General features: G+C 35.2%; 1 protein-coding gene and 1 pseudogene across 1 annotated transcript; one reads left to right on the top strand and one right to left on the bottom strand.

Annotated features, from left to right (window-relative positions):
- Positions 1-44,932: 44,932 nt before the first annotated feature.
- LOC111906537 (uncharacterized) lies at positions 44,933-49,781 on the bottom strand (annotated as a pseudogene).
- Positions 49,782-51,467: 1,686 nt separating this feature from the next.
- LOC111906554 (coatomer subunit delta) lies at positions 51,468-55,394 on the top strand. Its single transcript, XM_023902303.3, has 12 exons — positions 51,468-51,616; positions 51,712-51,771; positions 51,924-51,963; positions 52,725-52,948; positions 53,075-53,317; positions 53,388-53,574; positions 53,669-53,976; positions 54,055-54,247; positions 54,344-54,497; positions 54,687-54,749; positions 54,856-54,952; positions 55,056-55,394. Exons 2-12 carry the CDS (start codon positions 51,769-51,771, stop codon positions 55,155-55,157), a joined length of 1,614 nt encoding a protein of 537 aa, XP_023758071.2. The 5' UTR covers positions 51,468-51,616; positions 51,712-51,768; the 3' UTR covers positions 55,158-55,394.
- Positions 55,395-72,089: the final 16,695 nt, after the last annotated feature.

Below are 72,089 nucleotides of genomic sequence, written 5' to 3'. Positions count from 1 at the left end.
TAACCATTTCAACAGTTCAAGTTCCTCTTCTTAGTCATAACAATGCACTAAGACTTCCTTAGAGAACTAATTGTGCTATGGTTTCTTAATCATTAAGATGATCACAAAACTGATACTAAAGTACTCTCCCATCTTTTCAGATTTGAGAAACTTTTATCCTTCTGCCTAAATTGATTCTTCTTATTCGCTCTGCCTTACATTGGTACCTTTTCCAATGTCTCAGAGTTACACTTAAGCTTGTAAGTATAATCATATTTACTGAACTTAAGTAAATCATGACGAATAGTCTTATCAAACTTTTTGTGGTGGACTTGACCAGTGCACAAGACTGTGTACTCGATCCCTTAGTCCTTTACTTGATTCACACATCCATGTGAACAAGTAATTAGTCTTAATTTTTCCAAAACTTGAAAGTTCTCATTCATCATGCTATACAACTTGCATGATTCCAAGTTCCGGTCCACTTGAAACTTGGGTGATGAGAATCTTTCCTTATTTGGTAAATTTAGACATTACCACAAATGAAAGAATCAATTTCATATTTCCACTCTTGCTACTAATGGAATCATATAAGCAACAATTTTTCCTCAAATGCCATTGTAAGGATATTTTAAAATAAATAAAATAAAATTTTTCTTTTATTTTAAAACTTTGCGGAAAAACTTATCCTTGCAATCCATATGAAAACTTGTTGTTATCTATTCCTTAAGCAATATCTGATAACTCCTAAGAAGTAGCTCAAGAATCCGATCTTCAAACTACGCGATAGAAATCCATCTATGCGATCAGATTCAGCATATTCTTCCTTTAAGTTTCTTCACTTTCCTTTGATTCTTAAACCATCACCATGCGACCCGGTCACATCATGTATCAAGAATCTCAGAATAGAAACTTAACAGAGTTAGATAGTGGAATTTACCTGAAGTAGAGTCAAACTTATTGACTTTAACATCCTTAGGTAAATTTGGCAGCTTCGTAACCAATGCCCCTTTCTTTGGCAATATAAATGTATGGACCCTTTGACAATAGTACACGAGACTATCACAGACTTAGCTTTTCTCTTTACCATTTGGTCAACCGAGTTGACTATGGCCGATCCCTTTCCATTGGGAAGAGAATGCTTTACTGGATATCCAATGTCATCATTGTCAATGTCCATAAAGTTTTAGGAAGTTGATCTTAACAAATAGACAAGATCATTAAGGGTCTTGTCATAGTCTGTTTCATAGGTGTTCCAAAAGAACTCACTATGTGACTTAGAAAGTAGTTGAACCACCAACTTTCTCAAGACTTTGACACCCAACTCTCCCGGCTTGTCAATATGTGACTACATCTCCAAGATGTGTCCACACCTAGACCTTGCCTTGCCAATAGGGCTTGAGTGACCTTAAACTTTTCAAGAACTTGTGGGTTAGGGAGAATAATTGGAGGAGGAGAAAGAAGTATGATATCCATGGGACATCATCTTCATTAGGAAACCTTGTTTCAAGAGATTTGGGAAGATCATAAGTGTCTAAACCAGACATCTTTTGGGAGATATTCAAGATAGTTGATCTTAAGTCCTTAATATGACACCCAATATGAAATATTAAGGCTAGGACCCAACAAACTATTTTATAACTTAGAAGAGGTATGCCGTAATCCAAGCTATAAAATATTTGAAGGTAGGTGAATGACGATTCACCAATTTCCACCAAGATAAACGAAATGAATTATTAGGTTTTAATTGGTTTTGAAACTCCTAGATCTTTGAGATTCATTGAACTGTTCAATGGCATGTTTCAATCTCGAGTGTGCCCTTCAGGTTTTGTGACTGGGATGCCGAGGATCACAAAACAAGGTGTGAAGTAACCATGCAAATCACTTGGTACCCTTAATAAATTACCCCTCAATCGATGTGCCGGTTAACCACACACGCTCCATCGATACTATGATAAATATTAAGTCACCCTTTACCTACCTTGTTAAGTCCAAGTTAGTGTGCCGGTTAACCACACACGCTCCACTAACGACTTAGACAAAGTGCAAAGTGTAATTTCATGGATTAGCACCTTATTCACATTTTTCCTAAGTAACTAAGATTGGGTATTATTAAGAGTTTAGTTACTTAGTATTTTTCATTAATACTTTTAATGAAGGGAGAATTCTAGTCCTGTCAAACCCGTTCGGCTAACGACCCTCCACCAGTCAAGCAAGCGGTGGGTGAGAGTGGACACCCATTAAGTTGCCATTTTATAGGCAACAACCTTATACCCACCTTATAGACCGGCTTCGTGAATGAGGCGTACTAGCGGTAAGACTGACTTTACTCTTATAGATATATATATTATTAACTTATAATATTATAAAGTATAAGGGTTGAATTTTAACTTTTTAAAATTCTAAGGGCTAACTTGGAATTAAAGTATTCATACTTGAAAACTTTACAAATTCCAAAACTTGAGGGCAAGTTTTGAAACTATTCAAAACTAATTAATTCCATAACTTATGTGTTTAAAGTAGTTTTAATCCAAAAACTCTTCAAGTTCCATAACTTGAGGATAAGTTATGGAAGACTTTAAACTAATAAAAGAACTAACTTTTCCTTTATTTTATAACTTATGGATTTAATTATGGTTACATATTTTTCTTTAATGAAGTGACTCTTGAACTTTCATAACTTGAGGACAAGTTATGGAGTCATAAAAATTATTCAATGACACAAGACTCTTCATTTTGTAACCATTGCCAACTCTTATGAATTTTATGAGTCTTTAATGTGACTCTTCATGTAACTTGAGGACAAGTTACACAAACACATTTTATACTCAACTCTTAGATTAAAATGGATTGAAAACAACTATTTCACTCAACATTTCTATTAATCTAAGCAACTCATAAGAACAAGATAATTCAAATCAAACTTTTTCATGTAATTAGTCTAAACCTTAAACTAATACAAAACATGAATCTATTGACAATTATCTTTGAAAATGGATTAGCATGAACATTACCACATCAAAAACAAGTTTATAAGTTCAAAAACAACTTAGGGTAATGTTCCTAGTCCATTTCTAGCCAAAAAACTCGAAAATATGCTGTCTGGGGGTCCAACTCGTCGAGTGCATGAACAAACTCGGCGAGTTGGATCGAATTCATCACTTTTAAGGCATGGACTCGTCGAGTCTCCTGATGGACTCGCCGAGTCTGATGGCCAGACAGCACCAGATTCGTTTTTTCAGCTTCTATTGCAGGTATAACAAGAAAACAAGCCTAGGCTCTGATACCACTGTTGGGTTTTGAGCATTCTAACACTTCCTAAGTGTACATGCAACTCTAAATACCTTGGATCTATGTTTTCTCTATTATACATGCAAATAAGAACTTCCAAGGTATTATCCTAATCTAGCATACAAAACAATAACTATAGCAAGATAGAATACATACCTCTTTGATGTAGAAAGTCTTCATGAAGCTTGAGTGCCTAGTGCCCCAAGTGTGACACCTCAAATGGTTCACACAACACCAAATACACATGGAATAGCTTGAGAGAAAACCCACACTTCATGAAATCGGCTAGCCCTTCTAGTACACCCACTAGTGCCGATTTTTGGTGAATAATATGATGCTTATATAGTGTTACAATTAGGGCAAACCCTAATTGTCATGACTTTCCATTTCCTTGGATCCATGGGTACAAATACACCATGGAGCATCCATGGACCATCCTATGGGTTTTAGCCCAACTTGATTATCCATGGAGCATTAGCCCACTATACAAGTATGGATGATTTACACAATCAACCCATATATTTAATTAGTCTTCTTTTGATCACTTAATTAATCCTAGATTAATTCTTGATCAATACTAATTAAATAATCTCATTATTCTTATTATTAATATACTAGAACTTATAATATATTAATAACCATAAGTGTCTTATTTCTCTCATTTAGTCTATCCAAGTGCATGATGCCATGCAACCCAAATGGACCATGCCGGGTCGGGTCAAGTCTTACCAATTATAGTTATGGACTTAGACATTAATCCAACATTTACGTCCATGCATGGCACTTAGGGCTTGAAATGCCAAAACAAGCTCCATTTAGGGTCTTAAGCATAAAAGCTCATCTATAGTTGGATAAAGTTGGGACCTTTGGACTCTAGGGACCTCACAAGGTCCAGATCTGAAGTCTCAATCACTTGGGAATTTCAACACACTCAAAGTCTCAAGAAAAAAGGGGAAAAGCCCTAAAACTCCGTGAAAACAAGATCTAATCACAATAATGAGCAAGGTGAAGACTTTTACCTTCCAACAGAAACTCAAGGTGGATGAACACTAGATCCAACAGTCCTTCCTTGATCCTTTCTTGATACTCTCCTCTTCTCTTCCAATGGTTCACAAAAACACCCAAATATTAGCTCTCTTTCTCTCTTAGCTCGATATGGACGATTAGGGTTTCACACATGGGAGTAAGGTGGCTGGTAAGGAAAAAATGAGGGCTTAAGGTCCTTTAAATAGGAACCAACCCCGAAGATTTAGGGTTTCCTCCCACAGCGCCAACTCGTCAAGTTGGTCTCTCCGACTCATTAACTTGGTCATAAAACCCACGTGGTTAATCTGCCTCTACTCGACGAGTTGGAGCATCCAACTCGTCGAGTTGCTCAAACAACTCATAAATAAATATAAATATTATACCTGGGGGCTAGGATGTTATAGCTGATGGAACACTTTGGGTAAGATCACAAGCCCCGATGTGCAACTACAACTGACATGGTTCTTGTTACACTTTAAACACAAGTTTTGCTCAACCTAAAAGATGCTAGAGCTGGAGAACCAGTTTCTAACATTGAAAAAGGGAAACATGTTCATTGATGAGTATACCAATGCCTTCACAGACAAGATGGAGTTTGCTTTGCGCATCGTCCCTGACGAGCTAACAAAAATCGATAAGTATACAAAGGGAGTACAATATGTCGGTATGCCAGACACCTACTCTTGAGGCGGCCATTTGGGCTGCTAAGTCTGTTGAATAAATGATCAAAGGCATAACTGCCAATAAGGTTGAAGTTGGCGAGAAGAGGATGTTTGAGGGGACTTCAAGATCCGACAAGAAAAATAGGTTCCCGAAATCTGACCCCAACAACAAGAGGTATGGGTATAGCAATGGAGAAAGATGGTGTGAGAAGTGTAAGAAGAAGCACTATGGGAGATGCGATGGAGAAGTGACTTGTTATAAGTGTGGGAGGATTAATCGCTATTCCGACCCTATTAGTCATATCAAATCGATTATGGCTAAGAAGAGTATTGTATGTGGTTCAGAGAACCAAGTTCAATGTAGCATCCGACTTAAACCAAAAGATTGAAGTATCGTGGTCGTCGTTAAATTAATAAGCTTGTAGCTAGAAATGCTACATTCTAGAAAAGTTGTGGGCCTCGAAGGCATGCCATACTTATGTTGTGGGCTTAAGAGCATGCCAAATATGAGCTATAGTCCTGATAGGCAAGCAAGACTCATACTGAGGACTCAGGGGTAATCCAGTCTTTTAGCTATGGACCCAATACATGTTATTTGTTCATGTTATCTATTTTTGTGATGGTACTTTGGGGGAACTCACTAAGCTTCATTCTTACAGTTTTGTTTATGGTTTCAGGTTCTTCAGATGATTTGTGGCAAGGCGAAGGCGTGACCGTACACATCCTTGGTTTTACAATGGATTGAATATTAGGAAACTCTGATTTTAAATCATGTTTTGGAGACAATGTTTTTGTAAACACTTCTACTAATAAATTGGTTATCATGAAAAGTTTTAATTTGTTGAAATTTTTGGGACGTTACACATACCCACTATCACACACACCTCCCCATGGGAATAGGGATCAGATCAATCGGATAGGGCACCCCAAAGATCTCTAGCACACAATCCTAATATACCGCATATGCATAAACCTGGATAGAAACCCGCAACAGACACTCTAACTCCCCAATAGTCATATCAAACTCCCTACAGAAAGATTGAGATACAAAGGACCGACTCGCACCCGAGTCAAACAATACAAGAGCATGCAAAGAGTTCACTAGGAACGTACCTATCAGGGCATCTATATATAAGCATAACATAAACAAAATCAACAAAATAACAAATAGAAACATACCGGTCACAACATCTAGAGCTGTTTTGGCCTCCTCAGTAGTGAGATGGAAAACGAGACCTCGATCCCTTAGGGGCTCAACCTTGCCCTGACTCCTATCTTGATCCTCAAAGTAGCCGGTGCTAGAGCCTGCGCCGGCCTGGCAGCAAGCAAGGGACATTGGGCCTTAATATGGCCCACCTGATCACAATGATAACAAAGTTTGATGCCAGAAGTTGGAGCCTTCTATCGGCAGTCTCTCGCAGTGTGACCTTGCTTTCCACATTTGTGGCATCCCGAAGCAGATCGACAAGCTCCATCATGAACCTTGCCGAGCTTTCCACAAGTGCGGCCCCTCTGACTCCCTGACCTCGAATCAGCGACCCTAAGTCGCTTCGGCACAGGCTGCGACTGCGTCAGGGCCGGTCTCTTCTCTCTTGTTTGAAGCTCTATCTCAATCCCACGCCGCCTAGCGTCCTCCTACAACTCCAACAATAAACCATAACGCTGAGTGGATACAAACTGCAAGATATCCGTCTTGAGCATACTCAAGAAACAGGTCATCTGAGCCTGCTCCGAAGTAGCAAACACATGACAAAACATGACCCTCTCCACGAATATCTTTGTGATCTCCGTTACCGACTCAGTCCCCTGCCTCAGGTCCAAAAACTTATGGGCCAGCCTCTCACGCTCCACTAACAGCACATATCTAGAACGGAACATCTTCGAAAAATGCTCCCAAGAAACAATGACTCTCTTATCAATAGAATACAATCCCGTAACAAGTCTCCACCAATCCTTCACTCCGGACCTTAGAAGGTTCAGAGCGTACTTGACCTTTTGGTCAGCTGGGCAAGAACAACTGAAGAAACACCCCTCAATGTCAGACAGACACTTCATTGATATGATCGGATCCTAAAGTCCATCAAATCCTGGGGGCCTCATTATTATCGAAGTCCCGATACTGGAAAACTCTCCCAGTACCAACCCCAACAGCAGCAGCAACCTCAGTTAAAAGCAGCATAACACTCATCAAACTACTCCACCATGATGGTATTAATAGACCCAAGCATCTCTAGAAACTGAACTCAGAAGTGATCAAGAGCCTCCTCCTGAAGGATCTCCCTAATCCTGTCCTCGGACACAACTGGCCCACCCTGACTTCCAGCTCCCGATCCCGTTCCAGATCCAACCTCAAATCGTTTCGTCATCACCATACTGAAAATAAACCAGGGAGATATCAGACCACACGCATATCATATCAGGGAACCTACTCCCAATAAATCCATAGGGGTTGTGACTTCCCTATTACGCGTACAGGTCATATGCTTTTAGTAGTACGAGCCCATACTACCTTCCATACCTACCCGTATTTGTCTCGGAGGATCATCATAACAACCCTAACAATACATACTAGCATACACATACAATCAATCCTCACTCCCTAGAGGAAAGCTAAACATCACGAAACTGACCGGCTGACCCCGCACAACTCATATATGAAACTTCCACCAACCCTGCAACACTCGTATATGCTAATCATACATAACACTAGACACTATAGACAGTCGAATATCGGATCCTACCCTAATCCCTTCATCAAACAAGAATAGGAAATAAGGCCAAACCAAACATTCTCAGGCTATATGATATTAGTTATGTATAACCATGATACATACACTAAGCAACTACAGTAATGATGTCAATTTCATATAAAGAAGAACCATAGGCTATCAGGCATCATATAATTAGGCAATTCTATCATGCAATTCCTGGAGATCCCTAGCCTATCATTAGCATGTTGTTCTAACATATCACAATATCAAATAATAGTGTGGTAATTTGAGATCTACTTACTGGCTCCGGCTGATCGTACACATCGCATCCTCTTTGATTATTTGAAAACACTTTGAAAACCATTTATAAAATATTTTCCTTAGTTTGAGACTGGATTAACATGAGTGTTCCTCAAATTCACTCAAACCGAGGCTCTGATACCAACTTGTAACATCCATAAAAATCATGAAAATTTTAAACTTTTACTACCAACCCAAAATCATAAATTGTTTACAACATAGTTTTCAAAACATGTTTAATATCAGAGTTTCCCATAATCATAAGTCAAAAACATGAGGATGTGTACGGTCACGCCTTCGACTTCCCGCGATCATCTGAAGTACCTGAACCATAACCCAAAATTGTAAGCCTAAAGCTTAGTGAGATCCCCCAAAGTACCAACACATACATATATAACAAATACAATTAACAACATACTATGGGTCCAATCAACCATTGGGTTGGAATACCCCAACCCCCTCAACCATCGAGTTGGAATACCAACAAACTATGGGTCCAATCAACCATCGAGTTGGAATACCCCAGGCCCCTCAACCATCGGGTTGAAATGCTAATACACTATGGGTCCAATCATCCTCGGGATGGAATACCCTAGGGCCCACTCAACCATCGGTTTGGAATGCCCCTGATCTATTGGCTTACACACAAAGCAGTAAAGCCTTAACCATCCACCAAATATGTGCACATATATATAACAGATAAACATACGGTCATCCAATAGACGAACAAACAAAGCTACATATTGCTAAGCATAGAAACATCCTATATACCAGGATATCGATCTAACATATCACTACAGTACAATAGCATGCATAATAATATATCGAATCCAAAGGTTCCAGCATTGGTGCCTTCGACCCGCAAATACAGTGAGGAAAACTCACCTCGCAAACTGAACAGAAGCTAATAAGGTCCCGACTCCGAATCTCAGCTCTCTAACCGACACCTAATTCCATCAAAATACCCAAAATACCCTCAAGGTCAAACTTGGTCAAAGTCAACTGGTCAAACCCACTAAGTCAACTGAGTCAACCCAACCGAGTCAACTCATTAGGGCTGAGCCACTGCGAGTACACGGGGCGTACTCCAGAGGTACACATTGCGTACACGAGGCCTCGCAGCTTAACCACCATCAGGGTGGTTGACTGAGTACGAAGGGCGTACCCTCGCAAACTTCAAACTCCATTAAGTGCTTAATGGTTTATGACTTTACAAGTCCAATAAGTGCTTAACTCAAGGTTATAATCCATTAAGACCTTCCACAAGATGCATGGATCAACTTTAACCAATGGGACATCATTTTTGTGGCTAAGGACCCTTCCTAGAGTCTGAAAGGACAACTCAAAACATCCAGAACATGTAATGTTCAAGATGAGACTTTTGGGACCAAAAAGTAACACAAAAACACCCATAAGCAAGATCTAGTAAACTAGCCATCAAGGTATGAACTTTATACCTTGAAATGATGAAGAATGGAGCAAAACTTCCAGATCCAAGATGCTTATTCCCTCCAAGATGATCTTGATTCCTTCCTTCTTCTGCTAAGCACACAAACACACACTTTAATGCTTGATATGGCTTCACAAGGAGGTTTTAGGGTTTCAATCACGAAAGAGAGGGTAGAGGATGTTAAGGTGAAGGGAAATGAGGCCGTAAGGATGCTTAAATATCAACCAAACCCTAAAAATTAGGTTTTCCTGATTTAGCAAGTACGCCCCATGTACATAAATGTACACCTAGCGTACTAGTGCGCACCCCAGTACGCTTAGCGTACACACTAGTACGCATAACGTACTCCTCCTTGCCATAATTACGAAAATGCCAATATTTCTAATACAAAATTCCTTGGACTTAGGGACCAAAATGCAATATAATAAAATTAAATTGTTCAAATTAGAAGTACCTTAACATCGGATGTTACAATTATTTTAATTGTTTGACTTTTCTTTTATATTAAAGTAAGGCTGGTTAGTTCTCTGTGTGTGTGTCTATATATATATATATATATATATATATATATATATATATATATATATATATGTTTAGGTTCTATGGAAAACAAAAAACCCTAAAATTCAAAAAAAAAATGCATAAAAAATACTTAGAGATCACAATTTTTTTTATATTATAAAAATTCGCAACCTTTTATAGATTTTCGCTGAAATTTTTTTTCAAAAAAAAACCAACAAAAAGAAATCGATTTTTTTTTCAGCGAAAATTTATAAAACCTGCGAGTTTTTGATGTATAAAATCAAAAAAAAAAAAAAAGTTTTGTGGTCTCTAAGAATTTTTTATGCATTTTTATGATTTTAGAGTTTTTTTTGTTTTCCATATAACCCTTCTCTCTCTCTCTCTCTCTCTCTCTCTCTCTATATATATATATATATATATATATATATATATATATATATATATATATATATATATATATATATATATATATATGTGTGTGTGTGTGTGTGTGTGTGTGTGCGCGCGCATGCATGTATTTATAACCATATTAAATTTTATAAAAATACATTAACTCTTATTCTTAGAAAAAGTGTCATAAAAGTTAGTTACCATAATCATTTTTCACATAATTATCAATGGTTGGTGATACGGAAGTTACTATAGTTCATTTATACTTATTACAACCTTAAACACTAAGGGTTATTTGTATGTTATATTTCCGTACACCTTGTATGACGTTATTATCACAACTAGGTATTTTGAGGCCTTGTAACTACAACACTTATAACAATTATGAATCAATAACATGAAAGCATGCATGATGCTTATTCTATAACAACAAAACTTCATCAAATAATTCATTCTAGCACTACAAATGGTCAACAAAGAATTGGAAACCTTTGAAATCCCGATGTAAGTCTATTTTGGACTAGGGTTTCCTTATTGGGCCTGATGGACTAATAAACTTCCAATTTATCCATCTTGAATCTAGATCTCTCTAATAGGCCCTAATTGGACCCATATACATGAGACTTAATATTTTTGGGCCTTATGAGCCCAAATTATACTAGGTTAACTTTAATGGGCCTCAATGGATCACAACCAATTTAAATTAGCCCTAATGAATCATAAAAATTATACCTTGATTTATTTTGCACCAAGAATCATCTAATAAGTCATGATATGGGCTTAAGCATGCAAGGCCCAATCATTTTCCCTTTTCCCCTCTCCATTCTCGGCCCAAGCCCACAAAGAAGGAGGAGTTGACTTTTAGTGTGCAACCTCATTTTTACTTAATGGTTTTCCATGCAACTCCCATATTTCCATGCAACCATCTCATCAATCTTCTCTCTTCTATCCTCTCTTCTTCTCTCGGCCGAACACAACACACACACTCATAAAATTCATTCCATTCACTCAAACTCTCACTAGAACATCCTTACACTCATTCATCAAAATTTCAAGATTAAGGGAGCTTTCAAGGAGATTTTTCCCACAAACACATCATCTAAGGTAAGTTGATGTTAAATCCATGATCTAGCTACTTCATTTCATCAAAAACCTCTTCTAAATCTATTCCAACTTGTGATCTTGCACCTTAGAAGTCACTAAACTCTAGATCTACCAAGAGGACTTGCTAGGATCAAAATTTTTTTCTTTTCTCTCTTCAAAACCGAAACACAACTCAAGGTGAGCTTCATACCCCTCTCTTTTTTGTTTTCATATGCTTTATGGGGAAGAATACAAGAAAATGTGTAGATCTATGTGTATGTGTATGCTATGTGTGATTTTATGCATGTATGTGTGTGATTTTATGTGTTTTTGTGATAAATATGTAACCAAAAGGGGTGTTAACTCAAGATCTATGACTTAAGAAAGGAAACAAACATAATCTAAGTTATTTTACACTAAACCAGTCAATAAAAATAGCTTATAAGGTTATGAGGAACTTATTTTAACATAAAACCCATTTTAGGGCTTAAATTGTCAAAAATACAAAACTTGGGTTAAAAACTGTCAAGTCACGGTTTCTTGAGGGTCAAAAGAGTCAAAACAGTTTCTAAAATCATTTTTCTAAATATTAGAATTTTCAAAGGACTTGAAATGCAAAAATTTAGCTTAATGGGCTAAATTTGGGCTTTTCGGCCCAATAAGCCCATAATTGCGAAACTTGAAGTTTAAAGGGGCTGAAATGTAACATTCTGCAAAACAGGGGATAAGAAGTGAAATAAAACTATTTCAAAGGTCAAAAATGCTTTTTAATTCAAAAAACGATAAAAAATGTAAACTTTTTATATTTTGGGCCAAAATTGTAAAAGTTGCGAATATGGGGTTCTAACCAAGAAACTCCATTATGGAAGGGCTAAAGCTATTTACAAAATAAATTTTGGGTTAAAACTGTCTTTTCAACAAATTTATGATACAAAAGTGTCAAGAAAATGTTCTAAGGACTAAAAATGAAATTCTTTTATATAAAGGACTAAGAGTGTTATTTTTATAAAAGAAAGGTAGTGAAAAGGTCAAATCCTACTTTTAAACAAATTAATTTATTAACAAAAAAATACAAAGATCCACGACTACAGACAAAACGGAAAACGAATACACATTCAACACCAAATATCGTTAATAACGAATTGATTCGGTCTCAAATCAATACAAAACAACAATCGTTAAATCAAAACTCTTCAATAGATACGTGATGACTAAAATGAGTAAATATTCAAACTTTGGGCTTGTGAATTTCAAATCATGCTTGTTGGGCCTTGCAAGCCCACTAACATGATCTTTGGGCCCAAAGGGATAACGCTTATATGTTATTGGGCCTTCAATGACCCAATATTTTATAAAAGGACTTTCAATAGCTTTTATGTGCTAGTGGGCCAAAGTGTCCCGTTAGAAAAGCTAGTAAGGTCATAGTAATTAAATGCGAGTTGGACCATCGTGTCTTTCGCATCCGCGACAGCCTAAGGTATATACGATAGTAGTGGGACATAATGCTCCCCTTCTCTTCGTTCGCTAAGGCTTACGAGAAATCAAAGTAGACAAAATTAGGACGATATACAATGTGGATTAATCAATATTCATTCGTTAAGACAACACAAAAATCAGTAATCACGAATACATCTCAACATCAGAAAAAACATCGGGTTTTCCAGGGAATTCAATACTACTCGCTCGAAATTTTATATCTATAAAACAAAATACCCTTCATATATATGTTTTTGAAATCATTCATGCATCAACTTATGGATCTTCACACTTTGATAAACAAAAGTCTTTCAAAAAATAACGGATTTTCTGGATTTTACAAACTACACAAATCATTTTATCACAACATTGCTTATGAACTCACCAACATTTCATATGTTGACGTTTTTCCAAAATAACTTGTATTCTCAGGTAACATGTAAGCGGAAGAGTAATATGAAGTAATGTTACATGTTACATTGATAAAAGCACTCAAACTATTTATGTTATGAATGTGTAATGATAAAACAATGTACTTGATGTGAACAATTCCAGTTGTAATATATTGATGCATGGTGACGTTTGTATTATGATTCATGTATATTCATTGTGATGATATTCAATTAAAGTCACGCGAGCCCTCGGACGTTTCCGCCGTCTGGTTCGGGGGTGTGACAGGTTGGTATGAGAGCATTGTTTATAGTGAACTAGCATATTTCACCACACATTGATATGCAACTATAAACCAAAAAGGGACGAACCCAACTCTGAACAAAACAAAACAAATAAGAACATAACTATAAAACATCTTTGCATGTGTGAATTAGGAAACAGAATATAATACCAAACCAAACAAGATAATGCTATCATCTCGGGTAAGCTGAGACTGTTCATGGTTGTATCAAGGAGAGGATGTAGCCTGATCAACTACATTTCCTCCAAGGTGCAACTATCACGTGTCCCGAGGAAATCGTGATGGTAGGAAAACCTAAAAGCATACCCCTTTAACACCAAAAAGAGAACGACAACTTAATTTATACAATAATAGAAGCATCATAGGAGTAACGATAGTTATTCGCATGCCTCTTTTCAGTCGACATGGAAGGAGAACACCAGGGCCTTCAGTTTCATCCAGTCCTAGTATCCCACGGGATGATCGAAGATGAGCCGGAAGGAGATCAGAGGGGAGCACACACCGTGGGACCTGACGAGTATACAGACGCTGACTACGAGTTCGATGACGCTGAGGACGACATAGAGGAAGAACAAGACACCGGCGAGGACACTACCACGACACCTGTCAGCGAGGCACAGCCAGACCATCCCGCCCCACCAGTAAATCCCGCAAGGGAGAACCGCTCCCCAGAAGTTGATATTGCCGCCCTGCGGCAACAGTTATTCGCTATGGAGGCACGAGCAGTGCGAGCTAAGCATGAGAGGGACGAAGTCATTGGGGATATGACTGAGATGGCCCAGTTGTTGGCACAACACTTCGGCAAATGAACTCACCGTAGTCGTAGGACGCTCCATCGAGTGTTAGGAGTAGACTTACCCTACTAGTATTAGGATCTATGTTGTGTACCCCGACTCTATGTTTAAGTGATTACACTAATCATAGAGTCGTTATGCTGCTGAATTTGCACCACTTATGTATGCTCTTTCGAGCAAAATTTTCATGTATCAAAAATGCGGATAATATTAATGAAAGGTTTTATGTGTTCTACTATGATGTTGTAATCTGCTATGTGTTATATATCCATGATTGTATGCTAAATTGTGAAATTGCTTAAGTTCGTGCTACACACCTAGTTTATAGGATCACAATTTCCCAAAACCATAGGCACTCAACATCTTTCCGTTCCATGATAGAAAGATGCCTCGACGACCAACTCGCGGTAACTCTGGACCAACCCCTCCAGAAGTCGACTTAGCTGCATTCCAAGCAGCTGTGTCTGCTGTGGTCACCGCAGCAATGACACATATTCACTAAGGGAACAATGGAGGAGTCAACGGACAAGGGGCAGGAAGTTCGAACAACGGGATCAATCAAGGACCAACCAAAACATGCTCCTACAAAGATTTCACCAATGCCAAGCCGCGAACCTTTAATGACACAGGTGGTGTAATAGCCCTGAAAAGGTGGATTGAGAAGGTGGAATCAATGTTCGAAATATGTGAATGCCCCGAGGAATTGAAAGTGAAGTTTGTCGCGTGCACATTTGTCGACCAGGCTCTCACTTGGTGGAATGGACATATAGAGGCCATGACTCTCCCTGTAGCCAACTCTATGTCATGGACGGAGCTGAAGGAAATGCTGATGGCTGAGTACTACCCTCGTGGCGAAATTCAGAAGATGGAGCAAGAGCTGTGGGATCTCACCGTCCGAAACTCTGATATAGATGCATAAACATCAAAGTTTAGCGAGCTGTCATTATTGTGCCCTGGCATTATTACGTCTGAAGGAAAGAAAATCGAACGATTCATCTAGGGATTGACCTCCCCAAATTCAAGGAAATGTGATCGCTGCAAAACCTGAAACTTTCGACAGTGCCAAGAGATTGGCCAAGAAATTGTATGACCACAACAACAAAAAAGGCGAGAAGCCAGCGGAAATCGAAGGCAAGAAAGAGAATGACAACAAGAAAGGAAAGAACAACAAGAGAAAAGGGAAACAAGGCTCAGAATCGACAAAGAAGCAACAAACGGTGACGGTCAATGGTGCAACCACTCAAGTACCCTTCACACCACATGCTCCAGCCTCAGCTAATCCAAGTGCTCCTAGGCAGTATTTGGGAACTCTTCCAAAGTGCAACAAATGCGGTCTCCACCATAATGGAGAATGCAGAGAAATGCATTGCACCAGTTGCAATCGGAAGGGTCACACGGCAAAGTATTACAGGACCTATTCCCCAAAGTCAACCACAAGGAAACAACAACAACAACAACAACAACAACAACCGCAACAACAACAACAACAACAACAATAGCAATAACACGGGATCAAGCCCCACTTTCTATGGATATGGAAGGACAGGGCATATCCGTCGGAATTGCCCCAACACCAACAACCCTGGGAACGCAAGAACAGGAAGGGTGCTAGCTATGGGTCAGGGAGAAGCGGTTCAGGATCTCACTGTTGTTACTGGTATGTTTCTCCTAAACCACACTTATGCATGCATCCTATTTGATACCGGAGAAGAACAGAATTTTGTGAGCAATAAATTCAAACACTTGTTAAATCAACAACCCCAGAAGCTTAATGAAACCTTCGCGGTGGAAATGGCTAATGGGAAGTCAGAATCCACTGGGGAAATCTATATCGGATGTACCCTATCCTTAAATCATCACGTCTTTCAAATAAACTTAATGCCTATTTCCATTAGGAGTTTTGATGTGATTATCGGCATGAATTGGTTAAGCACCCATCATGCTGAAATTGTGTGTCACGAGATGGTCGTTCGCCTTCATCTCCCAAATCGCGAAACCCTAGTTGTTTATGGGGACAAACCCAGCATGAACCTTCGTCTTATCTCGTGCATTAAAGCGCAGAAGCACCTACGAAAGAAGGACTTGACGTTCCTGGCTCACATAGTAGACAAATCCAAGAAAGAGGTCAACATTCAAGACATTCCAGTAGCTTGTGAATTCCCAGATGTCTTTCCTGATGATCTTCCGGGGATACCCCCAGAAAGACAAGTCGAGTTTCGAATTGACCTTGTACCAGGAGCTACCCTCATCGCCAAATCGCCCTACAGATTGGCTCTTGCGGAGATGCAAGAGTTGTCCAGCTAACTCAGTGAGCTTCTGGATAAAGGATTCATCCGACCCAGTTTCTCACCTTGGTGAGCTCCAATTCTCTTTGTCAAGAAGAAAGATGGTACATTAAGGATGTGTATCGACTACAGAGAACTTAACAAGCTCACTGTCAAAAACTGATATCCACTTCCACGAATCGACGACCCATTTGACCATCTCCAAGGAGCTAGTCACTTCTCAAAGATAGATCTGCGATCTGGATACCATCAACTCAAGGTCCGGGAGGAGGATATTCCAAAAACCGCCTTCTGAACTCGTTACGGACATTATGAATTTGTTGTAATGCCCTTCTGTCTAACGAATGCTCCTGCCGCATTCATGGATCTAATGAATCGATCTGCCGACATTTCCTTGATAATTTCGTAATCGTTTTCATCGATGATATCCTAGTATATTCCCGAAGCGAAGAAGAACACGACCAACATCTTCGATAAATCCTGGAAACCCTGCGAACCGAAAAGTTGTACACAAAACTCTCCAAGTGCGAGTTTTGGCTCTAAAGCGTGAACTTTTTGGGACATGTTGTTAGTCAGGAAGGAATTCATGTGGATCCTTCTAAAATCCAAGCTATTGAAGGATGGGTAATCCCAACAACACCCACATAAATTCGCCAATTTATGGGTCTCGCAGGCTATTACAGGAGATTCATCTAGAACTTCTCTAAGACAGCCAAACCGCTTACCATGCTTACACAAAAGGGCGTACCCTTCGTATCGACAAACAAACAGGAAGCCGCATTTCGATCTTTGAAGCAAGCACTCTGCAGTGTGTCGGTGCTATCGCTACCCGAAGGAACAAATGACTTTATAGTCTACTGCGATGCGTCAAATTAGGGTTTAGGCTGTGTACTCATGCAGCGTGGAAAGGTGATAGCTTACGCGTCCCGACAACTAAAGATGCACAAAGTGAATTACACGACCCATGATCTGGAGCTGGGAACAATGGTCTTCGCCCTGAAGATTTGGAGACACTACCTTTATGGTACCAAGTGCACTATCTTCACCAACCACAAAAGTCTCCAGCACATCTTGAATCAAAAAGAGCTAAACATGAGGCAACGAAGATGGGTCGAACTACTAAACGACTACGAGTGCGAAATCAAGTACCATCCAGGCAAGGCTAACGTGGTAGCCGATGCCTTGAGTCGAAAAGAATACTCAAATCGTCGTGTGAAAACTCTCTCGATAACCATCCAATCCCACCTGACCTCGCAAATCAGAATAGCCCAGTCAGATGCCATGAAGGCGGAAAACAAAACAAGTGAAGCGCTACGTGGAATGGAGAAGAACTTGGAGGTGAAGGAAGATGGAGCATATTACTTCATGAACCGCATATGGATCCCTAAACTTGGGGGATTCAGAGAAGTAGTCATGAACGAAGCCCACAAGACGCGATACTCCATCCATCCGGGTTCAGACAAAATGTACTTGGATGTGAAGCAACATTATTGGTGGCCAAATATGAAGGCAGAGATTGCCACTTACGTGAGCAAGTGCCTCACTTGTGCTAAAGTAAAGGTGGAATATCATAAACCCTCTGGATTACTACAGCAGCCAGTAATTCCCAAGTGGAAATGGGAAAGGATTACCATGGATTTTGTGACCAAACTACCCAAGTCCGTGGACGGTTTGGACACGATCTGGGTAATAGTTGATAGACTAACGAAATCCGCCCATTTCCTACCAATAAAAGAATCATACAAGATGGAGCGCCTGACAAGAATCTACATCAAAGAAATCGTGAGACTCCACGGAGTACCAGTATCTATAATCTCAGATAGAGATAGTAGATTTACTTCACGCGTTTGGAAATCGCTTCAGAAAGCTATGGGAACACAACTCGATATGAGCACTGCCTACCACCCACAAACGGATGGTCAAAGAGAGCGAACCATTCAAACACTAGAAGATATGCTCCGAGCGTGTGTAATAGACTTTGGAAGATCATGGGATACCCACTTGCCTTTGATCGAGTTCTCATATAACAACAGTTATCACTCGAGTATCAAAGTTGATCCTTTCGAAGCATTATACGGGCATAAATGTAGATCACCATTGTGTTGGGCTGAGGTAGGAGACACCATCTAGCGAGAGGGAAAACGCCAAACAACGCCTTAACGGGACCAGAAATCATACGCGAGACGACCGAGAAGATAATTCAGATCAGATCACGACTGCAATCGTCACGAGACGGACAAAAGAGTTATGCCGATAAACGACGAAAGCCCTTGGAATTCGAAGTCGGAGATAGGGTGTTACTAAAAGTCTCTCCTTGGAAAGGAGTGAGTCGTTTTGGGAAGCGGGGCAAACTGAACCCTCGATACATTGGACCTTTCGAGATTCTTGCCCGAATCGGCCCAGTGGCTTATAGACTACAACTACCCGCCGAGCTCAGCAGTGTACACCCTGTGTTCCACGTCTCCAACTTGAAGAAGTGCTTGTCCGACGACACCCTCGTCATTCCATTAGAGGAGATCGAAATCAATGAGAACCTTCTGTTCATCGAGGAGCCGGTTGAAATCATGGACCGAGAGGTAAAGCGTACCAAGCAGATCCGCATTCCAAATGTTAAAGTTCGATGGAACGCGAGACGCGGACCAGAATTCAAATGGGAACACAAAGATCAAATGAAGCAGAAGTACCCTCATCTATTCTCGCATTCTCAAATCTAGCTTTCAAAAGAATTTCGGGACGAAATTCCCTCTAATGGGGGATGATGTCACAACTAGGAATTTTGAGGCCTTGTAACTACAACACTTATAACAATTATGAATCAATAACATGAAAGCATGCATGATGCTTATTCTATAACAACAAAACTTCATCAAATAATTCATTCTAGCACTACAAATGGTCAACAAAGAATTGGAAACCTTTGAAATCCCGGTGTCAGTCCATTTTGGACTAGGATTTCCTTATTGGGCCTAATGGACTAATAAACTTCCAATTTATCCATCTTGAATCTAGATCTCTCTAATAGGCCCTAATTGGACCCATATCCATGAAAATTAATATTTTTGGGCCTTATGGGCCCAAAATATACTAGGTTAACTTTAATGGGCCTCAATGGATCACAACCAATTTAATTTAGCCCTAATGAATCATAAAAATTATACCTTGATTTATTTTGGACCAAGAATCATCTAATAAGTCATGATATGGGCTTAAGCATGCAAGGCCCAATCATTTTCCCTTTTCCCCTCTCCATTCTCGGCCCAAGCCCACAAAGAAGGAGGAGTTGACTTTTAGTGTGCCACCTCATTTTTACTTAATGGTTTTCCATGCAACCATCTCATCAATCTTCTCTCTTCTATCCTCTTTTCTTCTCTCGGCCGAACACAACACACACACACTCATAAAATTCATTCCATTCTCTCAAACTCTCACTAGAACATCCTTACACTCATTCATCAAATTTTCGAGATTAAGGGAGCTTTCAAGGAGATTTTTCCCACAAACACATCATCTAAGGTAATTTGATGTTAAATCCATGATCTAGCTACTTCATTTCATCAAAAACCTCTTCTAAATCTATTCCAACTTGTGATCTTGCACCTTAGAAGTCACTAAACTCGAGATCTACCAAGAGGACTTGCTAGGATCAAAATTTTCTTCTTTTCTCTCTTCAAAACCGAAACACAACTCAAGGTGAGCTTCATGTTGGGTTTTGAGCATTCTAACACTCCTAAGTGTACATGCAACCCTAAATACCTTGGATCTATGTTTTTTATATTATACATGTAAATATGAACATCCAAGGTATTACCCTAATCTAGCATACAAAACAATGAATGTAACAAGATATAATACATACCTCTTTGATGTAGAAAGTCTTCATAAAGCTTGAGTGCCTAGTGCCCCAAGTGTGACACCTCAAATGGTTCACACAACACCAATTACATTTGGAATAACTTGAGAGAATTCTACACTTCATAAAAATCGATTAGCCCTTTCTTACTCTCTCTAGTGGCCGATTTTGGTCAAGAATAAGATGCTTATATAGTTAGGGTTACACCATGTAAACCCTAATTGACATGGTCTTTCATTTCCATGATCCATGGGTACAAATACACCATGGAGCATCCATGGAGCATCATATGGGTTTTAGCCCAACTAGATAATCCATGGAGCATTAGCCCACTATATAAGTATGGATGATTTGCACAATCAACCCATATATTTAATTAGTCTTCTTTTGATCACTTAATTAATCCTAGATTAATTCTTGATCAATACTAATTAAATAATCTTATTATTCTTATTATTAATATACTAGAACTTATAATATATTAATAACCATAAGTGTCTTATTTCTCTCATTATAGTCTATCCAAGTGCATGATGCCATGCAACCCAAATGAACCGTGCCGGGTCGGGTCAAGTCTTACCAATTATAGTTATGGACTTAGACATTAATCCAACAGTCTCCCACTTGGATAAGTCTAAAACTATTATTGCGTATGACTTCAGGAACCAACTGGCAATCGTAGCTCTCAAAAGCTTCTGTCGAACTCTGATCTTGTCGATGAACTCTGACCTTTGTCAATGACTTGTCCATTAGATAAGGGATCATATATTCCTCCATTCTAGATATCATATGGACTGAGACATGGATTATAATCATTCTCTCTGTCCATTTGTTGTTTCCTGATTTCCGATTTATGACGACTGACTAATTGAACAAATCAAATCAGTCCTGGCCCGGCCGAGCACTTCCATTTGTCATCATCAAATCATCGAGGGGCCCACAGATATCGCTTTTATCCAGAAGGTAAAAGGAATGGATAAACTTCGACTCATATGGCTTGTTCTACTACTTGTTGAATCATACACAAAGGCACGTTTTATAGCACCGAGTTACCAAATGCGTTTTCGTGCAATCAATGTACAACCAACTCATAGTAACAACTCATATCTCTAGGTTTGAATAATATAAGATATTATCGTCTCATGATCACTCGTGATAAAATCCATGAAGTGATTCCAATGAGCGCGGGTTGAATCCAATACTCAGTACTTATGAGCACTCATGAGTGTTGTAGCCCTTTGTCCAACACCTTAGACCTCTACAAGCCAACCCATGACAGTCTTCATTCATATCTACTTCCAACATATGACCGACTGTGGATGGTTTGAATAACTTAGTCATTCCGGAAGGATAACCTAGTTTATTCGGGAAGTCAAAACATGCAAAGTGAAACACAATAATAATTGAATCCAATATGGTATCAAAACCTATGAACATAAATAAAACACCTTTTATTTATCACCATATGATTACACATTATTCATTGTATACTGTTTCAGCTATCAACTTTATTCTTGAATTTAAAACAATAGTTGTCCCATGCTCCAAGCATGTACACTATGTTTTCTAAACACTAGTCATGCCATACACCAAGTATGCATACTATGTTTGTCTATGATCTTTACTTTGTGAACTAGATCAATTAAACATAAATTCAATGATTCTCTTTTCACAGTCCCAAATCCTTACTGCAAATGCAAGAATTCCAAACTCATGCCATTTACTGAACTTTGTTAGATTCTAAACTTATATGCATTGATCCTCTTGTAATGATTATGCACAAAGTCATAAAGACTTGACAACAAACATTACAGAACATTCCAAAGGAGATCAATTCCTTGGAAACATCCTTCTTGCATTAAGTTTCCTTAATCTTACACAGATTGAAAATTCTAACTTTGAAACATTTCCAGATTCCATTTTGACTATCACTTCTGAACAAGAGTTGCCTCCTTACAGATTATGTCAATATGGTCCTTCCAGAATTATCACTATACTTCCAACTGTCATTGAGCAACGAATCTTTGGTAAACCTTAGATTGTCCTCGACAATTGTTTAATCCTTTTAGTCACATCCAATTCTAGACCTTTTCCCTTCTTAATGCCCCAGGCATTTGGAAAATTTTAGAAAGGATGAATATAGCACATGTAATCGATCCTATATCCGAAGCATGTGGGACACGATTCATGATGTCTCACATAAAGACTAAACCAGTCTTTTGCTATAACATTTCCATTTCTATTTGCCAAGTTCTCATAATTCAGATTATGAAAAGGGATGCCGTAATCATAATCGAATTTTAGAACGCAAATAATGGACCCATATATAGAATTTCCTTATGTTGAGCCATTCCAACATGAAATTCATATATATATCCTTGACTAAATGATTAAAACCTCACGATCTAAGCTTATAGATTTGTATATCCTTTACTAAATGATTAAAACCTCACGATCTAAGCTTATAGATTTGAGATGAAGTATAATTTCCTCTCCCTTAATTATAGCAAAACAACCTTTTCCCAATTGAAACCTTTTGTTTTCTATAATTAACATTGCTAACTTGCAATAATTATCATGCTCCCACTAACATGATGATTATTAGCATAACACTTATGCTCCCACTAGCTTTAACATGTACTCAAAAATTAGCTGACTTTCTACCAAAGTTCAGATTTCTGATACTAGATTGTTTTGATAAGACTTTATCAAAAACATACACCTTCCCTTAGATATCACACTTGTGTGTCTAAACAATTATGAAAAGGTATGTCGTAATCATAATGGTTAGACCTTTTTGCCACTTCTCACAAGTCCAGGTTAGTGTGCCGGTAAACCACACACGCTCCACTAACGATTTTGAGAATGCAAATATCACAATTGCTATCTAAATAAAATCTACTTAGTGAAAGTGTTTCCTCACTATCATTTTCATGAATCGGAGAGAAACCTTATGACACTTAGATTTATATGGAGTATGAGTTCCTACCCATATGAATTTGTCAAAACCATAATCACAAGACACAAATAATGACAAATCCAAAACCATATGGATTGAACTCAATCTTAATTTCTTGCCACCTGGCACCTCAAGGGCTTGCCATTGCTTCCAAGTTGTTGTGCAACCAATTGAGAACTCTAAGAACTCATATGCAAAGCCAACTTTAACTGGAATGGGCATAGAATATGTCAACACGATAGGTTATAAACCTCAAGTCGTGTGCTAGTGAAGAACTTCAGGTTCTATTCTTGATTAGTTCTTGAGACTTTCAAGACCTTTAAGACTCCCACTATCCTCTTGACCTATAAGACTCCCTTGTCAAACATCCAAGAGATAGTGCGGATTCTAATCAAGACAAACACTTCACACAATTGGCCTTAGTTGGTCTTTGTTTTATCCAAAACATCACAACTTACCAATTTCAAATGTACAAGAGTAGAAAACTTTTACTCTTACATTTGACAAGTGTTTTAAACCTTCTTTAAGACATGTCACTCAAGTTACAATCTTGGAGTATGACTCTAAGACTTGTATTGGAACGAAGTATGACTCATCTTCTTGATTTAACCATTTCAACAATTCAAGTTCCTCTTCTTAGTCATAAGAATGCACTAAGATTTCCTTAGAGAACTAATTTTGATATGGTTTCTTAATCATTAAGATGATCACAAAAACTGATACTAAAGTACTCTCACATCTTTTTAGATTTGAGAAACTTTTATCCTTCTGCCTAATTTGATTCTTCTTATTCGCTCTGCCATACATTGGAACCTTTTCCAATGTCTCAGAATTACACTTAAGCTTGTAAGTATAACCATATTTACTGAGCTTTAGTAAATTATGACGAATAATCTTATCGATATTTTGTGGCGGACTTGACCAGTGCACAAGAATGTGTACTCGATCCCTTAGTCCTTCACTTGACTCACACATCCATGTGAACAAGTAATTAGTCTTAATTTTCTAATACTTGAAAGTTCTCATTCATCAGGCTATACAACTTGCATGAATCCAAGTCCCGGTCCAATTGAAACTTGGGTGATGAGAATTTTCCTTATTTGGTAAATTTAGAGATTACCACAAATGGAAGAATCAATTTCATATTTCCACTCTTGCTATTAATGGAATCATATAAGCAACAATTTTTCCTCAAATGCCATTGTAAGGATATTTTAAAATAAATAAAATCAAAAGCTTTCTTTTATTTTAAAACTTTGCGGAAAAACTAATCCTTACAATCCATATGAAAACTTGTTGTTATCTATTCCTAAGCAAAAAAATATCATAACTCCTAAGAAGTAGCTCAAGAATCCAATCTTCAAACTATGCGATAGAAATCCATCTACGCGATCAGATTCAGCATATTTTTTCTTTAAGTTTTTTTTCACTTTTCTTTGATTCTTAAAACATCACCATGTGACCCAGTCACATCATATATCAAGAATCTCAGAATAGAAACTTAGCAGAGTTAGATAGTGGACTTTACCTGAAGTAGAGTCAAACTTATTGACTTTAACATCCTTAGGTAAATTTGGCAGCTTCGCAACCAATGCCCCTTCCTTTGGTAATATAAACATATGGACCCTTTGATAATGGTACACGGGACTATCACAAACTTAGCTTTTCTCTTTACCATTTGGTCAACCAAGTTGACTATGGCCGATCCCTTTCCATTGGGAATAGAATGCTTTTCTGGATTTCCTGTGTCACTATTGTCAATGTCCATCAAGTTTTAAGGAAGTTGATCTTAACAAATAGATAAGATCATTAAGGGTCTTGTCATAGTCTGTTTCATAGGTGTCCCAAAGGAACTCATTATGTGACTTAGAAAGTGATTGAACCACCAACTTTCTCAAGACTTTGACACCCAAATCTCCCGGCTTGTCAATATGTGACTACATCTCCAAGATGTGATCACACATAGACCTTTACTTGCCAATAGGGCTTGAGTGACCTTAATCTTTTCAAGAACTTGTGGGTTATGGAGAATAATTGGAGGAGGTGAATGAAGTATGATTTCCATGGAACATCATCTTCATTTTAGGAAAGCTTGTTTCAAGAGATTTGGGAAGATCATAAATGTCTAAACCAGACATGTTTTGGGAGATATTCAAGATAGTTGATCTAAAGTCCTTAATATGACACCCAATATGAAATATTAAGGCTAGGACCCAACAAACTATTTTATAACTTAGAAGAGGGATGCCGTAATCCAAGCTATAAAATATTTGAAGGTAGGTGAATGACGATTCACCAATTTCTACCAAGATAAACGAAATGTATTATTAGGTTTTAATTGGTTTTGAAACTCCTAGATCTTTGAGATTCATTGAACTTTTCAAAGGCATGTTTCAATCTCGAGTGTGCCCTTCAGGTTTTGTGACTGGGATGCCGAGGATCACAAAACAAGGTGTGAAGTAACCATGCAAATTACTTGGTACCCTTAGGTGTTTACCCCTCAATCGATGTTCCGGTTAACCACACACGCTCCATCGATACTATGATAAACACTAAGTTACCCTTTGCCTACCTTGTTAAATACGAGTTAGTGTGCCGGTTAACCACACACGCTCCACTAACCGACTTAAACAAAGTGCAAAGTGTAATTTCATGGATTAGCACCTTATTCACATTTTCCTAAGTAACTAAGATTGGGTATTTATTAAGAGTTTAGTTACTTAGTATTTATCATTAATATTTTTAATGAAGGGAGAATTCTAGTCCTTGTCCTACCCGTTCGGATAACGACCCTCCACCGGTCAAGCAAGCGGTGGGTGAGAGTGGACACCCATTAAGTTTCCATTTTATAGGCAACAACCTTATACCCACCTTATAGAACGGCTTCGTGAATGAGGTGTACTAGCGGTAAGACTGACTTTACTCTTATACATATATATATTATTATCTTATAATATTATAAAGTATAAGGGTTGAATTTTAACTTTTAAAATTCTAAGGGCTAACTTGGAATTAAAGTATTCATAAGTGAAAACTTTTCAAATTCCAAAACTTTAGGGCAAGTTTTGAAACTATTCAAAACTAATTAATTCCATAACTTATGTGATTAAAGTAGTTTTAATCCAAAAACTCTTCAAGTTCCATAACTTGAGGACAAGTTATGGAAGACTTTAAACTAATAAAAGAATTAACTTTTCTTTATTTTATAACTTATGGAATTAATTCAGGTTACATATTTTATTACTTAATGAAGTGACTCTTGAACCTCCATAACTTAAGGACAAGACTCTTCATCTTTTGTAACCATTGCCAACTTTTATGAGTTTTATGAAACTTAAATGTGACTTTTCATATAACTTGAGGACAAGTTACAAAAACACATTTTAGAATCAACTCTTAGATTAATTTGGATTGAAAACACATAATCAATTAACTTTTCTATTAATCTAAGCAACTCATAAGAACAAGATAATTCAAATCAAACTTTTTCATGTAATTAGCCTAATCACTAAACTAATTCAAAACATGAATCTATTGACAATTATATTTGAAATTGGATTATCATGAACATTACCACATCAAAAACAAGTTTATAAGTTCAAAAACAACTTAGGGTAATGTTCCTAGTCCATTTCTAGCCAAAAACCTCGAAAATATGCTGTCTGGGGCTCCTACTCGGCGAGTGCATGAACCTACTCGGCAAGTAGGATGATTTTACTCATGGACTCGGCGAGTCCAGTGCCCAGAAAGCCAGAAAATCGAGTTTTTCAGCATTTTTCAGCAATTTGCATCAAGTATAATAGAAAACAAGCCTAGGCTCTGATACCACTGTTGGGTTTTGAGCATTCTAACACTCCTAAGTGTACATGCAACCCTAAATACCTTGGATCTATGTTTTCTCTATTATACATGCAAATATGAACATCCAAGGTATTACCCTAATCTAGCATACAAAACAATGAATGTAACAAGATAGAATACATACCTCTTTGATGTAGAAAGTCTTCATGAAGCTTGAGTGCCTAGTGCCCCAAGTGTGACACCTCAAATGGTTCACACAACACCAATTACATTTGGAATAACTTGAGAGAATTCTACACTTCATAAAAATCAGTTAGCCCTTTCTTACTCTCTCTAGTGGCCAATTTTGGTCAAGAATAAGATGTTTATATAGTTAGGGTTACACCATGTAAACCCTAATTGACATGGTCTTTCATTTCCATGATCCATGGGTACAAATACACCATGGAGCATCCATGGAGCATCATATGGGTTTTAGCCCAAATAGATAATCCATGGAGCATTAGCCCACTATATAAGTATGGATGATTTGCACAATCAACCCATATATTTAATTAGTCTTCTTTTGATCACTTAATTAATCCTAGATTAATTCTTGATCAATACTAATTAAATAATCTTAATATTCTTATTATTAATATACTAGAACTTATAATATATTAATAACCATAAGTGTCTTATTTCTCTCATTATAGTCTATCCAAGTGCATGATGCCATGCAACCCAAATGGACCATGCTGGGTCGGGTCAAGTCTTACCAATTATAGTTATGGACTTAGATATTAATCCAACACTTCATACCCCTCTCTTTTCGGTTTTCATATGTTTTATGGGGGAGAATATAAGAAAATGTGTAGATCTATGTGTATGTGTATGCAATGTGTGATTTTATGCATGTATGTGTGCGATTTTATGTGTTTTTGTGATAAATATGTAACCAAAAGGGGTGTTAACTCAAGATCTATGACTTGAGAAAGGAAACAAACATAATCTAAGTTATTTGACACTAAACAAGTCAAGAAAAATAGCTTATAAGGTTATGAGGAACTTATTTTAACATAAAACCCATTTTAGGGCTTAAATTGTCAAAAATACAAAACTTGGGTTAAAAACTGTCAAGTCACGGTTTCTTGAGGGTCAAAAGAGTCAAAACAGTTTCTATAATCATTTTTCTGAATATTAGAATTTTCAAAGGACTTGAAATGCAAAAATTTAGCTTAATGGGCTAAATTTGGGCTTTTCGGCCCAATAAGCCCATAATTGCGAAACTTGAAGTTTAAAGGGGCTGAAATGTAACATTCTGCAAAACAGGGGATAAGAAGTGAAATAAAACTATTTCAAATGTCAAAAATGCTTTTCAATTCCAAAAAGGATCAAAAATGTAAACTTTTTATATTTTGGGCCAAAACTGTAAAAGTTGCGAAATATGGGGTTCTAACCGAGAAACTCCATTATGGAAGGGCTAAAGCTATTTACAAAATAAATTTTGGGTTAAAACTGTCTTTTCAACAAGTTTATGATAAAAAGTGTCAAGAAAATGTTTTAAGGACTAAAAATGAAATTCTTTTATATAAAGGACTAAGAGTGTTATTTTTATAAAAGAAAGGTAGTGAAAAGGTCAAATCCTACTTTTAAACAAATTAATTTATTAACACAAAATACAAAGATCCACGACTACAGACAAAACGGAAAACAAATACACATTCAACACCAAATATCATTAATAACGAATTGATTCGGTCTCGAATCAATACAAAACAACAATCGTTAATTCAAAACTCTTCAATAGATACGTGATAACTAAAATGAGTAAATATTCAAACTTTGGGATTGTGAGTTTCAAATCATGCTTGTTGGGCCTTGCAAGCCCACTAACATGATCTTTGGGCCCAAAGGGATAACACTTATATGTTATTGGGCCTTCAATGACCCGATATTTTATAAAATGACTTTCAATAGCTTTTATGTGCTAGTGGGCCAAAGTGTCCCGTTAGAAAAGCTATTAAGGTCACAGTAATCAAATGCGAGTTGGACCATCGTGTCTTTCGCATCCGCGACAGCCTAAAGTATATACGATAGTAGTGGGACATAATGCTCCCCTTCTCTTCGTTTGCTAAGGCTTACGAGAAATCAAAGTAGACAAAATTAGGACAATATACAATGTGGATTAACCAATATTCATTCGTTAAGACAACACAAAAATCAGTAATCACAAATATATCTCAACATCGGAAAACATCGGGTTTTCCAGGGAATTCAATACTACTCGCTCGAAATTTTATATCTATAAAACAAAATACCCTTCATATATATGTTTTTGAAATCATTCATGCATCAACTTATGGATCTTCACACTTTGATAAACAAAAGTCTTTTCAGAAAATATCGGATTTTCTGGGTTTACAAACTACACAAATCATTTTATCACAACATTGCTTATGAACTCACCAACATTTCATATGTTGACGTTTTTCCAAAATAACTTGTATTCTCAGGTAATAGGTAAGCGAAAGAGTAATATGAAGTAATGTTAGATGTTATATTGATAAAAGCACTTAAACTATTTATGTTATGAATGTGTAATGATAAAACAATGTACTTGATGTGAACAATTCCAGTTGTAATATATTGATGCATGGTGACGTTTATGTTATGATTCATGTATATTCATTGTGATGATATTCAATTAAAGTCACGCGAGCCCTCGGACGTTTCCGCCGTCTGGTTCGGAGTTGTGACAGTTATATTGTTATAACCCGATAATCATTCACCGATCATCTATTTTATCACATATGTATTGTTGTGTCAAATGTACCGACCTACATAAGATTTCAAATTTGAAAAGGGGAATGTACTTTTATTAAAAGATTTTCTAATATATCATAATAGTTATGAGGGATATATTATTTTTACCTTAATTATGGTAAACTTCTGTTGACCAGAATTGACGGGTTTCACATCTATATTTCAGCATTACCGACGTTCGAAAGGTGTGGCTCTATAATGGTGATTGTAGATCATTTCTCCAAATATGGAACGTTTATTCTAGCCCCTCGGGATTGCACAGCTGAAGAAATAGGATGGTTATTCTTTAATCATGTCGTGAAGTATTGGGGACTTCCCCGAAACATTATAAGTGCTAGAGACCCCCGCGTTAGAGGGAAGTTTTGGAGAGAGCCATTAAAGCTAATGGGATCATAACTCCACTTCTCGACAAGTTTTCACCCTCAAACCAATGGCCAAACTGAGAGGGTGAATCACTTTCTCGAGATATATTTGAGACACATTGTTAGTGAAAACAAATGGGATTGGGCCAAGCTAATTGATGTGGCCCAATTTTCATATAACTTGCAACAGAACGAGGCTACGGGGAAGAGTCCTTTTGAGATTGTAACATGTCAACAACCATTGACGCCCCAAGAGCTAACAAAAGGCTAAAAAGAATCAAGCCCACCTTCATACAAGTTTGTAAAAGGATGTAATAAAGAGCTCGACATAGCAAAGTCTTACTTGCTCAAGGCAGCCAAGCGAATGAAGAAATGGGAAGAAAAGAAGAGGCGGCCAAGAAAGTTCATAGTAAGAGACGAGGTAATGGTAAAGCTTCCACAAAGGATGTTCAAATCTACCCGACAGACACACAAAGGCTTAACACGAAGATACGAGGGGCCTTACAAAGTTCTCGAGAAGGTCGGGACCCGATCATACAAGCTAGAATTGCCATCCCACTTAAAAATTCATCCAGTATTCCATGTAAGTCTCCTCAAAGATTATAATTACGATGCAGAAGATCCATCGAGAAGCAAATCACATCGAACCCTAGTAGCAAACGTAGTCTCCTATGACAAGGAGGTGGACAAGATCTTAGTTGATAGAACAGTTTGCAAACGAGGCTCACCCAACTGGAAAGAATATTATGTTCGATGGAAGGGACTATCCGATAGTGAGTCAAGTTGGGAACATGAACTAGATATGTGGCAACTCTGAAGCAAAATCGAGGAGTACATATCTAAGACTTGATAAGGACATCGAGGACTTAGGTGGGGGAGGGTGTCACGTTCGAGATCCTAGACTCTTTCGGAGTACTCGAGAAAGTGTGAGAACGTACAAGTATAGCCCAAAAGACCTGGAATGTCCTAGATTTCTCTAGGACATCGAAGAATGATTTAGCACATTTCATGAAGACTTGTAAATACATGTAGTTTGGTAGAATAATCTAGATTAGTCATGGATGTAAGACTAATGTAGTAATATCTTGAAACTTCCCTAGATAGGGAAGAACAAGTATAAATTGGGAGGAGCTCATTTTGCTCCAAAACCATAAGAAGCTTCTTTGTATTCTCCCAAGCTCTTATTATAAAAGTTATCTTTCGTTTGTAGAAAGTTGAAAGTCTTATTCTCTTGCTTATTTAGTCGTTTATACATCTCAAGGAAGTGTAGTAAGCCTGACTTAGTCGAAGTTACACTAAATGGCACATGAAGATTGAATCGTCCCGTGACACACCACTATAAAAAGAATAATGAGCCTAAGGATTTGAGGCAAAGAAAATAGAGACTATAACCCATCCCACCATCTACTTTGCCAAAGACTTTATCTAAAAGGGAAATAAAGAAAAAAAAAACATTTATATATGAATGAATTCAGTTTTATTAAAATTAAGTCCATTAAGGCTACTGGGAGTGGGGTTCGTTAAGACCCTCACTAGGCTCACTAGCACAAGCCAAATACCGCCCCCATGGGCTCGCTAAGGGTCTCGCTAGGAAGCAATCACCAAGGGTGTAAATAGAGGAGATAAAAGAGAGAAAATAGAGATGGTGAGTTCTAATTGGCTTTTTCTATTTTATTTTATTGTTTTTTTTAAATAAAACTTATTTAAAATCACATACTATAATTCCATACCTTTTCCAATATAAATATACCAAAACTTATGTGGCAATAAAAAGCATGTCTCAATAAAAAAAAATTATATACCGGTCTAAACACCTGATTCAATTAACCATTGAAACTTGACTCAACCATCCACCTATGAAAATGTGATTGGTTGATACTGTCGCAACTCGCAAGCCAACAAACTGTCGGTAGTCACATCACGTGCCGATACCTAAGCAATATATTTTATTATATGCCTCATCTCTATTCTAGCTTTGTATCTCCATCGCAATTAAAATCTAGGTTCCTGTAAATTAGACGATATTTAACAACCGAATTTCCACATGTCATCCTCCTCGCCTTACCTTGTTGATATTGGAAATAGTCGAGAATAAGCCCTTGTCATGCTTCCCTATGAGTTGGGCATCGATAGAACTTGAAGAGAAAGAAGAAGCAGAAAAAAAAGCCATATAAAAAGGGGCATCATCCGATTCAGAACTTGTTGTTGATGAGTGAGCTGCCTTGCCCGAGGACCCTTACCTTTATGGTGAACGATCCCAGTCAGGCCAGATAAGAATGTGCCCTCTCCTTGCCTCCCTCCCCCTTACCACACTTTTCCACCCTCTGGCCATTAAACCCCCTCTCCTGTCCATCTGAATAGATGTATATGTATATGGAAAATATTAAAATTTTGGATCGTGTTACGTGATGGGGATGCAGAGGATATTAACAAGATGAAATAAAAAAGAAAAAAATACCCCCCACCCTGAAAATTACAAAATGAAACAACAATCATTTATTTATTTTATTCAATGGACCATTCCTTCATAGGTCTGATGGCCATGGTTTCTCTCTACCTTGTTGTAATCAAGTTCATAATCAAATTCCTCTCATTATCTGCAAAAGGATGGTTCCTACTTAACTCAAAGAATCTTCCAAAAACAAGTTCATTGATTTTGGGCAATCAAACCCCAAAACCATATTGTAATTATAACAGAGAGTCCGGAGCCTTTACTCCAAAGTTGCCACCTTTTAAAGCAAAAACATCAAAAACTTTTAAGTTTTAACAACCCACAAATTACACTAATTAAATGCATATAGATATACAGAGAGAATGGGTAGAAAGAGATAGAAAATAAAGTTGTAACCATGAGATGATTGATGGCATAGGGTAGAAGGGTGTCGCCGATTCAGAAACAAAGGAAATAAGGAAGTGTTGGCCAATGGCGGACGACACTGTTTGTTGACAGCGGCATCGGACAATAGCTTTAGTTAACGGCGGCCTAGGTCTTTCTGGTAGTTGAAAACCAGAAAGAAGAGAAAGAGGGAGGTGGGCTTAGACTTTGGTTGACCGAATTACGGGGTGGAGAAAAAAGAGGATCGACGATGGTGTGTTTTGGATGGTGGCTGGCGCCTCTAAAAAAAATTTAAGGACTATACATACATTTAAGAGAGAGTGAAAATTAAGATTTAGATACCCTAATATCCTTATGTTACCTTTAGTTTTAATTAATTGAATTTTTATTTATTATTTATAATATTATTAACCTAATTATAGTTCTACATTTTTTTTAACGACAAAGCTAAATAGACAAAACCGAAGCCCTTTGGTAGTTCTACATCTAAAGTCTATAAACTAATAATGGTTGACATTTGTTTCTATCTTATCAATTTTTTTACTATTTTTAAATAGACAAAATTACATAAATGGTCCTTCTGGTTTACCAAAAGTCACAAGGAAAATGATGTCTTTTAAATTAAAAAATATATTACGTTGAATTTGGAAAAGTTAAGGTTTTAAATGCATATGGTGCAAAGAAAATGATGTCTTTTATTGTATATAGTATATAAAAGATAATATATAACATATTCTATACGGTGGGATCGGCCCGAGACTTTTTTTAGTCCCGGTTTCACACTGTCGACCCAACTTGGTTCGGTTAGGTTAGGTGTAGCTTGAGTTTGTACTCACAAAGCCTGTGCACATCTACTTCTCTTGTATTCTCAGCTCGTCTTTTCAAGACATGATGACTCCGACTTACAACTTAAAGGTTATAAAGAATATTCGATGTATATTGTTGAATCCAAGGTGTTTCGAGATTAATAAAACTATCACACTTTTGTCTTATAAACCAAGTGTGTCATGGAACTAACTCTCGATATCTAATTTACCATCATGTTCATATCAATGAATTGGCCCTACCACTTATATGGAATGTTGGAGGTGTATGTTGATGAGAGGTTTTTATCAAATATTTGTCAACCGTGTTTTTTAACACGTATTTTTTATATGAAAAAATAAACATCCTTCTATATTTTGTTCCTATCAATTTTTTTTATTCAGATACAATAATGACATGTGGACACCACTAATTTTTTTATAATCACGTTTCTTAATTTGGTCACTTGTCTTGATCAAATAGATATAAATAAAAAAATAGGAGGATATTTGATTTCTCTTTTGATATACCTTCTTTCATGTTTACTTTTTGTTAATTTTAAATATTTTTGTGTAAACATAATTAGCATGCTTTAGCAATTGATAAAGATATTTTATTATATTCAATTAATGGGTTTGAGAAAAAAAAGAACGAAATAAACAAGAAAGAAAAATATTGATTTCACTTAATAATCAATTCATAGCCGAACCTGTTGGATTGGAATTGGATGTCCGTCATCAGGGCTTGCTAGCATATATTGATCCCATTCGAGACCACCATTAGGCTAATTATATCTATTATTAGCAACGATTAAAAAAAATACTATTTATAAATTGAAATCGTAATAACTAATAAAATGTTTGTAAAAAACTAATTAATTTATAAAGATAGAAGTAGTGTAGTAAGTTTGTAATTTTATTGGTAAGAAAATGAAGTTTCATTGCTATTATGGACTAGGAAATAGAAATTGTATTGCTATTATGGGTGATGAAATGAAACTACATTGGTATCAAAGGTAAAGATTGGACTAAGAGTCTAGAAACACAGTTCAGTAACAACGTTAGAATCCTAGTAACATATAAAATATAAATGTGTTTTTTTTTAATATTTAAAAACTTATGGGGTTTGTTTTGCAGATAGAGATGTCAAAGGTGAATCACAAGAACTTTGTGAATTCGATTGGGTATTGTGAAGAACAAAAACCTTTCACAAATGGGACACTCTTTGAGCACTTGCACAGTAAGTTCTTTTTACATTCTCTATTACTATCCAAGATCAAGTTTTTGACTTTTCTTTTCTCCCAAAGGTTAAATACGGAAAATCACATTACATTTTTCATCCATTCATTGAAAAAGCCTTTATCTTATTTTTGACTTCAATAACGTTTGTGGATAATATCGAAAAATATAATTTCTTTACTAGAAAAGAAAGAGTCGATAATTATGGGTACATACAACGACTTGTTTTTTTTTTTTTTTGTTAAATAAAAATTGACAAAAATGTTTTTTTTTTCAAAAGGTAATATAATAGCTTTTTCAATTATTTCATTCAATAATGAAATGCAGGCAATAAAACCAACAAAAATGTTATTTTTAACAGGAAAACAAATATGGAACCGTTTTTTCCCTTGAAAGAACAAAATGGCTTTCTTCTATAATTATAAAAAAAATGTAATGAATTATTTTTTTTATTTTTTTTACTAAACCTTTTTTCAATGCCTTGATAATTAAATTAATCATTCGTTACAAAATTCAGTTGCATGACAGAGGAAATTTAATCTACTTGATTTATTGGCAAATCAAACATCGTGACTTTCTCATCATCTTCATTAGATTCTTTGATCAATCATTCAGCATCGAGAATAATGTTGAATAATAGGTGTCTTTTCATTTTCCAGAAAATATTCATCCTGAAATTCCTCTCTCATAACAACTGGCATACGTCTAAAACTGTTATTTGCTCAAGCATTGAAGAAGAGTGGACATGGAGATATAGGACAATTGATTTCTTGATTCTATTCGTGTATGGTGGTCGGGATGTGGCAATGGGGTTAAAGGAAGATGGCAGAAGGTACAACAATGATAGCCCTGATGATACTAAGATGTAATGGTGAATTCTTAAGTGGTCAAGTGATTTGATCCTAAAAAGCCGGAATAAAGAACCAATTTTTTCAAAAAGTTCACCTATATGCAAAAGAGGGAAAGTCAACTAGTCAAGGCTGATCAATTGAGGTAAAATAGGTGAACGCAATGATTAATGGTCTTTAGGTCATTTTACTTGTTATGTTGGTTTACTATAGGATAAATACGAGGCTAAAGTTAGTTAGCGGGAATCTTGGACGTTTTAGAGTATTAATTAAGTAGAATCACTTACTTTCTCTACCTTCCCCTCGTCTGATTTCTCTTTATTTGCAATCTCTGTCTCAAGTTTTTCCTCCGGCCCTCGCTATTCATTCAACCAATCAAATACACACACAAAAAAAGTTAATACTAATTACAATTTTAGACATGGTTCTTATTTAAAGGACTCGAATCACCTCAAAAGCCACATTCACGCGATCATCATGCTCTTCATCGACAATGTTGTGAATCCATTCATGATTCTTCTTATCGTGACTCTACGGGATCTTCCTATCTAGGTATACCCGTTCTCCTTTCTTCTACAAGATTATATATAAAAATATGAGATGATTACACATAATAAACTGTTATATAATTGGGGTATGGAAAGACTTGGAAATCCTGAGAATCGTGTTAAACACTTTTAGATTAAAGTATTTGGGTGGTACTCCCAACCTTTAATCAGATAAAACTCAGAAGAGTTTCTAGAATAGAGAATATGAAGTTATGATTTCATGATTGTTCTTGTACCAGGAAAATAATGACCAAAGAATGATTATGTATATCATTTGTCTGAAAACTGTCAAGGCAGTTTTCTTTGTCCAAAAACTACTCCAACCGTCAAAACGGTTTATAACAGTCACAAACTATCACTAAAACCGGATCATTAAAAAGGGTTAAAACGAAGTCAAAAAACCGGGTTCATTTATAGAAAATTCAGATTTCTAAGGCATTTTTTATATAGCAATATAACTCATATAAAAAATTTCCGCGCTGACCTGGCAGCTCGATCCCAGCCAGGGGCTCTGCCCCTTGGACCCCGCTCCCAGGGGCGCTGCTCCCGGACCCCCGTTTGTTTAGGGGCTTCGCCCCTAAATGACAGTCTACTTTGAATCTTGAATAAACTCACACAAGTGTGCACTCCGCACTTTCCTTACTTGTTTAATATTCATCAAGATTGATTTTTGATCAACAAGTCAATCCATTACACTTAAATACACATTGATGATGCAAAATCACCAACATAAACTAATTGGAAAATAGATATACATTCAAGGAAGTATAGACCATCGCATTTACCTCCTTTTTAGACACATAAACACTTCTGTAGTTTTCTCCTACAGATTGAATAGAATAAAGTACTATTAAACAACAATATTGAATAGCTTCCTCCCTCGAGAGTAGCTTCGTAACACATTTGCCCTTAAGGTTCGATATAGAAAAGTAAGCATGGATCTAGATTAGTTAACGAGAAGATGATAAAATCACTCACATTAATTGGAGATTCAACATTAAGAACTGCTAATTGTTCTGTCGTCTGTTTAATCATAAACAAGAATGAGAGATTTGACACAATTAGATACAAATACCAAAGTATATATAAAAAAAAAAAGAATTAATCCGTTAGTTTATCAGTAAGAAGAAAATCGAAGTTCATTACTTACATCAGATTTATCCTTTGTAGATTTTGAACATATTTGAATTTATAACCATAAAAATCAAATGACAAAATTAATCACTGATTTTAGTGTAATATATCAAATGAATAAAATTAAATTAAAAAAAAAAAAAAAAAAAAAAAGAACTTACAAAATGAATGGAGGTAAACATCATTTGATGATTACGATTAAGATTGCGCACATACACCATTGTTTTAACAGAACGAAATGCCATTGTTTTAGCAGAGAGATTTGTGAGTGTATGTAGCATCTATTTTGTAGGAGAAGGGCCTATAACAACCTGTACCATCTATAATCATTCCGTTATGTATCTCTACTGCTACGTGGTGGTATGTATGTGTAACAAATATATGCACAATGTACACCACTACTATGCTATATTTTCTGAATTAAAGTCGTAAATTTGAATAAATGGAAATAAAACTATTAGTATATGTATTGATTTTATTTTTTTAGGGTTTAGGTCATTTTTAGTCACTTAACTTTTGGGTTTGTGCTCATTTGGTCATTTGACTCTTTTTAAGTTTTAAAAGGTCATCAAGCTTTTAATTTTATCCTCATTTAGTCACTTAACTTTTGGTTTGGTCGCTTAACTTTTAGATTTTTGCTCATTTAGTCACCTAACTTTTAAAATTATGCTCCTTTAGTTACTAAATTTTTGAAAAAATTAAAAGTTTAGTGACTAAATGAACACAATTTTAAAAGTTAGGTAACTAAATGTGACCAAACCAAAAGTTAAATGACCAAATGAGTACAAAATCAAAAGTTTGATGACCTTTTAAAACTTAAAAAGAATTAAATGACCAAATGAGCACAAAACCAAAAATTGAATAACCAAAAATGACCTAAACCTTACTTTTTATTGTCATAGTGTTTAATGATGATTTTTATGATGTAAACTTTTTCAAAGGTGTCACTTCTAATTAGCGGTGCACTCTTAACCTTCGTAATATATTTTAGACAAATTTTTCTTATATTAAGATAGTTAAAATCAATTCGACGAAGGGTGTTGTTTTTTTTTTTTTTTTTTTTTTTTTTTTTTTTTTTTTTTTTTTACATTTGTTGGTTTAATAATGGTTTACATATTCTGAGTAAATTACACGAATGGTCTTTATGGTTTAGGGTAATTTGTGTGTTTGGTCTATAACTTATTTTTTTAACTCGGAAGATCCCTACTGTTTGTTTTTGTTACGCGCTTGGTCCCTGTCTTACCTAAAAAGACTATTTTGCCATTTATTTTTTTAATTTATTTAAATAAACACACTCTCATTTCTATGGGGAATTTGATTAAGCCATGGACGGTTGAAGCGACGGCTCCAAATTTGAGCAATGTTGTTCTTCCAAGTATGATGTTATGTTCGGATGCTACCCGAAAAAACGACAAAGTGTAGTAGTATTGTCTTCCTTTTTGTGTTATGCTCGTCCGCTAGGGTAAGGGGCAAGTAGATTGCTTCTAAGGGAGTAACACTATGCCCTACGAAACAAGTCAACCTGCCTGGAAATGGTTCTAGACCTTCCCTCCAATGAGAAAGGATTCGTCTGAAACAATGTTCGAACATGATATCTATGACGCTTCCTCCGTCTACATACACTCTGTGGATTATTGTGTTTCTTATCTGGGCTTGTATTATCAATGGGTCATCTCCTCCCCAACGAGGAGGAACTTGATCATGTGGTGAGAATTGTAGCTCTGCATTTGTTGTGGTTGGTATAGTTGCTCTTGGCGCTTTTGTTTGGCGTTGGGTCCGAATAGCAAGTATCTATGGACATTTTTCTACATTTTTGGTTCTTCCTTGATCGGTCTTATGGTTGACTCACTAGTACTATTTCGTTCTCTTAGGGTTCTGTCTATTTCTTTTAGTTTTCCTTGGCAAATACATTCCTTGATTGGTATTTGGTTCTTCCTTGATCAGTAGTTGAGTGGTGGCCTGACTTTTTATGGAATTCACGGTATTTGGATCTGTCTGGCGGTTTATCTGAGAATTTATGGGTTCCTTTTGGCTTGTCACTGATGGCTAGTACGTCTGGGTGTCCGCGTCGCTTGTCATCCCTCTAGTATGGACGATAGGGCATGTGGAAGGTGACCTCTTCTGCCTCCATATCCCCACTCAGAATGATTGCCACTGTGGTTGTCTCTTAGCCTTCCTTTCTGAGAAGTTGTCACCCTCGCGTATGCCTCTTTAGCTGTTATGCCTTCTTCTTGTCGTAAGTATTTCTAGACCCTCTCGTTAATTTCTTGCATGGTGGTTGGCATCTTTCCAGGGAAATTTTTCGATAGTTTTCCAGGCAAGAGCTCATATGTGAAGGCTCTGGTGACAAGGTGGTCACTCTATCCTGAAACGTCCGACGTGGCTTCATTAAAGCATTTGAAGTAGTTCCGTATTGATTCTCCCTCATGTTGTTTGCAGCCAATTATTTCTCCTACATCTCCCCTGTATTTTCTTAATTGCATGAAGTTAGTGAGAAATATCTCTTTCAGCTCTGCAAAACTTCGAATGTTGTTTGGTGCTAGGCTTTTGAAATAGGTCCGTGTATTTCCGTCTAGGGTGGTGGGAAAGTGGGTGCACCAAAATCCTTTCTCCATTTTTAGCGACTGCATGTGCCATTCATATGCGTCTATGTGGGCATGTGGCTATATGGGCAAGTTGTTATGCTGTATACTTTTAAGTGTGGGAGTTTGGCTGTAGTAGGCATGTCATATTCATGTAATTTTGGCACAAACGGTGATGTGTGTTGGTGTGATGGGGTTATATGGTTGTTTCCTTGGTATTAGGAGAAGGATATGTGTTAGAATGTAGGGAAGTTTGGTTGATGTGTGTTTTGTATCATGCTTGTGAACGTGGGAAATGGTTGTGCGTAAACGTTGTAAAATGACATGCTAGAGTATGAGGAAAACATACCAGACCGGAGTGGTGATGTAGCCATTGCTTGCAAAATGTTTGACATGTTGGTGAACGACGATGTTGAGTATATCGGTTGGAAGTTTGGCATTTTCTGCGTTTGCATATAAGGATGCATTCCTATTTTTGGCGATGTGAATGGTGGCGCATTACCAGAGAGTAACGAGGTTGGTATTTCCATCACGTTTGGAGAGAAGCTGGTCTGAGTTGACTGCAGTTCTCTTGTCGGTGTGAATGTGGGTACTTAGAACTGATTTATCGGAATTCCCGATGTGGGCGCATATACGACGGTAGAGGTGGTTATCCAACTTACTTCAGTGAGGATTGAGTCTAATGGATGGCATTGGTCGAACAAGGCTTTAACCTAAAATTGACCCGGATAAAACTTGAAACTAATCCGATTATGCCCAAGATCGTTGTAAAAAAGCCAATAATTTTATGGCTAGGAATTGAGTTTTACAGTTCGATTTCAATTATCAATGAAGGATTGAATATTCCAAGGTGTAATTACAATAGGGCTTATAGTCGGCGGCGATGTTTGGAGTTGATATGGTGCACGTCAACTCACGTGATTGAGAGTTCAAGCTCCGTATGGAAAAATGACATACTTTAGGAGTATATTACAATGCAAACAAATTTAATATTTTCTTGTTGTAATTGATGAAGATGTTTTATTTGTTATTGTGATCATGGATTCTTTCCATTATTCCACCAAGGGTGTAGCCGTGTAGGGACTAGGGAGTGGAGGGATTTGGGGCTTTGGACCCTTTGTATACCGCCAAGATGGAACACATTTTAGTGGGTTGGGGAATCTTACGGTAATAATTTTAGTTATATATTATTTATTTATGAAAAGATAAAATATTGCAATGTAACATATAACTACCCAGCTTTTAATCTGTATTCATGTAAATTATATGATAAAAACATATACTGATATAATACACATTCCAAAAAAAAATGTTTACTGTTTATTGGATATTGTAAAATATCATAGTTAACTTCTAGTCTTCTATGACTGTCATTTATAGGATATTGTAAATTAATTACAATCTTTAGAAAATTAACGTCCATTTTCACCTTCAAGTTTTTTTTGGTTCGTTTATATAAAACGAAAATATCAAGTCTTAAGAATATATTGAGATATTAATGTATTCGGCTTAAATATTAACTCTTATATTGGGCTTAGTCATAAACTTGACCCAAAAAATACAATTAATATAAAATCCTGATAAAGGTATATATAATCAGTATAAAAATTAATTAAAATGATAAAAACTTAATCCGTAAGTTATTAAAGGATTTATTATTTAATGTATTTTTTAGTTTTATATAGCTTGATATTGTTAATAAGTATTTCTGACTGTTTAATCTTTATAAACATAAAATATTTGTTGATTTATATAAGTAGATTTCGATAAATTATTTATTTCTAATTTATTTAAAATTCTTATAACATATGTCAAAGTGTTTCTTAGACTTGAAAATCATTTTACCTTTTTTTATCGCTGTTTTAAACCTGAATTGTAGTCCCGTCTTTTTTTTACTACTAACGATGCTCATATCAATTTTACTATTTTAAACATTTTCACTAAACTTTATTAGGGTATCTAACTAGCGCTTTTTAAAAAAGTATGAAAAACAACCCCAAGCGTCTCTATTTTCGTTTGTAATCTGCTATTGACATATGTATTGATAGTTTGATACAAACTTATTTATCCAAACGATTCTTACTATAAAACTTAACAGTTTGTATACAAAAAGGTGGTTTTAGTCGAATTAAGAACGAATTTATGATTTTGTTAACATTTAATTATTAAATTATTTTTTTGCTTGATTTATCTATGGCTTTTTAAAATTACTTGCATGGTCACTAAACTGATTTTTATGCTTGATTAACCATAATTATTTTTTATTTTATTTATTTATATATTTTTAAATTGTTCACATTATACCTTTATGACCGGTAATAATGCGATATGATTTTTCCAGGGCAAATTTTTTATATACCTTCTCATTTTGTTCCACATTTGTTCCGGTGTCTTCACGTTTGAACAAGACAAGTATATGATTTCGTTTTAGATGAACATGTTGGAACAAGATGATGGATTTAAGCAAGGTTCTAAATAATGTGAGGCGTGTGTTTGACGATAAGGTCAAAGTTAAGCCATGATGAGCCATAACATTTTTCAAGGCGTGACTATTTTATATATATTAAAAAAGATAAATCATATAATTATTGAATTTTATCAAATATATCAAGTTTTTAGAAGTGTTATATAGATGTTTAATATAAAAAAGTTAACAAAAACTCTATTATTTTAGGCCTAATAAGAAAAAAAACGCGCCTTGAAAAAGACTCGCGCCATAACGCGATAAGGCGCGCCTTGACATATTATTTGGGCATCACGCTTAACAAACCCGCTTTGCACGTTTTCGTAACGACTACATCACGTCTCACGTCATGACGCGCTTTTAGAACCATGGATTTAAGTACTTTCGATTTCGTTTCTTGTGAACACCATTTCAGGCCTGATGAACGTTTTTTTGGGTTATGTGTTCATCGTAACAAGAAACGAAATAAAATTGGTATGTTGGAATCCATAATTCCAAATCTTGTTGTTCAAACTAATGAATTGATTACCAAACAAATCGAAGTTCGAATCCCTTGAAAAATCAGACCTAAAGCCCTCGATTTGTAGGTTTTTGAGCTCGAGTTGTAGGTTTTTGAGCTCGAGTTCAGGTGATTTTGCACACATAAACACCAAGAACAAATATTCTACTTAAGAAGATGATCAGAAAAATCATACTTAGTCGGAAAGACATCATAAACCGACAAAACCCTTCATTACCGGTGATAATATAATACAAACGATTTAAAAAAAATATGGATAAATCAAACACAAAAAAAATATTTAATGACCAAATATAAATATTTTTATAAAATTGGTGGATACATTAGTCTTTCAAAAGTCATTATGACGTTATCCCTAAATCCTTGAATTTGATTAAACAAGATTATGACCCATGTTAAACATAGTGAACGTATATAAAAAACATAAAAATGTCTACAAAACTCTTAAAATGAATTTATTAAATTCTTGAATACATATATTAAAAAAATTAATATCATAAAACAAAATAAAACATGACTTGAAGATTAAAACTATAAATAAATAAATAAATAAAAGCAAAATATTCAATCATAAACTGATATAAAATATTAAAATATCTTCATGAGCAAAAACAACAATTTTTTAATGCAATTTGAAATAAATACAATCACATATTTCTATTTGGCATAGTAACTATCTCAAAATCTGATCTGAAAATACTTCAAGCGAATGATGTGTCGGAATGACATGATGAATCGTATTTCCTTTAAATAAATAGAGTAGATTGTTTCGATAATCCCATGATTCATTTGTACCCGCATAGTAATTAGTAACATATAATTTAACTTACCGATTCTAAATGAAAACCCAAATATCCCACGAACAATCTCCATTTATAGATATATATTCCAATTTCTCATCAAACTTGACAAGCCTCACTATATAAGAGTTGATGTTATTAATAATAGAAGGTGCAAATACCACTAAATATTCTTCCGAATATACATCGAATCGTAAAATGTAATAGTTAGACAATAAGAAGTAAACCACACCTTCACTTATATTTTTCTCATCCGAAACAGGATAAACAAAAGATGAGAAGGTAATCGCAATTTTATTCTTTGTACCTTTTGATTTATATTGATTAGTTTTATCCAGTTTTTAAAGTGAGATATTTTACATTCTGTTCCTATAGTCTTTAACTTGTTTTAGTTATATTTTTGGTACCTATAATTTTTAATTTCAATAATTGCAGTCTTGGTTCCTATAATCTATAATTTATAAGTATAAGAGTATCGAAACATATGACATTAGTTTAATTTCTTATATAGATTACATACAAGCTTTAATGTATATTTTTTAGTCCAAACATAATTACAAAATATAACCTACCAACTTATTTATATTATAGTAGAAATTGGTGAAAAAAAAATTACAATCAGATACATGTAATTGCTCCTTAATACTCACACTATACATCATATACATGTAACTGCTCCTTAATACTCACATGACATATAGGACATTTATTGCACTTTTCATAGCACGTACTGCAACATAAAATAAATATAAAAAATCAAATTCAAATTTGCTTGCAGTCAGACAGAATAGGACATGACAGTACAGAACATATTGTATTATGTTTGATAAATAAGAAGAGACAAAAGCTGCAATTTTTTGTACCTGCAAAGGATGTGATGTCTACAGGGGAGGAGTACAATGCTTATCACCCCTTCAAAGCAAACACCACATAACACTTTTTCCTAATAATAATAATAATAATAATAATAATAATAATAATAATAATAATAATTCATTTATTTATTTAATCACATTTATAAACAGAATAGTAATTAATAAGCATGTATACAAATTTTGAATTTAACAGTTTGAAGTCTTCAAATAAGGACCAAAGTTGTTAGAAAAAACTTATTGGGACCAAAACTAAAAATATGGATATGCTTACCTCCTTAGTAAGATCCTTCTTTGGCATTTTCTCAACTATTTCAAGTGGATACCACAAAAAGTGTTGTAACTGCACAAACACAAACACATACACATATTAGGCATCCAAAACAAACAACTTTTTGTTCATTGGAATGGAATGAACCATTCCATTCCATTCTGACACTTCTAGTGTAATTAGTATCTTACCCTGAAGCTCCATCATGGCAAAGTCGTGATTGTTCTTCTCGACTTCCTTCATCTATAGACCACCAATCAAGCAACCTGCAAGAGTCCCCAAGGGTAAATCCGTAAAATTTAATGGTGACAAAATCTTAACCCCATTAGATTGTATGTATACTTGGACCCAAGGTGCAAAAAGCCGAAGCAGTCACGAGCACGGGCGGAATATGTAAAATATGTTCCGATCCCACTTCCTTGGCATAGTAAAATGATGATTTTCTCCACTAACCTTGATCCAGAAAGTATCACTTCTAATCTTTGCAATAAAAATAGTGGAGAGAAGATCACAGGAAGATATAAAGATCTAGTAGCAGCATGTTTTCCCTGAAACTCAAACATTATGTTAGATTTTAGACAATAGCTTGAAGTTGAAGAGTACAAAAGTTTAAAAGAATACCTCCATGTGCAGACAAAGGAGGATTTGGAAAGCAATAATGGGAATTTTCATGATGTGTCCACCAACATCTTGAAGACTACACATGCTATCTTCAGAGGTATCCTCTGAAGAAACCACTAGCCTATTATTCCAATCAAGATATCTATTGGCATTGGATGATGAGTTAGCTTCAGATGCATGCATATTTCTATGAATCACTGGATTTGACTATTTTGTACAAACAATAAAGGAAGAACATTGTCCAATTCTGAAAATAACAAATTAGAACAACTTAGAACACCTAAAAGCATATCCTTAAAGTAAAGATGGGAAAAATTTGACATTGGATTTTTGACCATTTTGTACAAACAATAAAGGAAGAGCATTGTCCAATTCTGAAAATAACAAATTAGAACAACTTAGAACACCTAAAAGCATATCCTTAAAGTAAAGATGGGAAAAATTTGACAACAGAAATATACCCGAAATTTATGAGCACATCCCACCAGCTTAAAGCATCCACAAAACCTGTTAAGTGAAAAAGAAGTGATTAAAAACCAACATGATGATCTTATTGTTCATATGCATGATACTTTTTAAACTATAAAATAGAAGATAACCAAATTGCCTTTTACTTAAGGTATTTTTAATATGTATGTGTTTCCAATCTTTATTATGTTCACCCACAAAACCAAATGAGAAAGAAATATTAGAAACAAAGAAACTCAAGAGAAAAAACATATACAAGTAGTACAAAACCATACTTTTTATCTAGAAATTGGTCGGTCAATTTGGGATAAATTTTACGGATGGCATACTAAACAACAATTTTAGCTAGCAGATAAAACATAAATCAGGTCAATGCAATGGGCAAATTTTATGGAAAACATACTAAACAACAATTTCAGTCGTCTCCATGCCTTTCCTTTTTTTTTCTTGCAGCTCTTTTTCATCTTCTTTGGAGAATTTGCACATTCCACATTATCTACCAAGACTTAAAGACATATTATATTATGTAATGTAGCCATACAAATGAAACAATGCCTTAATGAGGAAAAAAGAAACAGGACCTTATTAAATTAGTTAAGGCTTGCAAGTGCATACCATTTTGTTGGTTGACATTATCTTCACCTACATTATCATGTAGAATGCCTTCATGATCACCTCCCTCGCTATTTTCTTTATTTCTTTTCTTTTTCTTTAGTTTGTTCTTTTTGTCGATCATTACAATAATGTTTTTACCCTCGTTAACATGACTAGTAGAAATAACCAATTCCGACAGCTCTCAGTCTATTTTTTTCTTGTTCCTTGAAACTTGTTTCATTTTCTTGTCAAAAATTTGCACCTTCGTGAATGAAGTTGTGTTCCTTCGTCTTTTGTTCCTCCTCTTACAAGAACTCCCTGTTCCTTCACCCTGCACACTCCATCATCTGAAAAATGAAAAACATAAAATTGATTAAATCATTTAATTAGAAATTTTAACCAGTCTTCAACCATCATAGTTGATTGAAAGCCTAGTAGAATTATTTTTTTACAGCTCTATCGAAGTCTCTTTTCAATAGAAAAATAAATCAGAACAATATTGACAAATGATATGATGCAACTTCTAACCTTGTTAGGTTTAGTGAACTCAAAATCCCAACAGTCACTCGAAGCATTTCCGTAAAAAAAATCATATCAGTAAACCCTATAAACTATAATTCATTTTGTAACATCCTAAAATCCAGGTAAAGCTATTAAATCCTTCCATTTTGACATGTTGTCAAGTGTGGTCCCTTGGAAGAGTTCTTGTAGCAAATGAGTAAGCTGGGTGTACTGGGGAAGTATGTTGCGCGTACTCATGCGCTTAATTTGGACGCGGACTCGCCTGGGTACGCTGGGCGTATCCAGGGTTACGCTAGGCGTAATGCATCCAGACGCAAACCCTAATATTTGACTTGTGCACTATATAATGGATGCTAAGGCTCATTTCTCAGCCTCCATATCAGTGAGTGAAACCCTAAGAGAGCCTTCCATCATCATTAGCATAAGAGTGAGTGTTTTGGAGCTAAAAGTGCCTTGGTGTGTTAATGAAGAAGAAGGAGAGGAGCTTGTGGAGGCTGGAGCTTGAAGTGCAAGTTTGGATCTGAGATCTACAGAGGAAGGAGCTGCATCTGGAGGTATAAAGTTTAAAACTTTCCTCTTCATTTTGGTTTGATGTTGCATGGGCTATTTTAAGGTTAAAAGTCCCAAAGGTGGAGACTTTATGAGTGTAATGTGCTCCATGGACCTAGATCTGTCCCATTTGAGTGGTATTTGTGTTATAAATCCATAAAGTTTCCATCTTGGGCGTTGATATGAGGTCATGCTTGAGTATTGAGCTTTCTAGTGTTTGGAAATGGAATATTATGAGTGTTAGTGACTTGTCCAGCCATGCAAAGGTTTAAAGTCACCAACTTTATGGATTAAGAGGGCTATAAATGGTCAGATCTAGAAGTTGGATGTGAGTCTTAACTGATTAAGACCCCAAAAAGCTTAGAGTCTGAAAACTGGGAGTTACGCGGGGCGTAATCCCAGTACGCGTGGCGTAAGGGGTCACGCACCCCGTTTTCTGTGAAGACACCGGGTACGCCCAGCGTACATGTTTGGTACGCGCAGCGTAACCTGGAGAGTTGACTTTTGTTGACTTTTAGGGTTTGGCTAATTTTTGGGTCTTAGGGCCATAAGAGGGGTAAAATGGTCTTTTACCCTTCTGAGAGTACTAAGAGAGGGAATAGTCTAGCCTTGAGGGATGTATTGATTTAGAGTATTTATTTCATATGATTAGGCGGAGGATGGACCGAATTTTACAGAGTTCGAGATTTACTGAGTTACCCGAGGTGAGTCTTCTCACTATACTTTACCTAGAGTGGTAATTAGAGTTATGTGATAAAGTATTTGTATGTTTTTGTATGATGAGATTCTATGTGTTTTATGCTATACATGTTACAGAGTTTAGACCGTAAGGCCCACAGAGTTAGGGCTAGAGGGCCCACCAGAGTTATGGGACCGGAAGGTCCCACTGAGACACATTGACCAGAGGGTCAAACAGAGTTATATCCTCGAGTGGCTAATATGTGTCGCATGTGGTATTTTGGGCAACTCACTAAGCAATTATGCTTACAGTGTTGTGTTATGTGCTTCAGGTACCAGTGAGGATCGCGGGAAGGCGCCAGTTTGATCAGTACACACTCGAGGAGTTTTTACATATTTTAATCTTGGGATGTGATGTTATGAATTGATTATGTGATACAGTGATGTTTTTATGACAATTATGAATGAAAATGTGTTTTTATAAATATGAAAAATTATTTGAAAATTTGGGTGTTACACATTTGAAATAAGAAATATATCAAACTCAATAAACTTGGGCGTCGATCAAATTGTAGGAAATCAGACGGAGGCAAAATGAGAGATGAAAGCAGGTAATCGACTATGTGATTTGAATCGATTGGACAAAAGTAAAAACCTAAAACTGAAAACCCAATAAAGTTTCTTACATGAACTAAGAGTCGGTTGATTGTTATAACTTAAAATCAATTAAACAAAACGTGGAATAGAAAGAGCAACATCGATGCAAGTCGATACAATCTTCATCAACATCAAAGTTCATCTTATTCAAGTGCCTTAAGTCTCCATTAATCTTCTTCACTGACGATATTTTAGGGATTTGCCCCAAACCTTGAGAGAAAAAGGTGGATAAGATGGAATCAAATTTCAAATATGTTACTTGTAAGATGAGTAACGATATTTGATTTACCTGTAAGATGAGAAGATGGAATCGAATTTGAAATATTATTCTCCATTATACCTCTGTCGATAGGTTTTTGCAAATATGTTCCTTGTAAGATCTTTGAATTGAATCGTTCAATATAGAGTTCTTCGCCAGAGAAGGCATGTTGGTGTCATGTTGCAATGGTAGGGTTAAGGTTTTTGTGATTTTAGGTTTCGAATGAAATCTGAGTTTTGAAAATTTGAATATCATTAAGGAGATGCGTAATTCTTATGAAAGACGCGGTGTTCTTTTTTAGACAAAATTGCAAAAATGGTCCATGTGTTTGGCAAATTTTTGCAGTTTTGGTCCAAAACGATACCTTGGTGCACCACTGGTCCAATTTTAGATATTTTTATTGTTTTTGGTCCCTACACACTTAAAAAGACGATTATGCCCTTATAATTTATATTTTTCATTTTTTAATTGTTGAAATACATAACTTAATTTATTATATATTTTTATTTTTATTTTATTTATTTTCTCTCCCTCAAAACACACACACACACACCGGTGAAAGAAACAAAGAAAGAAACAGGGACAGCCAAGGGTTGCCACCCTCAACCACCTACCAGTGACCCCCCACCGCCGTCAACCACCACAAATGGCCACCCAGTCTCCCTTGCTTATTTTCTCAAATAACAATAGCCCCACCAGAGGTGGCATCAACCTCCCAAGAACCACCGCTGCCACCCCGTCTTTCCTCCTGTGACGACGAGCAAACACCAACCCCTACCATTCGCCAGCATCGATACCGCCAGAAACCTTCACACCCCACCGATCTATTCGTACATTGGGGAAGGAGTGATGAATTGGGTCAACAGAGACATCAAGACCTCTTCTTTACCCACCACCAGCCGACTGCCACAACCAAACAACCTCCACCAAGCTTCAAGACCTCTAAAATCTACTGAACCCCCTCGCTCTCTCTCCTCTCGTTCTCTACACCACTACCGATTTTTAATTTTGGTTCCTGAAACAAGATTGGAAACAATTTTCAGATTCAATTTTAGAGGAGAATTTGAAATGGGGACTTCAGTTTTTGGATTTGATTTGGGGATTTAAGTTCGTTTGGGGCAACACCATCTTGAAGACATATGAGACGGAGGTCTCAGAGATGTAGGAACTAGAAAATTTCCTCCATCATAAAAGGGTGGTCCGATGAAGTCATGCCGATGAAGCTAGTGTCCCAGAAGGTATGGTGGTGGTGTCGTGGGTTTGATTTTATTTTGGTGGTGGAGGTTCCGGTTGGGAGCATGACACACAGAAGAAAGAACAGAGAGAGAGAGAGAGAGAGAGAGAGAGAGAGAGAGAGAGAGAGAGAGAGAGTGGTGGGTTTGTTTTGTTTTTGTTTTTCATTTTATTATAAGAATAAGAAAATAAATAAGAGAAATTAAAATATAATTATTTAAGAGGCATATTAGTCATTTTAGGTGGGATGTGGACCAAAAACACAAGAAAATACAACCATATGAGCCAAAACCACACAAGGTATTTGAAATTAGACCAGTGGTACACCAACATTTCGTTTTGGACCAAAACTGCAGAAATTTGCCAACCATAGGACCATTTTTGCAATTTAGTCTCTTTTTATTTGTTCAAGTCTTCAAGATGATGTCATTATGTTGATCCAAGGGTGGGAAATTATTAAGAAAATTCAATTAAGGGATGTGATTGTTGAAGGTGACGTAAGAAAGGAAGGATGTAAATTGCTTTATAAGTCATTTTTTGGGAGTAAAGTGAAATATTTTACCCTTGCATTTCTTCTTTCAACTGGACTCGCACACCCAAAGAACAGAAGTAGAAAGAACGAAGAAAACGATCTAGCAAGCCATCGGATCTCCTCACATCGTAGCGACCAACTTATAGGTGTGTTTTCGATCCTGCCGATCCACATCTTCCGACACCATTACTGACCCGATTACATTGATTAAATTCATCGATCTATACTTTTTAAACTGCAGGGGTGCTCAAATCTTTGCACTTGAATTAGTCGCCATTGAACTTCGATACTCTTCAAAATGGTAATTATGATCACTAGACTGTTGAATTTCATACATTCAAGTCGAATTTGTGATTAGTAAGAATTTTAGCATCATATCTGATCTCTCGAGTTGCTTGTAAATTTAGGGTTTCTGGTCTAGATTTGGTTGCTAATTTATCTGTTTTGTTATAGGTTGTTCTAGCAGCCTCCATCATCAGTAAATCTGGCAAAGGTGAGTGGTTTGGTTCACTTTATATTTCCTTTATGTTTGAATCGTGCAACAGATTCGAATGTGATTGTTATCTTTAGTTTTTCTGAATGTGAAAATAGAATGTCAACCAACCGAGAATGTTCGATGGACTTAATGTTTTCGCTCTTAGATAATCTAAGTTGGCGTAAATGACTTATGAACACAACAGGTGATCTAAGTGAGCTTATGAACAGAACAAAGAAAAATAACTACAACCAATACACAAACTCAGCTTCTTTGTGCTTGAAGATGTTTTCAAACTCGTATTCTTTTCACATAACAGATTTAGTTCATGGGTTGACTTGTTAGCAGCTGAATTTGACTTGCTAATCTAGTACCATTTTATTTCATGTGGCTTAGATCAGCGAAGATACTACCCCTTTTGTAATTCTTACGATTTGGTACTTTCATCTTCGTTTGTATATGACACTCATCATTGTTCAAATCAAGGTTCATCCATTCTCAAGGTAGCCTGAGCCTCTAGAGTCTAGGTAGAGCCAAAGATGGCATTTACTAGCAACTTAAAAACTGAATAAATACGCTTTGAACATAAAAACAACTGATGAAAAGGCTTCTTTAGATAAGAAAAGGCTTACTTTTCATAGTGTGTAAAGCCCCAAACCAGTAAAATTTGCATTTTTTTTTCTTGTTTTTTAGCCTGCAACGTTGTATGCTATTTTTAGGCATTCAGAATGATACTTTAAGTGGATGCTATTAGCTAACAATCTTAGAAATTTTCACAGCACTTGTTTCGAGGCAGTTTGTTGACATGTCTCGCATTAGAATCGAGGGGCTTCTTGCAGCTTTCCCTAAGTTAGTTGGAAGTGGGAAACAGCATACCTATGTTGAAACAGAGAATGTGCGCTATGTGTATCAGCCAATTGAGAGCTTATATCTGCTACTTGTGACAAACAAACAAAGCAATATTCTTGAGGATCTTGATACATTGAGACTTCTTTCCAAAGTTGTATCCTTTTTCCTACATTAGAAAATCCCATCATGTTTCTTTTTCAGTTCCTGCATTATGCCGTTTTTGTTTCTCTTTCTGTTGATTGCATAAGAGGTTCATAAAGATTGACTTAACAATGTATAGATCCCTGAGTTTTCAGCCTCTCTAGATGAAGAAGGCATTTGCAAGTATGCTTTTGAGCTGATTTTTGCTTTTGATGAAGTCATTTCCCTTGGCCACAAGGAAAATGTAACTGTTGCCCAAGTGAAACAATACATCGAGATGGAAAGTCATGAAGAAAGACTCCACAAATTGGTATTACAGAGCAAAATCAATGAAACCAAAGATGTAATGAAACGTAAAGCCAATGAAATCGACAAAAGCAAGGCAAGTTTCTTAACTTTCAATTTCATTCTTATCCTCCAATCACCATACTTTCTAACAAATCTTTTTACAGATTGAAAGGGGCAAAATGGACAAAGGAGGGTATTCATCTTTACAATCAATGGGTTCCATGGGTTCAATAGGAAGAATGGATAGTGGTTTTGGTAATGATACTGGCATATCAAGTGGCAACAACTTTGGAAGTGGTTCTGGATTTGGATTAAGCTCTGATATTGACTCCTTTTCAACCAAATCTAAAGGTTCTTGTCTTTTTAAAATTCTAACTTTTAATGATATGATCTTATCAAAAAAAGAATCTTTATAACTAACATATGTGAATCTTTTCACTCACAGGTAAAGCAAGTGCAGCTGTTAGTGCACCAAGTAAAGGAATGGGAATGAAGTTAGGTAAAAATCAAAGGGCAAATCAATTCTTGGAATCATTGAAAGCTGAAGGTGAAGTGATTGTGGAAGATGTCCGCCCGAGTGGTAATCCGGGCAGCAGATCAGCTGCCCCACCACCTACTGATCCCATCACTCTGACAACTGAAGAAAAGCTGAGTGTGACATTGAAGAGAGATGGAGGTGTCAGCGACTTTGATGTTCAAGGAACTTTGTCTCTTCAAGTACTTAACCAAGATGATGCCTTTATCCAAGTTCAGGTAAACTTAAATCATTATGTTGCCCAAATTTTTTGCTTATAGAATTCTTCTTCACTTAATGTAAAATTACAATTACAGGTTGCAAGTAGAGATAACCCTGAAATAAAATTCAAAACACATCCAAACATCAACAAAGAGCTTTTCTCAAATGAAAACATTTTGGGATTAAAAGATCCTAATCGTCCATTTCCTGCTGGACAATCTGGTGATGGACTTGGTCTTCTCAAATGGAGATTGCAGAGTAAAGATGAGTCTGATGTGCCATTGACAAGTAAGCAGAGCACAGCATCTACTGAATGAATCCTTTTTAGATTTTTTTTTAAAAAAATATTTTTAATGTTGCAACATGAATTTTTATTTTTGTCAGTTAACTGTTGGCCTTCTGTTTCTGGGAATGAAACGTATGTTAATATCGAGTATGAGGCTTCTTCAATGTTTGATTTACAAAATGTTGTTATTTCGGTTCCTCTTCCTGCTCTCAGAGAGGCACCAAATGTAAAGCAGATTGATGGTGAATGGAGGTGAGAGAATTCAATAAGTTACACTTTTGATCCCTGTGTTTTTTGGATGATAAGGACCATTTTCATTATTCCAAAAAAGATTTGTTTTTGGACCTGATCCAGAAACACCATGTAAACACAGGGACTGGAAATGTAATTTAAATATTATGATGATGAACTTATTTATTATATATATTGTTGGTACTTTAGGTTTGACTCAAGAAATTCGATGTTGGAGTGGTCTATAGTTCTGATTGATGACTCAAACCGAAGGTTTGTTTGATAAAAATTTCATCTTTTCAATTTTTTTTTTATTATATAATTATGTATTTATCCAGAATATAATGTTAAATGTTGTTGATGTGTGTTGTGTGTGTAGTGGGTCAATGGAGTTTGTTGTACCTCCAGCTGATTCCTCGGTCTTTTTCCCCATATCTGTGCGTTTCTCTGCAACAACTACTTTCAGTGACATGAAGGTATGTATATATATATATATATATATGGTTTTTCATTTTATTTCATTATTTTACACACACCAGAAATTACAAATGAAAAATTGAAAATAAAAAATTATTGCAGGTTGTTAATATAGTGCCACTGAAAGGTCAAGGTCAAGGTGGGTCTGGTCCCAAGTTTACTCAGAGGACACAATTGGTGACAGAGAACTACCAAGTTGTTTGATTATGGAAGGATGTTTTTGGTTGGACTCGTATTAGTGTGTGTAAGGATTTTTAATTTTCATGGTCTATATTTTCAAAGGAAACTGAGTGAGGAGAAATGAAAATATTATTAATCGGAGTAGTTTGCAACTTTCATGCATGGTTCTATCATTTTCTAGACTCAAACCTATTTGTAATAACAAACAAACCGAGTTTACACCCATACCCATACTTTAAATTCAACTTTCTAGTTTTACCATTTTTCAGAGGTGGTTTTCTTTTTCTTTGGTTTACTATATTTTTATGGTTTCACCTTAAATATGTATTTTTGTTTCCCATTTTTATCCCATAATTTTTTATGCAACTTGTTAATTTTTACTCGTTTTAACATATACTTACGTTTATCAGCTGAGTTTGGAAATAACAATCCATTAAAAACATTTGATACCGAGATTAGCTGCAACAAGGTTATACCTATTGCAATTCCTAATACAAGAGTAAAAGTAAGAATAATCAATCATATGATCTTGGACTTGTTTTCAAGTCTTCCATTATGATTCCCCTAGACCTCTTAAGGAATTAGCAAGTAAATACAAATATGTATACTAGTAACAACATCAATGTATTCTTTTGGTTTCATGCTAGTAACAACTCTTATGCTTTTGTTGCTTCAAGGGGATTGCAACATATATGGTCTAATTATGCTTGTGCTTTGACTTCTCTTCGTAACAATCTTTCAGATATTGACATTAGCCGTTTTACTATTAAGGACACACCCCCCTAAATCCGAAAATACACCGCCGAGTGTTATTTTTAGTAAAATTGTCCAAGATATGGAAGTGCACCTCGACATGACGGCTCGACAGAAAGCAGTTTTTCAGTGTTTACGTGCGCCATATGCTCAAGATTTTCTTTTAGCTATAGATGAGCTAGGCCAACATGTCTCTTGTGAAGTATCGTATTATCCTCAGATATTGACTCATGATCATAATATTTCCAATTGACGAGATATGTCCGGTTTGCTGCAAGACATGTTTGGACTTTTTTGGAAAACATGATGTTGGCTGTAAAGAACTCACGGGATTCAAATACAAGCATGATATGATTAGAGATGTTTTGTTTGACATATTTAGGCGTGCCGCAGTTTCCGCAAAAAAAGAGGCTCCTGTGAATTTGTTGACTAACCCGACAGAAGGAAGGTGACCTTAGACCGGCCTACGTTCTGATTTTTAGATAGGTTGGAGGGAAACACACATATGTGGACCTTACATGGATATCTTCTCTCGTGGGCTTGAGGAATAGGGGTTTCACAACAGGACAGACTACTTTAAACGCTGCTAAAGGCAATGTCACCAAACATGAGAAATCGTGCATGGAAAATCAACATGTGTTCGTACCATTTGCATTTGATACGTTTGGTTCCTTACGCCGGATGTGATGGAACTTCTTAATAGAGTTTAACAGATCATGTATAACAATGCTATATCCCCTACATTTATAGATGCAGTCTTCAAAAGAATTGACTTTATCATACAAAAAAACTTAGCAACACAGTTTGTTGCCCGTTTATCATCTCACTTATTGTACGATGATAACTAAGTTCTATTATATATAGGTATACAAGGAACACCGTATTCTTTTTGGTTTCTCCCAATCAAATTAACTAGTCGAATAAAGTTTGAGAGGTAAAATTGAAAAAAAAAAATAAAGAAGATAAAACCATCAAAAATTGTAACACTTATTTATTTATTTATTTATTTATTTTTTTAAGTGTACCGTAAAGAAACAATATGAGGTAATGAAAGTGATTACACATTTATTTTATAACTCATGTTACTAACACAATCCGATCCGACGAAAAAATTTTACTTTGTCAAAATATATTTATTGTATTTTTTGTTTATAAAATTTTGTAAATAAATCACTTGCTTTGGAGTTTTTAGATACCCAACTAAGCTTTTTGAGTTTTTGAAAGATTGTCAAGATCAGGATCTTATCTAAGATCGTTTTTAGGTTTGCAAGATCGGGATCGAAATCCTAAGATCCCACAAAATAAAATATAATTTTAATTTATAATATTTAATCATGAAAAATATTTCAAACATTTAATTTTTCGTTCAAAAGTTATAAAAACTTCAAAATATTAGTCATAAGTCACAATAAAAAATGATAAATGGTAGATTTGTACATGGTAAAAGACATAAAATGGTAAAAAAAATTCATTTGCAAAAAAAAAGGAAGGTAGGATCGGATCGGATTTCGATCCTACCTACGATCTTACGATCCTACCCAAATACGACCCTTTTACGATCCGGATCGTTTTTAACACCTAGGATCGTAGGATGACGATTTTGACAACCATGAATTTTTCTTTAATAAATCCCTAATTCATATTTTATATTAATCTAATAATGTATTTCGTAGTTATTCATATATTTAAATATTGAAAAACATTGACAAAATAAAATTTTTATAAATAAAAATTAATGTTGCTGTATGTTCTAAGAATTACCAAGTACAAGTAGTAATTTCAAAATAAACTACATCCATAATTTAAATTTAGTTTTATGATATGGATATAATAGTAGAAAAAAATAATGATTTAAATTGATTGTAAAATATTAAAAAATCTAAACAAATATAATATTTTAATAGCTTATATATATATATATATATATATATATATATATATATATATATATATATATATATATATATATATATATATATATATATATATATATATATATAACAACGCAAATTTTCAAACAAATTTTTCATTTTAAAAATAAAGTGCTTTCATTCAAAACAAGGCGTAAATAATTTAAGTGTCATGTCGAGTACAAATTGTCTAAATCCCAAGATCATAAAAACATCATTCAGTGTGTACAGATCACGCCGGCGCCTTCCCACGGTCCTCGCTAGTACCTGAAACGCATACATAACAACTGTAAGCATAAATGCTTAGTGAGTTCCCCAATATACACTTACGCACATACGCCTTTCCAGGCCCTGACCTTCCGGTCCATGTGTCTCAGGGGACTTCCGTCCCTGCTGGGTAAACCTTCCGGTCCTACCCACGCCGACCTTCCGGTCCATCACACAACATATTGCCTTCCGGCCCATGACATATTGCCTTCCGACCCATAATATAATCGCCTTCCGGCCCATGACATACATAGCACATATAACAAATAACTTACCACATATAGCATACATATCACATATCATATCCGACCTTCCGATCACACAGTCAAACCCTTTCGGGTACAGTATAGTGAGAAGACTCACCTCTTGAATGTCGAAAGCTAACAAATCCCAAAGTCACTCGTACTCGATCCGCCGAGCTACAACCTCCCTATAACATCATATATCTCTTATTAACACTTTTATCTTCTAAGTTAACTGACCCTAAGAAGTCACACATAGGTCAACTCTGGTCAACGGTCAACGGTCAACTCGACCGGACTCGGCGAGTGCCATGGCGACTCGGCGAGTCTAGACGTCCTTCAATCTTCTAAAATTCCCCTTCTACTCGTCGAGTATCCTCCTTGACCCGACGAGTTACTCCTGGAAGAATCGCGGGGCCACCCCGACTCAACTCGCCGAGTCTGAAGAACAACTCGACGAGTCCCAGTTATTCTTCAAGCTACTCGCCGAGTCTGTTCATCGGACTCGGCGAGTCCATGCCATGCAACCGCTCAAACTGCTTCCTAAGGTCAGAACTGTTCCGACCATTCATAGGTCTGGCCTTCCTAGACTGATCCATCACGTAAGGTCCTCATTTCGGTGCTCATGATACACCCCAAGACTTATAATATACCTATTGACCTAAGGCATAAGGATTCCAATCCAAAACCTTCATCAATTCCCGAAATGCACAGGCATGGGACATTCTGGACCTCCAAAGGTCCCAATACAAGGTTACAATCGTTTGGGGGACTAGGGTAACATTCAATCTAGTCACAAAAGGGTTCCATAAACCCTAATTCCATAAACACATCAACATAGCAGAGTATACTCGAATTCTTACCTGGATGATGTACTCTCTGTGTCTCCAATTCTCAGAACGTGACTCCCTTGCTGTCCCTTTAGCCAAGCCCTTCTCTTCCTTGCACAACAACTCCTTCAAAATCACCAATGGCCTTTAACCTTGCTCCAGATGCACACAATCGATTTAGGGTTCCTCTCAGAAGGCTAAAATGAACAATGACGGCCAATAAGTCCCTTTTATACGTCCCAAACCTGAACGGTTAGGGTTTTCGCTAAACAGCGCAGACTCGCCGAGTCCATATCTGGACTCGTCGAGTCCAGTCGCGAACCCGCGACCAGGTCTGCGATCCTACTCGGCGAGTCTAAGCTCCAACTCGCCGAGTCCCCTCTTAAAACACCCCAAAAACATAATTTTAACAATACCTGAGATTCCGGGCTGTTACAATATATATATATATATATATATATATATATATATATATATATATATATATATATATATATATATAACACCAAAAAAAAATCTTAGTTGTTTCATCGACGATATCCTTAAGGCTAGTGGGTATGAGTCGGTGTTAGAACACCAAAAAGTTATCATCTCATATTCCATATCACACTATTAATACCATAAGTAGAAGTATAACATGTCGAGAGAGAGAGAGAGAGAGAGAGAGAGAGAGAGAGAGAGAGAGAGAAGAGAGAGAGAGAGAGTAGGGATGACAATGGGTACGGGTATACTGGGTTTCGTGTTCCCCATCCCATACCCGACCTCATCCCCATCGGGAATTAAAAATTTATCTCCATCTCCATCCCATCCCCAATGGGTATCGGGGATCCCCAATGGGTAATCGGAGATTTTTCTCCGTTACAAAGTTTTGAACTTTTATGAAAAATAACTCATAATTATATATTAACCAACAAAACAAAAACTAACATAACTAATATAAAACACTATAATCACTGAATGTCTTCAAACACGAACAATAACATTCAAGGTTACAAATAAAATCATTTTTTGCAAAAAAAGATATAAAAATTCTTCCTAAAATTATACGTTTGATTGTTAAAAAACCTTGCTTTGTCTACTGAAAATTTGCTTATGCATTATTAAAAATAAAAACATAAGTAATAGTGTAATACTATATATATATATATATATATATATATATATATATATATATATATATATATATATCTTCCTATTCTAATAAATGAATAAGTTTATTCTCCTATTGACAAGTGTCATAATATTAGAAGTCATCATTAATATTATATGCCCATTATCATGCCACTTGTCAACCTATTAATTATACATTTTAAATTTCAAATTTTAAATTTCTCACTCTAATTACATTAAATTAATAATTGATTCTCAACTTTAAATTTTAAATTTTAAATTTTTTTCAATTTAATTATATTAAATTAATAATATTAGATTAAAATATAAAATAAAATCAATACATATTATAAGGTGATATAACTTCACGTATTTGTTTAAATCAACGATTATAATTTTATATAACTAAAAAAATTGTCTCTTAGGTAATAATTTATTTAAAATAATTGATTAATAATTTTAATTTTTTATTATGAAAATTTAATTAATTTTATAATCGTGGTTCTCACGGGCTATAAACTAGTATATATATATATATATATATATATATATATATATATATATATATATATATATATTCCTAATAAAAGACTCTTTAAAGAGCCATATGTCTTCTTTCTACACCTCCTTCATGCCACGTGTCATGTTTTAGTTCACCTTATGTTTTACATTCCCGCTCATTTTGAGTCTACCTTAAGATCAATCAAATCCCACAAAATTTGCATACATTCCAATTTTAAAATTCAATGGGCTTCATATATACATCAAATCTCCTAATATAATGGATTATTTGCAGTTCCCTATTCATCGGAGATAGGGTTATCACATCAGAAAACCCTCATCCCATTTCAAGATTTGAATATTTTTGTGCCTATCGATGGAATTCGCTCACCATATCTAAACAAACCCTAAATCTTCGCCAACAGCCTCTCCCCTGCTCCGCCATGATCAACACGACTGCTACACTTTCATAACTGCTATTTCACCATCACAACCATCCATCAAGGCCACCACCGAACAATCATCACAACCTACTCAAGAACAAAAAACAAGCGATGCTAAAAGGAGGGAAGCGAAATCGATGGCAATCTCTCTCTCTCTCTCTCTCTCTCTCTCTCTCTTTCTCTTTCTCATTTAGTTCAAAATCTTGAACCAGGTTCGATTTTTAGCCCTAAATAGATTTGTGTTATTTGAACTAGGTTCAATTTGTACGGAAACTGTCGTTTTTTATAAACAGGTTCGTGGTCTTCATTTTTTTTCCTGGTTTTCAATCAATTTCATGTAATAACGAGTTTTTTTTGTGTAATTCCTTTTAGGGTTTTGAATATGTAAGGGTATTGATGTTTTTTTTGGTGGATAAAAGAAAGCAGAGGTTTTTCCTACAATGTTGGTTCCTAGGTTTTGTTTTTTGTATTCTGATTTCTGATCAGAAAATGTTTCCTTCAAGAACAAATTTCATAGCTTTCAATGAACCATCTGGATGTTTTTGTAAGTGTTGGTTCTCAGATCTGTTATCATTTGATTTGAGTATCTTGCTTTAGTTATTTTCTTTTTTAATTGCAAGTAAAAGATGTTTCATGTACCATTAACAAGAAAACATTTAGATTTTTTTTTTGATTTTATTCATGTCAGGTTCTAGAGATGTTATGCATGGATGAAAAAGGGTAGAAATGGAAATAGTTTGTGCAATTTGCTTATTGAAAGAATCATCCCAAAGAAGTAAATAAAGGGTACCCCAATAACTTAAGGGTATAATCTATTTTTCCCTGAATGCTATCTTATTTCAGTTAACATGCATAGTTCTTTCATGGATTTCATCGAAGTTATGCCCGTTTTTATGCTTAATCATTGTGGTTTCATTATTTGAAATCAAAATTGAAGTGTTTTGTCACCATATTTGATTGTTTTTCATTCAAGCCTGTTTTTCATTGAAATCAAAAACTCATATCAAATCCTTACAAGCCTAAATATTTGTATGTATATGACACAGGAGATAAGAGAAATTTGTCACCATATTTGATTGTTTTTCATTCAAGCCTGTTTTTCATTAACAGATTTCTCTTATCTCCTGTGTCATATACATACAAATATTTAGGCTTGTAAGGATTTGATATGAGTTTTTCCATCATTTTCTATAAGATAAAGTCATAACATCAACATTTACTCTTTTTGTAATTTTTGGTTCCAGGTTTCATTTATCCTATTGGTTACTTGGTGATTTGGGCAACCATGGTACAGGACGGTCTGATGCTATTTTCATATTGTCTTTTTTTTTTTTCCTTCAAAATTTTGATCAACTGTTCAATTCTATTGAGATATTGATTTTTCATGATAAGTGGATAATGAATGCTCTGATGTTAAAAAGTGTTTTCTCAACAGACGGTGAATATTTTTTTTAGGTTGAATTTTAGAAAATGGTCATTTTACCTCTTTGTTTGGGGATAATTAAAAAAGAATAGATAATGGATAGTCCTATTGAGCAAATTGACCACCTTTTTTTAGATTTAGTACATCAATAGTGCAATTGCCCGGAGTGCTTTTAATCTTGATTTGCTTTTTAGCTCCAATAGACAATACTAATGATGGTTGGGAAGTTGTAGGATTGCCTGGAGTGCAATTTAATGTTGATTTGCTTTTTTGTGCCTTATTAGGTTATAATTTGTTTGTTCCAAAAAGGTTTCTAAGGAAATTTTATAAGTTTAATTAACGTAGATTGTTATATCAATTAAGGTAAAACCAATTAACCTTCTATTTTGTGAGAGTTGAGAAAACAAAAAGAATAATGAAAATAAATCCATAAACGTCATGAAGTATGCATTTATATAGATCTTAAAAGTTCAATGAATAATATGAGTTTCTATTGGTAAGAGATTAAAAGGATGGTTGAAAGTTTAGGATTATATGGAAAAATACATTTATTTAGACTTTGAAGCCCAAAAAGTCATATTTCATGTACTGTTATCGAGCTTACTAAATAGTTGATCTTTACTAAATGCATTATTTTATGGATTAATGTCATAATTTTACTCTAGACTATAATAGTTATTGGTGTCAGAAGTTGCCTTTTTTGGTTTGGAACAAAAAGTACAAGTCTTTAATGGTGTGGGTAAATTAAAAAAATGATGAAAGCACAACTAGCCATTTTTTTGAATTTTCTCTGTAAGTTTCGAAAGGTGATGCTTTTGATTGCAAAAGTCAAAGTTGACTTGCATCCTTTATGAGAGGTTGTCTATTAAAAAACTTATAGTATTAGTATTAGCTTTATGTTTTTATGATATGTTTGTGATTTATCAATATATCTTCATTGATTTTCTTATTATAGCATCTTACTTTCAATTTTATAACATTGTCATAGGGTAAAATGGAAGTGGGATGTTTTTTAGCACATAATTGAAACTTTTCATTGCTATTTTATCCTAACAGATACATAGCAACTTACTTTCATTGATTTGTTTATTATAGCATCTTACTTTCAACTCTACAAGGTTGTAATATAAAATAATGAAAGTGATGCCTATTTTAACCAATTTTAAGTACATTTTTTTTTATCAAAAAATAGCAAGCTGCTTCCAATGATTTGTTTATTAAAGCATCTTACTTTCAGTTTTACAACATTGTAATAGAAAATACGAAAAGTGGAATGCTATTTTAAACACATAAGTGAAAATACGTTACTATTTTAACCAATAAATGCAAATGTATTTTGTAATTTAAAACAACTCTAATCTTCAACTAACAATGAGCTATTTTTTTTTTGTAGGGACCATGTTTCAGTTTGGGCAATAAGTGTTGGTTGAAGGAATGCTCGAAGGATGTTATCTATATTTTTAGGTGTTGAAGTTAATTTTGGTCACATGTGTTGTTATATTGAGTTGATTTATTAGGTTATAGACTTGAAAACAAGTGCTGACTAATTTGTCAAGTATGTTATTTTAGTTTGTAAACCGTAGTTTTCACGGGTTATAACCTTGTGTATATATATATATATATATATATATATATATATATATATATATATATATATATATATATACCCATCGGAGCCGGTTTCGGGTACGGGTATGGGTACCCGACAGGTAGAACCATCCCCATCCCCATCCCCGGTCAACTCGGGTTAGGGTTTCGGGTACCCATCGGGTACGGGTTTTTTTTTGCCATCTCTAAGAGAGAGAGAGAGAGAGAGAGACCCATTTTAATACATCACAACGCAACGAAAATCATCTTAACGAGCAAGGGGCGGTATGCTCCTCGTTATGACAGCGTTTTGGAGTTGCCACCTCAATCATAATGACATTATGGCGACTCATACCATATGGTTTACAATAATAATAAAATGATGTAAATTTTAAAAATAAAAAGTGTCACAAGATATAATTTGATTATAATTTTCATGCATCGATACCGCAAAGGTTTGACAACATTTGATGAATCCAAAGTTTTATGTTGAGAGTAAAATTTAATATTTTTAAAATTTTCATGATCAAATTGGTAATTCTTTATAAGTTTTGATGGTTATTTTTATCATTGACCTTTCGAATTATTATAATTAAAAAATATAAATATAAAATAAAGCTAATATATGTAAATATAAGGGTAAAATGATAATCACATATGGGCTTAACGAATTATAATTTACTGTGTTAGAAAAAAGCATCAAAACCACAGTTAAATCGTGAAACAAAACCAAACAAATGAAATGATTTCTTTTTGAGCTAAACAAAAGAAAATGCTTAACATAACAACCATGAACCATTTTTAAAGTTTAATATTCTTTCTAGACATACATCAAAATTCAAACAGTTGTGATTTCAAACTTCCGATCATCATACAATGGTTGTGACCAACATGATTCTAAGAAGGTACATCGGTTTAAATTAGGGAGTTTCAAGACCACTATGATCGATTCCATGTTAAACGATTTTTGTCGATCTAATATTCATTTTTTCTTGAATTCTATTTCATTGAATTATGGTGTATCTAACAACAAGCTTCATCATCAAGAGAATGGAAGGATGTTAACATACAAATGATATCCTTTATAAAAAAGTTACAAAAGATCAATTATTATCATAAAAGAATATCAATAAGAAAGTTACAAAAACATTTATATTTATATAGATGATATCATATGTCGGACGTATAGAATACAATTATATTAAAATAAGATAATTCTCTCTTTCGAACACAAAAAATATAGTAAGATTATTGTAAGGTAATAGGGAAAACTGCATTAAAGTCCTTACATATTGGCCTCATAATCAATTTAGTCCTTATATATATTTTTTATTCAATTAAGTCCCAAATACCGTTAATCGTATTCAATTTAACCCTTCGACCCGGTCAACAGGTCATCTAACTTTCAAAAATTGTATTTTTGGCCTAGATTTCAAAATTTATTATAAATTTGGTCCAAAATTTACACTTTTAGCCCAGAGTGTAAAATTTGGACCAAATTTGTAATAAATTTTGAAATTTGGGCCAAAAATGTAATTTTTGAAAGTTAGATGACCGGGTCAAAGGGTTAAATTGAATACGATTACCGGTATTTAGGACTTAATTGAATAAAAAAAATATAAAGACTAAATCGATTATGAGGCCAATATGTAAGGACTTTATTGCAGTTTTCCCTAAGGTAATATCATATGTAACACACATAGAGAATAGTGTAAGTCTTTAAACCATCACTTGATACCTTATCAGGTGCGACAATACCTCCACATAAGTGAGGATCTTGAGTTATAATCTTGAGAATTTCAATGAGAACTAGAAGTGGCCATGAGGGGTAAGTAGCGGCCCTTGCAACTGTAGGATAAGACATCCGTATCTTCACCAAAATGATGAAACATTTACAGAAGAGCCTGAGCACAAATATAATTTTTTAAAGAAAAAAAGACAGATTATGTGAATGTAATATCTTGATGTTCAGGTATTTCTGAATTTTAATCCTAAGTATGAAGATTATTGCATTTTAGCCCTTGTATATGAGAAGTGTTGCAAAATGGCCCATAGTGACATTTTTGTAAATATTTGGTCAGAGCTCATGTACGTTGGGCGTATATATCATACGCTGGGCATACGTGCCAGAACCTCAAACCATAATTTTTAGGGTTTGGACCCTATTTAAGCATCCTTAAGTCCCAAGCCTTGTCCCTTCCAACAGCCTCCAACCTCAGTTCGACCCTTTTGCAAACCCTAACCCTTTTGTGAGCATTGTGGGATTTTGAGTGTATTTTGGTGACATTGAAGGAGGAAGGGAGAAGAGAAGATCATTTTGGAGGAGTGGGACACTTTGGATCCAAAACCACATCATCATTTGGCATCATTTGGAGGGAAAAGCTCTGGACTTGGTTAAATGTTGATTAGATCTCATTTATTCATGAAATGGTGTTCTTTTAGTCCCATAAACTTGGTATTATGAGTATGGGTTACTCTAATCCATATAAGTTGTCCTTTCAGACGTTTTGGAGCATCTAGAAGTATAAAAATGTAATCTTGATTGTTAGTTTCCTTCCATGCATGAGTTACAAGGTCTTAATGGGTTAAGTAGTTAGGGTTTTTGTTATTGAGCACTTTGTAGCCATGCTATACCATAGAGTTATAAACTTTATGGTTAAGGACGTGAGTTAAGGTCTAGATCTAGAGTATGAGCAAAAGAGCTTAAGGATTAAGCTCTTAATAAGAAGGTAAGGTGGCCATACACGTACGTTGGGCGTACCAAATAGTACGTTGCGCGTATGCGGTCAATACCTCGACTTCTTGGTCAAGCTGTTTATGCCCCACGTACAGCTGAGTACACCCAACGTACTCAACTGAGTTAACTCGGCTGGTTTGTTGACTTTTGATCTTGACCAGGGTTTGACCAATTTTAACCAAAGGGTATTTTGGATATTTTGATATTAAGTTAAGTTAGGCCATGATTTAATTAATAGGTAATGAATAGAGTCAATATTCAGAGCAGAGATTTATTCAACTATCGTTCAGACTGAGAGGTGAGTTTTCCTCACTGTACTTGTGGGTCGAAGGCACCAATGTCGGCCCACTAGGTTATGTATCCTGGTTTATAGGATGGTATTATGCTAGTTATATGATTGATTAGTAGATCTGTATGATTATCTGTATTTGATGGATATGCGTTTATGTTTATCTGTTACATATGTCGACATATTGTGGTTGGGTTGAGGCGGTTCTGTTTTGTGTTGAAGGCCAAGATACCCGGGGCAGTCCGGATAGGCTGTAGGCCATGCAAGGCGGTCCAATCATATCGAAGGCCTGGAGAGCGGTCCAAATAGGTTGTAGGCCCTACGAGGCGGTCCAGTCAGGCTGAAGGCTCATATTTGCATGCTATTTTTTGTTATGTTGTGTGATGGTAGTTTGGGGGAACTCACTAAGCTTTGACTTACAATTTTAGTTTATTGTTTCAAGTACTTCAGATGATCATGGGAAAGCGAATGTATGATTGTGCACATCTACTTATTTTTATGATATTGGATCTTGAGATACTCTGATTATGATTATACTTTTGAAACAATGGTTTTTGTAAACATTTTATAGTTAATGGGTTGTTTTTGAAAAAAATAAATTTCTATTAATTTTGGAATTTTACAATAAAATTATAATAAGATAATGTTCTATACTGGCTAAAATCTTAAATATGTAAACAATTACAAACTTTTTTTATTCAAATAATAAAAACCATAACTCAACGGTTTATAAATGTAAAATATAGAGAAAACCTCATAAAAATCCTATGCATTATACCTCCATGCTTAAAAAACCCTTATATAATTTTTTTGTACAAGTTAACCATCATGCTTTCTAAAACTGTTTGAAATACTTATTTTATCCGATTGACCGGTTGTTGGTTTCATGGTAATGGTTGAAGGTTTGCAATTCCTGGGAAGACTTTCTTCTTCTTCTTTACTTTTTGTTTTTCGATGGCAGCAGGAGGGTCTCGGGTTGAGATGACTCTCGACAAAGTGAAGGTTGGCTAAGATGTGCTTGAAGAAGCGGGAACAAACGAAGATGTGAGTGGTTCTCGGTTTTAATGGCTTTCACGAGGTGTGGATTTAGAAGGTAAAGGCTGGAACTGTTGTGGTTCGTGGGTCTTGGTTTGGAGGTAAAAACAAAGGAAATGACAACGATTTTGATGGAGATGGTGGTTGGAACGAAAAATGAAAAGGTCTTTCGGCTTCTTGGTGATTCGATTTTCTTTTCCTTTTTTCCTTTTCTGGTTAGTTGCAGGTCCAAACAAAGATGACGATGAATAGTGACTTCGGTATTTGGCTCGGAAGAAAAGGGCTGCAACGAGGGATGGTTGGACAGCAAGTCTCCGGTTCGGGTGGAACAGAGTTGACGACAACTGTTTTTTGTTCTTTTCTTTCCTTGGTTGCAAGTCTCAGAAGTGAGACAGTCCGAGATGGAGTTCGGCTGGACTGGAACCGACGAAGGTAGTTGGTTCTAGTTCGGAGGTGGTACGAGGATGGAAGCAAGCAACAACTGTTTGTTGGTTCCAAATCAAGCCACACAGGCCGTGTACAAATTATTACACAAGACACGGGTCGTTGTCTTTTCTTTTCTTCTTCTGGTTTGATAAACAAGGTGATGCTAGGTTGTTTTAAAGATGGGAAAAGGTGGTGTTTAATGGCAATGATTTATAAGGTTGTAGTTAACTGAAACACTCTTATGATTCTACAAGTTATACAGAGACATAATCAGCCTGAGAAGCAAAGAAACAAAGGAACCAATGTGCATTTCTTCCTACCTCAAGTATTGGTTCTCATTTTTGAATTTATGTTTAATTATGAGAATGGAAATTCAAGAATAAAAATACTTGGAGATCTGCTTGAATTGCTAGATTCAAATGTCTCTACCATTGTAAGTTACCTCTTTTTTACTCCAAATCTAAAGATAACTCATTTTTTTTACATTATAGGAAAATGGATGGCAAGCATGGTTAGTTGCTTCCATGAAGCTTGATATCTTGAAAACTTGCAAAATGAAACCATAACGTGATGGTGACCCTGAATTAGTTGAGCAAAAGCATGTGAAGACCCTATTTTCTCTAGTTCAATGTCACTACATACAATCATCAAAAGATGGATGGGGACGATGAACAATGTCCTTACTTCTCCTTGAGTTTTTTTTTTTTTTTTTGACACGACAAACTAACTAATCTACTCCTAAATAACCACCTATTTCTCCACCGAGACTTGAACCCCTGACCTCTCATACCGCTAGGCCATTGGCCCTTTGGTCTTGAGTCTTCTGCTTTCAATTTATATGGTGGATGAACAGTGACTCTAAAGTTACCGGTAGCTTTGGCTTAGCCGGTCACGAAGCATGAAAACAATCAAAGTTAGAAAGTATAATGGTTAGTTCGAACAAATAAATTATATAGGGGTTTTTTTAAACATTGGGTTATAATACATGGGGTTTTTATGAGATTTTCCCTAAAATATACATATTTCTGGTTTCCCTTAATTAACAAAACATGGATATCTCTATTCTAATAAAAGAATATTTTTATTCTCTTTTTGACATGTGTTATATAACTAAAAAATCTCTTAATCAATAATTTATTTAAAATAATTAATTAATAATTTTGAGTTTTTATTATAAAAAATAATCAGTTTTATAATCGTTGTTTCCACGAGTTATAAACTAATATTGTAATAGATAACTTTATATCTTTGAAACCGACGTCATATCGATAACTTTGTAGCCAACATCATATATAGATAACTTTATCAAATTGATAAATGTATCCATTATAATAATCTTCTGAGAAAAATCTGTCCATACTTTTAATTATATATAATAGCATACTCAATTTTATCAATTTAATCTTCTGGGAAAAAACTGTCTATACTTTTAGTTATACATGATAGCATACTCAATTTTATCAATTTAATGAATAATAAAATCTAAAACAATTGATAACCATGTTAAATTATCGATTTTCAAGAGTGGTGTCTAGTTGAGAAAAACTTCTAGTTTTCTACCCAAGTGGAAAATGACCTTTGTGTAAATGAAACAATCATTCTTAATATTAATTATTATTAATTATGCTTTCGCTTTGAACACGTTAATAACAACATGAGAATGTTTGTCGTCCAAACATTATTATATTAAAAATAATTGACAAGATTAGGAGAGAGGAAAGAGACTTGAATTGTGTTTTTCGTTTTTATCTATGTTATTTTTTAAATATTTTTGTTTTTATAAATTAAATATTAAACTAATTGTTTATTTTTTATAAAAGAATTGTTTTTCTATAACTTTGATATTTTTTTTCTTTTTTGAGAGAAAAATAGGCTCAAAAACTTAGAAAACCACAACAATGTCAATGTGTGACCAACAAAAACCTAAATTTAAACATAAACTTATAAAACCACTCATTATAAGATTACTACTATCAAAAAAACCAAACTGCCCCTAACATAAAAGACATAGCTTGATATAGAAATAATGAATTTCCCATACCATACCATAACATAATAGAATGACGAATTTACCCTAATGTATACGTAGATATATGTGGATTAACATCTTTAGTAATTTGTAAAACATTTGGGGATGTGAAAAGAAATATATTGATATTTAAATTGAACATCAAATATAAATATAAAAGACCTAAATAGTCTGTTTTATTTCAACCAACAGTTCTCGGTACAATGATTGGGTCCAACTTCTAGTTAGACTTGAAAATAGAAAAAAATCAAAATATATAGCTATTTTATGTATTAAAAAAATTAAAGTTGAAGTACATTGTTATGTATGCTTACTCTAATTAGAACCCGTGGTCGTTTATTTTTAGTGATTTAGGTGACATATACATATTTTTATTTTTCGTCCATTTTAAGTAATGTACTTTTGTCATATTACAAAACATAGCAACATACTTTTGATTTATCAATTACTAATGATTTTAGTATTTTTTTTTTTTTAATTGTTGGATTTTATCAACATTTGATATAATACAAGTTATAATAACTATGTCTTAGAAAAAAAAATTAAAAAATAATAAAAATAGTACTTCAAATTGTATTGCTATTTAGCCTATTTTGCATAAAAAACACTTCAATACATGTTATGTGTGCTTATTCTAATTAGAACCCGTGGTCAACATGTGTTTATTTTTAGCACATTCACTATAATAATTGTTAATTGAATAATGAAAAACATCATTCTCATGTCTCAATAATGATTTTGCTAGTAATGTTGACACGTTGTAAAGGTGGCATTTGTTGAAAGAGCATTTTGAGAAACAACATGGGTGACCATTGTATGAATCATTATCTACTGTGAAACATTGAGGAAAATATAACATAAATATTGATTTCATTATTAATTATTATTATTTAAATTTATTATTATTATTATTTCAATTTACCCTTTTGTTATAATTTCTCCGCTTATAGGAAAACACCTTCGCATTAATCCGTCACACAACACAAAAATGTTTTCATCAATTGACTTTTACAAAATAAAACCAATATACAGATTATTATTTTTTTATTCATTTTTATATGAAAAAAAAATAAAACTATAATCTCCTATTACAAAACGTCAAGATCATGAAGTGGTCGCATTCTCGCATCAGACCATTAGGAAGCTTCGGGTCACGTTACATATGAAAAAGGCAAATCCCGAATGGGACCATGGTTACTTAGTCTAGGTACACCCAACACTACATACAGTCAAACTAACGTTTGTGGTTCACATGAAATGCTCTATGGTCGATAAAATTAACCTCCATTCATTCGTAATAATTATAACATTCTTATTTAAAATTATAAATATCGTTAAACATATTAAACCGGCCTATTTGGTACGTTGAATGGT

Source organism: Lactuca sativa, chromosome 1 (genome assembly GCF_002870075.4).
Source record: "Lactuca sativa cultivar Salinas chromosome 1, Lsat_Salinas_v11, whole genome shotgun sequence".
NCBI lineage: Eukaryota > Viridiplantae > Streptophyta > Magnoliopsida > Asterales > Asteraceae > Lactuca > Lactuca sativa.
This window is presented reverse-complemented; position numbering and strand designations above follow the sequence as displayed.

Bases quoted from the DNA above. Each gene is read 5' to 3' on its own strand.
- LOC111906554 (XM_023902303.3), top strand. The intron at 51,964-52,724 runs GTGAGTGGTTTG...AAATTTTCACAG, and splicing joins CATCAGTAAATCTGGCAAAG to CACTTGTTTCGAGGCAGTTT. The intron at 54,750-54,855 runs GTTTGTTTGATA...TTGTGTGTGTAG, and splicing joins ATTGATGACTCAAACCGAAG to TGGGTCAATGGAGTTTGTTG.